Raw genomic sequence first — 72,089 nt, 5'->3', positions numbered from 1 at the left:
TAAGAGTTTTCCTTGCAAAGCCCAATAAATATCTCTTGAGTTTCAGTCAATCCCATGCCATCACCCTTATATGACTTTTATTTTAAGCTCTTTATTATATGACTTTTTTTAGTCCCTTTAGTAATTGTTCTATTTTTCCAAATAATTTTTTCCAGATATAAAATGCAAAGATACCCATGGCCATCATCTGCTATCACAGTCTTATAATAAAGTACCCATTGAAAAGTACAAAGTGAACTTCCAGTGTTTAAAGTATATGGTTCTAATGGTTTTAAGTCCTTACGGACTTAATTTTTTTGCATTGGGTCTAAATCAGTAATTATACTATGATAACTGTTAACAAAATCTCCATGAAGAACAGCCATTCACCTTTGTTTATTTATTTTTATTGCACCCAAAGTTAATTGAGTGATATTAGAGCTCTCTTTTACAGACTCCATCTGCAATTGCTTGATTTCTGTTCGTCTATTATTTAGATGGTTTTCTTTTCTTTTCTTTAATTTTTTTAAATTTTTTTAAATTAACATATAATGTATTATTTGCTTCAGGGTACACATCTGTGATTTATCTCTATACTATCCTTCCAATCAAACCAACTACCAAAACAATTTTTGTTGAGTTTAGGGCCTGAGTACCCAGGTGCATATTCACTACTTTTACTTGTGTTATATCAACAATTACTGATAAAAATGGTCTGACTTCTACATTGTCGGTAACCAGATTGTTGGACTTCTAAATCAAGGTTCCATTTAACGGGGAGTACAATTTAGAGAGAATTAGAAATAAGATTGTGGGACCATTACTGGAAGTACAGAAAGAAAATAATAATGAAACAAATGATATGTTCATTTTCTAATAAGATGTGATTCTTCAATAAACTAATTGAAATAAACCTAATGTGAATAGGACACCAAGGCAGTCTATGCCATTAGTAATCTAGAATTCCTCCTTCTAGTTTGGTAGTTAGTAGTTCTTTACTAACTAGTAGTTAGTTCACTACTAGTGTTGTTACTGATCTATTATAGCTGCTAACTCAAGAAACAAATGAGTGGGCCCTGGCACAGTGCCTTGGCCAACTGCTCTGTCCCAGGGAAACTTGAGGGGTCTGGACAAATCAAAAGCATAGCTCCTGGCTGGGTTTGCCAACACTGTTGCCAAACAAACTCAGATAAACTCATCGCAAGAGAAGCCAGTAACTCAAGAGATAAGTTGGAAAGGAGAAATTTATTTTGGGTGCCAGCAGCCAGGGGAGTTGGCAAGCTCCAGTCTTAACAACTAATCTCTCTGCTGGCAAGATGGACAGCTAGAGTTTGAAGAGAGAGGTTCAAAAGGGTAAGTGTGAGATAGCAGACAAAGAGCACCTGATCATGGGTGGGGGTCAGTTTGTGTTCAGCGGTGACCGTGAGCAGGGGAATGGGACGTTTGTGGGGTGTGGTCTTCTAGGTATTCCTGTTGCTATCAGGGTTTTTTTTGGTCTGACTGTTGGAAAGTTCTGGTCATTGCAAAACATCTTCCTCAATGCCTCAAGAAAGTGCAATAAGAAATAAGAACAATGGGTTTTAGTTAGAGCATAGAGCATGAGTTAAGCTGGTCTTGTCTATTACTGGTTTTAACTGTTGGGTTCAACAGTTGAGCAGGAGGGCCCGCTGACAGTGTCAGTTAGTCTAGAAATCTCAAGTTCTTTGTAGGAAGCACAAACCAGTCCTCTTGAGGTGCTGGCTTCACATGGTAAATGTGAATCCAGTTTTGATTTATTTTTATATTTATTTATTTTTTTACTTTGCTAGCCAAATGCATAATCAGCTGCACTTGAGAGAGTTTCTACAATGAGAAAAGCTCTTTGAAGTATTGAACATGATTATAAGAGGATTCACTTAAGTTAGATATAGAACATGGGCTCAGACCCAAATGTATAGGTCTGCCAAACATAAATTTAAAGGGAGAAATCCAGTGCTTACTTCCAGGTGCCCTCTAATTTTTAAGAAGGCCAATGGTAAAGCTCTAGGACATCTTAACATAGTAGCCTACAGAATTCTAGCTGATGTGTATTTAGAATTTGATTCACTTGCTCTACTTGTCCAGTGTACTGAAGCTTCTAGGAATCTGCATACATTTGCATAATCCTTGACTAGAGTAGAAATAAAGTTACTTCCACATTCCTACTCAATGCGCTCTGGTATCCCAAAAGTGGGAATTATGTGTATTAATGTTGCAGGATTTCTTTTCTTTCGATGCCCACAGTTCGTGGTCACACCGCTTTGGAAGAATGAAGAAGTAGACCAGACAGAGTGGTGGGCAGCCAATCAAGGTTTATTGAGCCATAACAAAGTGATACCACAAAGCTCCCAAAAAGGGAGGGGACCCGAGAGGGTTGCCCCCAGAGTTTCTAAGTCTAGGGGTTTTTATGGGCTTGCTGGTGGGCTGTTGTAATCTGATTAACCCTCCATGCACATGTCACCCAATCAGGTTTTTCTCATCTATTTATCACATGGGAAAGGGTGGAGGGCTCCTTCCAGGGTGGTATAAAATCCTTTTAGGGGTGGTTTCCTCTTAGGGTGGATGGGGAGCTCCTTGTCCCTGCCTGCCTTTCTTCCAACTACCCTTCATCATTAAGAAAGACTTTACTACTGGCTGCATATGAGCTTTTGGGAAGATGTAAGACTTCAGAGCATCACACATCATGTACACCACATCTAAACAAAAATCTCACTTTTACCTTTACCTTTTACAATTGGTTCTATGAAATCCAACTTCTTCTACCAGGCTCCTAATAACTTTGCTCAGGGAGACTTCGCATGCTACCTTGGGAGTGGCCCGCAAGGGATTGTGTTAACAAACAGCACATACCTCTAATACACTTTGAATGATTTCATCTTTTCTGTAGGCAAAATAAGAAGTTGGTGTCTTTAAAATCTCTCTTTTAGGGGCACCTGGGTGACTCAGATAGTTAAGGGTCTGACTCTTGGTCTCAGCTCCAGTCAGGATCTGAGGGTCATGAGATAGAGCACGCCTCAGGCTCCATGCTGGTGGGCATGGAGCCTGCTTGAGATTCTCTTTCCCTCTCCCTCTGCCCTTCCCACCCCCCCAGATCACGCTCCCACATGCACTCTCTCTCAAAAAATAAAATAAACTCTCTTTTATACAATGATTTTGTTGTTTACACAACACCAACCAAGCAAATAGGTGGTAGAGGAAGTGTTTTGTTGGGTATTTCCCACAGTCCAGTCAAATTGCTATTAGCCTGTTTTTTCATAATCCGTGTGCCCATTTTCTTTTGTGAAGCATAGTTTTAAAGATGAATAAAAGTTTCTTTTTATTGTATTAAAAGTGAAGCCTCTATATTTGTAGTCTGTCATGTTTCACCACAGCTTTTGCAGCTCTGTCAGCAAAATTATTGCCTTTAGAAACTCATGCTTCCACCCTGTGTGAGCTCTACAATGAATTGCTGGTATCCAAGCAGGCAGCTGTAAAGACTGACAAATCTGCTATCAATGCTTCGTGAGATTTTTTTGTTGTTGTTCTCATTCAAATAAAAATTTCTCTATTTAAAAAAAATTGCTCTGTTGCATAAAAGACACCAATCATATACTTAATATTGTTGTTACTAAAGAGAGAGAGAAAGAAGAGGGAGAAAGGGAAAGAGAAAAGTCCAAATTTCTAACTGCTAAGAAATCCAATTATAACATTATGCTTATGGGGAAAAAAAGATATTTTCACTTATATTTGTTTCTGATGTTTCTTTTTGATTGAACTTAAAAATATTTGAAATTCCCTCTTGAATCTCAGTATAAGTTCTATTTCTTACTAATACTTCATATTATTCTGATTTATATCTGGGTATATCTGGGTAGTTGCATAATAATTCTCAGATAATACTACATGATTGAATTACATACTCACTTAGGCCAATTTATTGAAAAATATGAAATATTTAATGTTCTATTTAAATTTGGTCACCCAAAGGTATGAAGTGACCACTAAATGAAGGTTACATTAATAGACAAAGGAAACATGGAAAAATGAAATGATACTAAAACAAAACAAAATGAAACAACCTAGATTCTGCCATTCAATTGGTAATTTATCACCTGACTGGTTCTGCACAAGTTATAGAATCTTTTCAACTTAATTCTCATCTTCAAAACAGAGAAAATGGTATCTGTTTATATTCTCTGAGTTGCAGTAAGATAGTGAAGAAGATAGAAGAGAAAGCCTAGAGCCTGGGAATCTGTCTTGCACAACAAAGTACATGCAGCTACATGGTATTCGAGTGAAATTCTAAATAGAGGCTTTATCCCTACAATTAGGCTTTTATAACGTGTTTGTGATAAATGGGGGTACAAAATAGTAACAATTCTCCCAAGTACTTTTCTTGTTTTCTCTTTTACTATTAACATTTTAATCAATTCTTATTAATCTGATTTTCATTTCATGCAGGAGATATGACAGAAATCTCAGTATTCTTTGAACTTCTACACTTTGAGTTTCCTAAATCTGTGGAGTGTATCCTAATTAGGCCAAATATATTTATTTTGGGATTTTAATTAATCTCTAATATTGAGTCTATTTTTCAGTAGCAATTTTGTCATTTTCTTTAATTAATCCTTCCCAAATCACTGTTCCTTGGCATTTTCTATAAACTGCCACCAGCAAGGACAGTAAAATGGTATTCTATACAGATTCCATTAAAATAGTCCAGTATTCTTTACCTAGTCAATTTTTGGCATAATTTCATATATAACCATGCAATTATTAAAGATTGATAATTAAAGGACATTTTTATATATATGATTACATCACTCAAATGATTTAAATTATAGACAACTGTAACAAATTTTCAAATATATATGATTATAATACCCAGTTTATAATTATAGAAATGGGTATTAGACAGGCTCTATACCTTGTATCATTAAATATTATAAATTGAGACGGTCATATATACTGAGAGAATTCAATATTGGCTGAAATAACATATACTAGGTCTAAATGTTCTTGATCTAAGCCACAGAAACACTCTACGGTTACTGTCCTCTGGGTGAGATTTTCTGCTGTAGTGAATTAACATCATCTATGGATAATATGAAAATCTGCCAGAAACAAAGAACTCTATTATTTCTACTGTTCACTTGTGCTTTGCATTTAAGGATGCCATGCAGAAAATGTGCATAGTATTCCTAGTTTAACCTAAGAAAATGGGGATACGCACATACCTACTATATGGATACATACATGTGTAATTATGCATATATTTGTAGTTTTTACATGGTTATCTCTGAAGGAAAGCAGAGAATGGAAAAGTCATGGATAGAAATTAGTCTTCTTTAAATATGCCTTGCTTTGACTTTTTATTAATAGAAATAATATATGCCAGTTTAAAATAAAATTAAATTTAAGAAACATCCTTAAAAATATAAAGTAAATAACACAAATTTAAATGTTTACCTATCCTAAGTGACTTTAATGCACAGTACTTGACTGTCCATCTCTAGTAAGATATACTATATAGACAAAAGTACAATTATAACCATATACATATATGTGTGTAAATTATTTAGTAGTCAAATTGTTAATGGTAATTTTGGCAGTACTGATACTGTTTTGCTTGTATTAACTGTGGATGCATGGTGGTAGAGAATACAATGCTAATTCATTCAGCGCTTTGATCCACCACTTTGGCTTGTGCCAAGAAGCAAAAATCTTACCTAACATAGTTTTCATATCATTTGTATAAATGACAACCCAAGATAAAGGGTGAATAATGTTCTAGTGTTATATAGATATATTTTTGACCTTGCTGTATAGGACTGTAAAAGGTATGACATTTTGCTCATACTTGAAAACTAAAACATTAGTCTAACAAACTAAAAACTCAAGATGTTTGCATAAAACAGAAGAAACCTGGATCAGATTTAAAAAAAAAAAAAGTTTATTATTACTCATGGCCATAGCAGTAGCTGGAATATTATCACTGTAACTCTGGTTCCTTGAGATCCAATCCCATACAGTGGTGTAAAGAAGCTTAAATGAATTACCGCAAATCAAATAACTTTATTTCTCTCCCTGAGGAATTGTAAAATAGCCTAGTCAGTAACAAAGCTGATCAGGAATACTCACATATACAAAATCAGGTCGTTGCAGAGGGTGTGTTAGACAACACCCAGCATGCCCCACACAGTAGGTTGTATTAAAGGAGAAGGATCCTGAGTTCAAGGAGCCAGCAGCTTTCATAATGGAAAGTAAACATGTCTGACTTGTTCCAGAGAAAACATGATCTTCATTATACCACAAAGTGAGCAAACCCATCTCCCACAGAGACAGGTTCTATCTCAGCAGAACCTAATTCAAAACCCGGGGAAGAGGTTGAGGTGATGCATCAGTCTATGGCCTCCATGGTTTAGGATACAAGCAGAGCAGTGAGGAGCAGAGAATAGATGGAGACTGATTGAGAGGGATCAGCATATTTAAGTTTTTCACTTCATTAGTTTTCCTTCACAGTGATTGAAATCTCATGTGTTTAATTTTCTCTGCAAGCTCTGGATCCCCAGGCAAAATTTATCAGTGGGTGATAACCTTAGGACAGGGATAATGACAAGGCACTAGATCATGTTTCTGCAGATGTTTTTAGGGAAGTACAGGCAACAGAATTCATGGAGGAGATCTGCTCGTGTTACACTTTCTGTATTTACCCTGGATGCTCTTTTAAAGAACGAAGTTTTTATCACCTAATCCTCAGGGGGTGGATACTGAGAGGCTGTCCGTGATCACTGTTAATTGTAAATGCCCTACCCACTCCCTACCAAAATTAATTTGGCTATATTCTCATGTAAACCAATCTTCCCAAAGCTGCATTGGACTTGCTGTTTTCATGACTAGAAGTACAACACAGTAAGCTGTGGTGTAAATCACAAGTCTCAGTAATAAAAAGTGGTGGACATAAAAATCTTTCCTACTGCTTTTACAGTCCCACCTGTAGAGCTCTCCTGCTCTTCCCCCACTACAGTGATTTTCTGCAATCCTTTCTTGTTCAGAGAAGATGTGACGTATACTCTATGGTTAGGTGTCAGCAATTTCCTTTTTATAGAGCCTAGGCAAAAAACAAGCTGGAAGAGAAATCACAACCAAAGATTGGATAGTGTGCCTTCTCTCACAGGCTTCTTCTACCGTGCTTGGGTTCAAGAATCCAGATCACCCTTCATTACATTTTTCACAAAATATATTATCTGTATTCCGTCTGGCAGAGGACAAAGGGAAGTCACTGCTTTCAACAGCCCACTGGTTTTTAGCTGTGTGCATCATTTTCAGTTAAACTTCTGAGAATCTCAAGGACAATATGCAGTAATTATTTCTCATCGAGTCTGTATAAAAATTTCAACTCTCCCTGTTCAATTCTCTGTATTCACAATGTTTGTTAAAGCTTTCTTCTGATGATGTTTGCCCCTCATTGTCTTTTGTATTTATTTTAACTATTTCACTTCATCTCACTCGGGGCTGGGAAAGAAGAGAAATGAACGTGGACAATCACCTTGCCTAAACAGAAATACCCCCTTCCAAGCCTTAGTCCTTTGTCACCAGATTGGAGACTTTGAGCTTCTAATGCATAGCCAGTAACAATGAACATCTTTCTACAGATAAAACATGCAATGCTTAAAGTCCTTTCTCTTAATATAGTTAAAGAGCTCACATTTTGTATTCTATAATATTATCCTTTTAACCTAAAAGTAATAAGACTAATTCTTCTATTCACAGCTGCAAGTATCCTTAATTTACTCATTTAAAGAATACCATGACCTAGAAAATTTCTTTATGATGCACTCTTTAGAGCAAAGAAAATTAGGATAATATTTCAACTTAAATATTTTAGATTCTAGTTATATAAGTGTGTTCTAATCATATCGCATGAATATATATACATATACAATGAAAGTATACACACCCACAAATATAAGAAAGTTTTACTCTCATAGCACACTTAGCAAATATTTTCTATTAGATTTTTTTTTTCCCTATTGCTCCACTGTCATGGAAAGAATAGAGCAAAAGAGGCTCTTAGAAAATAAGGAATCTCTTCAATGTCAAACCAAAGGTCAAGAGAATTTTTCATAAGAAAATCAGATAAAATTTCCAAATTCTGTACTCAGTAATTTAGGGTTTCTTTGAAAAGACTTGACTTTTGAAGTGCAGTTTTAATCATAATTTTAGAAATAAGAGTATTATGTCATAAAAGATCTTCAGTACAGATAATAGGAAGCTCTTCCGTTTCATTCTTCTTTAAAATGTCAAAGTGAATTTAATATATTTTATATATTATCAGGATCAGAATAGTATCTCAATATAACTCTCATTTCTGAGGATTCCTTCAATAATTCTGCAATACATTATCTCAGAAGTACCTTGTCTTCAAGAGCTGTTCTTTAATTAGTTCCCTTTTCCAAAGGGACTACCTCTAAATGATACACTGGTGTCACAAAGAATCAATATGACCTTTTATTGACCTAATTGAGAGAGTAAACTATATTTATAAGGGGTAAAGTTATATCAAATATGTTTATCATACAGCATAGTTACATTGAGCATATTATAAATCTATCTAAGTAACTGGTACTTCAGCATATACTCTTATATACCTTTCTATGCAGTGTTTTGAACTCGATATAATGTTGGTTAGGAAGGTGCTAAAAGCCCTTCAAAAACTCTTGAACTAAACAGTGACTTAAAAGTCTTTTTTTATTTTATTTATTTATTTGAGAGAGAGAGTGAGACAGAGCACAAGAGAGTGGGGTGAGGGGAAAAGGAGAAGCAGACTCCCCGCTGAGCAGGGAGCCCTTGTGGAGCTTGATTTGGGGACTTCGGGATCATGACCTGAGCCAAAGGCAGATGCTTAACCGACTGAGCCACTCAGGTGCCCTGAATTAGAAGTTTTAATATATTTATATTAAATATAATATATCAACATATTTATTAATATAACATATTATATATTTTTATATAATAATATAATAAAATATTAATATAATATATTTATATATTTTATTTATATTTATATATTTTTATATATTCTATATGTGTGATATGTATACATATGTATGTATATATGTATGATATGTGTGATATCATGTATATATATATATATGAAGGCAGAATATTTTGCTTTTTTTTAATAATATTTATTTTGTTATATTAGTCACCATACAGTACATCCCGAATTCTTGATGCCATGTTCCATGATTCATTACTTGCGTATAACACCTGGTGCACCATGCAATGTGTGCCCTCCTTAATACCCATCACCAGCCTATCCCAATCCCACACCGTCCCCCCCCCCGAAGCCCTTAGTTTGTTTCCCAGAGTCCACAGTCTCTCATGGTTCATTTAAATGGCAAGATCATCATAGGATTTGTAGTGTATCCACTTAACTAAGGCGAGTTATTTAAGCCTGTAATCAGGAAAGAACTAGGTGGCAACTATAGACCCACTAAGGCATATCCAGGAATAAATTAGCTGTAAATTAAAACTTACTTCTCCATTTTTGATAATGAATGCTAATAATATATTTAGATTTCTCTCATATGTGGAATTTAAGAAACAAATGAGCAAAGGGGGATAAAAAGGAGAGAGAGAGATAAACCAAAACCAGACTTTTAATTATAGAGAACAAACCATTACCAGAGGGGAGATAGGTAGGAGGATGGGTGAAATAGATGATGCAGATTAAGGAGTGCACTTGTTGTGATGAGCATTGGGTGTTGTATGGAAGTGTTGAATCACTATATTGTACACCTGAAACTAATAAAACACTGTTTAAATAAATGAAATGAATAGATATACAAACAAACTGGACAAATTGCTAGGAAGAGGAAAATCCATAGAGAAATGGTATTTACACCTACTATCATCTCCTTAATTTAGACATTGAAGGAAAAAGCAGAACAAAAGTTAGTAAACGTACTGAAACTTTGGACATCATCCTTAACGAGTATGAGCTAAGAGATACATGTAGAACTCTGTTCCTAGCCCCTGAATGATAACTTTCTTTTCAGGTTATAACAAAAAATATACAGGGCCATAAATCAAATATCAACAACAACAGAAAGGACTGAAATTGTGAATGAGATATTCTTTGAACATCACGTAATTAAGCTGGAGATTATAAACAAATAAACATGAAATTCTCCATGTGTTTGGGAAATATGAAGCGTACCTCAAAATAAACTTTATGTGAAAGAAAAAAAATAGAAGTCCTATGGATAAAGAAAAGAAGAAAGAAAAAGGTAGTAGAAGAACAAAATAAATTAGAAAATAAAGAAGGAAATGAAAAGAGTAAGGTATACCAGAATAGCATTAAAAAAAAATTGTGATCCCTGGTAGTTACATGATTCTTTGTGATATATGTATTACAGAAATAAGATCTATGGATTGGGGGTGGAAAAGTGAAAAATAAATTCTCACACTAATATGACCTATCTATGCCAAAACATTTTTATCAGGCAAGAAAGAATGCTGTCCTTCGAAACTCATTCTAGATATTGCATCACAAATACAGAAAACAAAGTCTGTGTGAAGGAGGAGGAAGGACAATATGAGGGCTGGGGGTGGGGATTAAAATTGTCTATATTATTTAGCAAATGATGAATTTTTTAAAGATTTTAGAATAAGTAAGCAGATGTTCGGAGGAGCAGAGGGGGTTAGAATCAATGGCACTTTAGAAATTAGATAAGTACTGATTATAAAGTCTAAATTTAGCAAGCAGGTGTAGGAAGATATATTTGGAATATTAATCTGTGATAGGTTGATTACTTGAGAAATCAAGCTATTTCTACATACTCCTCCCACTATCATCCTTTCAGACTACCCCATCTATATGTCACATTATGGGGCTTCCAGTTTTTCCTGGGGACAGTTTAGCAGGAACCCCATTTTAGTTTTCAAATTTAGATCATTTACAATTCTAAGTGAGAGATAATGTAGCATGTATAAACACTGATGCAAACAGGTAAAAGATTTGAAATAAATTGTTAAAACCGATTGTCCAGTTACCCGCCTCCCCCCACATGTGGTAAGTAAAATAGTCCTTGGAATGTAGAAGTGGAGTCTGAGTGAGTCAAGGAGTACTGACAATAGTGACTCCATCTTTGGCCCTTCATTTAATTCATGTTCACTGGATGACCTCTCTTGGGGCTACACGTTTTGGGTCCCCTGGGGATGATTATACATACCAGCATGGGGGCAGTCTTGCTCTGGCCTTCCACGAATCTGTTAGAGATAACATAGTCTTTCCCCTCCCTGATGCACAGGTGGTACCACGAGATCTAATGAAAGGTTAGCTGTCAATTAAGTGCACACAAACCCTTTGACGTGCATTCAAACTCTTTGATTCCACTACAGTGCATGTCCCTTCACTATCGAAAATCTGTGGACTAAGGTCCAGACTTTGTGGAGGTTATCCAACTGCATGGTGCATCCTGTGCCCACTCCCCCTAGTCAGTAAGTTACCCTGAATAAAACTGTAAACTGTATGGAGGCACCTGCTTCATTTTCAGGTCTCAAAGGGCCTGCAAAGTTTGGGAAAAACTTTACTATCTCTCCCCCACTTTGTAACAGTGAGAAAGATTTATAGGTAAAGTGCTGAAAGTGAGAAGCCATGTAAAATCTAGACTGCTGTTTGTACTTCTTAAAGTCTCAGAAGAAAAGCTAAGGAAGTAAAGGGTCGATGAGATGGCCCTGTGTGAATTTTGGGAATATCAGTGATAGAAAGGCTGCCTTACTATTTTCCAGTTGCAGTTTCAGTGAAACAATCCCCTAAATATATATTGTACTCTCAGATTTGAGGTGTATTGATAAGTTTAGTCATAAATTTAAAAGATTCGGACTTCTCCTAAGTTCTAAATGATACGAACATCAACGAGTGACATGGAAGAAACTCCTCATGCTATAATGAGCACATAAATGAGCCCAATAATATACAAGCTAGGAAAAGGGAATATAAATTTAGGACATGGTGGTAGGTGGAAATGCTCTTTCTCTATAGATTTGTCTATTAAAATTAACTGTCTAAAAAATGAAGTCACATGATAGTCTGTACCAGATGTCCTTTTTGCATAAAGCATAGGTCCTAAAAAGATGAAAAGCCACCCTAACACTGAAATGGGCAGACTCTCAATTAAAAGCATTTTCTCCAGGGCACCTAGGTGGCACAGTCATTTGGGCAACTGACTCTTGGTTTTCGGCTTGGGTTGTGATCTCAGGTTTGTGAGATCTAGCCTTGTGTGGGGCTCTGTGCTGAACCCAGAGTTTGCTTGGGACTCTCTTTCCCTCTCCCTCTGCCCCCCTCCCATGAATAAATCTTAAAACAAAACAAAACAAAACACATTTTCTCCAACAGGCAGCAGTAATTGAAGTTTCAAAGTGTTTGACTCATAAATTTAGTGGAAGAAAAGTCTCAAAGAATTTGAATCTGAAGATAACAATTTTAATAAATCTAAGTCAACAAAAGCATTTATTGGAATGGTCAGGGAGAAGATGACTGAGTAAGATTAAGGTGCCTGCACTAGGTAGAGAAGGGGCTAACAGAAGTTAAATTCAGCTGTAGAATTAAAGTGTCATCGTTTTTACTCACTTGTGGAATTTAAGAAACAAAACGAATGAGCAAAGGGAAGAAAGAAAAGAGAGAAAGGCAAACCAAGAAACAGACTCATAAGAGTTGAAAACTAATGGTGGTAGTAGGGGAATGGGTTAAATAGGTGATGGGGATTGAGTAGTGCACTTTTGATGAGCACCAGATGTTGTATGGAAGTGTTGAATCCCTACATTGTATGCCTGAAACTAATATTACATCGTATGTTAACTGGAATTAAAAAAAATAAAACTTAAAAAAAGAAAAAAAAATGTGTCATAGTTTTTATTTCAAACAATGGAGCCTTATACAGTATATTTCTATAACATAAATACATGTTTTAATTACTCCTCCAAAGAAGACATTACTTTACAGAGATAATGGATCAATTTCTGGGTTACAGAACCCCTCAAAATGTGTAACTAAATTATTTTTTCCATATGTGTTGAATTGAGAGCTCATGGGAATGGCCAAGGACAGAGTGACACAAATGGTTAGTTTTCAAAGCAAGTGGAGTGGAGAAGGAGTGGGAAGAAGAAATTCTAGCTACAAAAAAGACAACACTCAGGTAAAGGCCAACAGGAATATAGAGTTCACCAAGCATAGGGATTTAAAGAGAGGCCTAACGAGATGTGGGAACTTCACTGAAGGACCGAAATGAGGACAGAAGTTTGGAACTGTGAAGCAGAGATACAACCTCATACTAAGGAAACTGGGCTATTTAATAACTGGCATAATTCCAACCAAATGTCTAGAGTATAAAGAACATTCCCTTCTCATAGTACATGCTTGGGATTGGAAATGGAAAACAGAGGCAGTATGTTCACTCTTTGTCCCCTGAGGGCTTGACCTAGGAGCTGCTGCCCAGTTATTGTCTCTGAATCTTAGAAGGCTTCCAAGTCAATGGTAGAAAGAAGATAATTTTTTCCAAAATGCCCAGTGATTGCTAGAAAGAAGATCTGTGCTGTCTTGGAATTTTCTTAATGAATCCTGAAGAATAACAGCATCATTTATAAATAATTAGAGGTCCAAGTTTTAAAAAGTTACAACTATATTAACATGAGGGGGAGGCTGAATTCAAATGAAAAGTATCTCCCACCTAAAATCACAAGTACAGCAACATAATTAGAATAAATATTTTGTTCATTATCTCTGCTTAACATGGATTTATCATAAACAGATGGTGATTGATTAAAGTTTAATATATCATAATATTTTTGAAAATAGGATACTGTACAGTGAAATACAGACCTCATGAAATCCTTAAAATAATCACTTAAGAAATATTGTAAAGTCTCATTCCCTAATAGATACCTAAATTCCAATGAAAATGGTAGCTGGAGGCTTTGCAGTATTTAGAAAAAGAGTTGTGTTTAACATATGTATTGACTCATATTATTGGATTTAACATTCACTTTTATATAACCTGCACTGGGATGAAATATGATGGGTATGGAGATGTGTGGAAGAAGGAGAACTTCATAAAAAGCCTGGCGCATCCATCCAGTCAGCACTTACGCAGAGAAAATCATATAGTTGCCAGGCATTGTGCTAGATATTACAGACAAAGTGGTGAACATGACAGAACCTCAAATGTGATCAGTCTAGGTTTAGTTAGATCCCTACACTTACTTGTTAATGAGTGAATGTGTTCAAAATATCTGAGTTTGATTCATATGGCTGTCATGGGCATGTTAGTTTTGCCAGTCATAATTTACCTGAGGCTTAATTTCTTCTACTGTAAAATAGATCAATGGTATTTACCTTCCAAGATGGCTATAAGGATTATAGATGAGATAGTATACAGCGTGAAAAAGAGTGTGTTGTAAGTGTAATTAAACATTTAAAAAGTGATTTTTTTTCTCGTTTCTTGGACTATTGGAAAATTTGTGGCTAACTAAATGGGCTTTTTGGAATCTGTCCAATAGTAACTTCACTTGATAAAGTTTCATTCCCTTTTTTAATTTATTTCCACACTGTCTGCTTGATTGTTTAACTTATTGATGATCATGTGGCCTATTTTGCCTGAATAAGTAGAATTAGGGTTATGAGAAACAGTGAACTGGGAATTTGAAATATTCTACATAAATAGAATATAATTTGTATCACTTTATGACATGTATTATTTTACTGGCCAATAAACACGAAAAGCATAACATAATGACAACATCTTTATTTCATTATTTATTTCCAAATTATGCCAGTAAAGGATTCAATGCAGAATGTATAATATTATAAAATCAGTATTAACAGTAGGGCCAGGTAGGAGAATGTGAAAGAAATGCAGGGTTATTTTCATATTCTAGCTATTTTCCAGTTTCTATGTTCTACTTCACCCAGCTATTACTCATTGATTCCAGTCTGTAGGGTTCCATTTTTGTCTCTAGAACATAGTTTTACATTGGTTACAGGGGAATTTAAGGAAATTTAACTCATCACTCTGTATTACCTACCGCTAAGAAATTTTGTTGGTATCCAGGTTTGGATTTTGTGTTCTAGTTTGGATAACTGACTTTCTGCTTATCCTCATGTGGCTGAGAGTTTGTTTTCGTAATTTGCCTAGCATATTAATATGACTAGGATAATGACTCTGCTTTGTTATCATTAAACCCCCTTTTAGCAAACTTATTACTTGCTATCAAGCATTAAGGTGCAAATAGCCTGAGTGTGAGCATTTCCTCATCTGCTATCTCATTTGAATAATCTGTTACTCCATTCAAAATATATTGTACCAGTTGCTCTGTTAGATCACCATTTTCTGCAAACTGAACTTCTTTTTTTTCTTTTTCTTTAAAGATTTTATTTATTTATTTGACAGAGAGAGAGACAGCCAGTGAGAGAGGGAACACAAGCAGGGGGAGTGGGAAAGGAAGAAGCAGTCTCCCAGCGGGCCAGGTAGCCTGATGCGGGGCTCGATCCCAGGAATCTGGGATCACGCCCTGAGCCAAAGACAGATGCTTAACGACTGAGCCACCCAGGCACCCCTGCAAACTGAACTTCTTTGTGGCATGTGAATCTGGATCTGTTTTGATCTACCATCATCTCAGATTCTCTAGGACAACTAAACCTGACCACATGCAGTACTCCCCAGTTGATTTTAAATGCTCACAACACCTTTGTTCTTGGTATTTCATCTCATTTAAAATTGTTTCTATTTTGACACATAGCTGTTTGACGGAAATCCTTCTTGTATATGATTCTATTAACTTGGAATTTTTCTGTTATCTTTCCAGAATTTGAATTTTATTCGCTCTAATTTGCCTGCCTCTTTTGTCTATCTCAAGTGAGAAATCACAAATTCATTCAGAACTCTCAAAGCACAACCTCCTAAAAGTAGCAAGTTGACTAGCATCCTGTCCTGATCAACACTGGCATCATTTAGGTTTGAAGAATCAGGCATTTACAAGAATATCATGGTGTTCATCTATATCTGCCCAATTTTGCTTATGTTAATTAGTCCACACTTGGTCTAATTGATTCAATTTATCTAAGTTACCACATTTGTGGACATAGAGTCATTTGTAGTATTCCTTTATTATCCATTTGACATCCATGAGATCATTACTAATACCCTCCTCCATTTTTTATATTTGTAATTTGCTCCTTCCCTATTTTCTTGATTAATGTATATAGAGATTTATCAGTTTTATTAGTCTCTTCAAAAAGCAGGCTTTTTGAGTTCATTGATTTTCTCTATTGTTTTCTCTTTTCAATTTCACTGAGTTTTGCTCTAATTTATTTATTTTCTTATGTTCGCTTTAGATTTAAGTTGTTCTTCTTTCTCTGGTTTTGTAAGGCAAAAGCTTACATTATTGATTTTAGAAATTTCTTTTTTTATAATATATGCACTTAATGTTATGCATTTTAATCTCAGCAATGGTGTCATAAGACCCAATAAATTTGACCAAGTTTATATTAACTTTTATTTAATTAAATATTTTTATTCATCTTGGTCTTTTTTAATAACTTAAATTGTTCCTAAATAACCAATGTGTTATTTAGAAGTGTGTGTGTGTGTGTGTGTGTGTGTGTGTGTGTGTGTGTTTAATTTTTGGATATTTGGAAAATTTCCAGCTATCCTTTTGATTTTTATTTCTAATTTAATTGCATTGTGATCTGAGAATATGCTGTGTATAACCTCTATTCCTTTTAAGTTAAGTTGTATTTTATATCTTAGAATATGGTTTAACTTGGTGAATGCTCCATTTGGCCTTGAGAAGAATGTATATTTTGCTGGTTGGTGGTTGTAGGATTCCTTATATGACAGTGGATCAAGTTCATTGACAATGCTGTTCAAGTCAACTATATCTTTACTGATTTTCTGCCTGTTTGATTTGTCAATTACTGAAAGAGGAACATTAAGTCCTAACTATAACAGTGGACTTGTTTGTTTCTTCTTCCAGTTTTATCAGTCTTTGACTCGTGCTTTTTAATGGTATCTTGCAAAGAACAAATATGTTTAGGGTTGTTGTTTTTTTTGTTTTTGTTTTTGTTTTTGTTTTTTTTGAGAATAGGTGTATTTATATTCATGTTATATCTCTTTTTGTCCCTGATAATTTTCCTTGTAGGCTGAGGTAGGCTTTGTGTGAAATATAACTACTCTAGCTTTCTTTTGCTTAGTGGTTTTATGGTATGTTTTTGTTTTTCTAGTCCTTCACTTTTACTCTACCTGTGTCTTTAAAGTGGGTTTCTTATAAACAATATAGTTGGATTTTTAAAATCCTTTCTAATAACCTGTTTTTAGTTGTTTTATTTATTCTTTCTCATTTAAAGATGTTATTGATGTGGTTGAATTATTATCTACCATGTTTGTAACTGTTTTGTATAAGACTTCTTTCCTATTTTTTCTTCTCCTTTACCCTCCTTTTCTGGCCTTCTCTGGCTTTAATTGACCATTTTTTATTATTCCAATCTATATCCTCCTTTAGAATGTCAATTATGTTTCTCTAAAAATAATTTTATTGTTGCCCTAAAATTGCCATTCTAACTATTCTAAAACCACTTTGAAATAACACAGCTCATTCATGTGTTGTGCAAGCACATCAAGCTATTTGAGTTTGAATAAAGAACTGATGGGAGTGCCAAAGACAAATTTTATTAAAATTAATAATAATTAGTTAATGTCTCTCATAACAACATAAAATGTGCCTGATAGGGAATAACTTTTTTAAATGCAAGATTGTTTCTAGTTTTATTTCGAGTACCCATAGAGAAACAAAATAAATGGAAAAAATACAATTATATATATATGGTGCATTTAATATATTAATGATGTCAGTTCTACCCAAATTTTGATATAGAATGGACGTAGCTTTGTTCAACATCCCTAAATAAGTTGGATGGGTGTTGGGTGGGAAGAAATGTCTTTCTTACACATGAATACTAATAATAAATGTAGAAGAAATTATGGGATTATGAAATAATTACTTTGCTTCCATTAACTTTGACTTAGTGAAGAGTAATCAATAATGCTAAAAATAGTGGGTAAAAGCGATATGATATACAAGATGATTTTCTAGTTCAAAATATTTCAAATTACTTTTTGTAAGTATAAATTTAAACAGGAGAAACCTGGCTGACACCATATTAACAAAGGGACTAAAGATTACATCATTAGTAACACAACAAACTAAAATCATGTTTCTTCTGGTCTAATGCTCTAAGAATGACATAGCATCACTTTTGTCAGGATGAGAGAACGAGAATTTACTATTTGCTTATAAGGCAGAGCTTCACAGGTATTCAGTGAAAGTATTAATGATAGCAAATAAATCAAGGAATACTCTTAACTGTGGTTTGTGATAAGAAACAATGATGAGTGAGATTATAGGAGAAGTATAGTAAATGATCTAGGCTAAATTCAGGAGATCTCCCTGAGAAATATTACACATGAAGAATGTTTGAGTGGGCTCACTGAAGGAGATGGGGATTTAATGAGGCAGTAGAATGTTCATTATCTGATAGAATAAGTTATCCCAAATTTGTAGATCAAAGAAAAATTTAATTTCAGAAGAAAACTGCTAACCCAGCTGATTATTAGCAATCCAAGTTTTTAAAACAAAGGCTCTTCAAAAACTGTGTCAAAAGCCAAAATTGTATTTACCAGTTTTCATTACAAGGAAGATAATAGATATTTGTCCCTTAGAGCTTATATAAAAATATTATATATTTTTTAGATACATTTTATAAAATTAGATGCAGAATGTTCAATTAAGTGTCTTACATGTGGCAATAGAGCAAAATAGTACCAGTGATCTTTAAAGTATAATTAACAGGGCACCTGGGTGGCTCAGTCAGTTAAGCATCTGACTCTTGATTTTGGCTCAGGCCATGATCTCAAGGTTGCGAGATCAAGCCCTACATTGGGCTCCATGCTGAGTGGGAAGCTGCTTAAGATTCTCTCTCTTTCCTCCTCCCCCCACAAATAAAAAATAATAAATAAATAAATAAATAAATAACAAAATAAAATATACTTAATAAATTGTTTGAACTGTGTAAATTAAAGACAGGGCTTGTCTGTTCTATTCCTAAAGATATGAATTCTGTCATTAACTTTTAAAACGGTATCAGCCCCATTACCCTCCTAATATGAGCAGTACTGCTCAGATAAACATGACTATCAGATAAATCTGATGCAAGTGGAATATTAGCCATATTAATAGAATGATGTCAGAACAATGTAGGGTATAGCTCTGGAAATTAAACTGTGAACATTAGAAAAAAACCCTAAAAAAAAAGAAAGAAGACAATTACTATGACTTAAACTTTATTAAGTGTGTTTGTGGGTGGCATATACCAATTTGTGTGTGCATCTTATGTCCTTGGCTGTCTCTACTGACCATATCATGAATTTAGGTGAAAATACAGAAAGGCTGAATAATCTGTGTTATTATATGTTTCTTTTTCTTATATAGATTAAAAGCCACTTTTGCTAATGGAATATGTTAACAGTTAATCTGGGATAACGAAAGTTACATCGGGAGTCCAGTGTGTAGAGCTTAAGTGTGCACTGTCTCTTTTGTGTGTGTGTGTGTGTGTGTGTGTCTCTCTCTCTCTCACACACACACACACACACACACATACACACACACGTAAAATATTTCAAATAATACATTTGATTCATTGAGATAGATCATTCAAAAGTAATCATTTGAGGGACTTCTGGATGGTTTAGTCGGTTTCTGCTCAGCTCATGATCTCAGGGCCCTGGGATGGAGCCTGTCTTGGGCTCCGCCCTCAGCCAGGAGTCTGTCCCTCTCCCTCTCCCTCTGCCCCTCTCCCCGCTTGTGGTCTCTGTCTCTCTGTCTATCTCTCTGTCTCTCTCAAATAAATAAATAAAATCTTCAAAAAAATAATCATTTGAATTCAGATATTTCCTTTTGATTTGTTTATATTGGGAGTAAACATGATACATCACTGACAAACTATGAATACAGATAATATACATGTCTATATATTATATATGACATTTCTGAGATAAATTTTCTCTCTCTCTCTCTCTCTCACACACACACACACACACACAATCATTTACAACCAGAAAGAAGGATTCTGTTTATAACTTTCAAACCTTCTTAAAACAAAAGTGTCATGCTTTCACCCATAGTCATTTAAAAAAAAAAAAATATTCCTGGCTCTTAAAATCCCAGATTTGGGACCATCGACATTGGTAAGATATTCCCTTCCTTCAATAAACTAAAATTTAAAAAAAAATAAATAAGCTGAAATTACTAGTTCAGCTACAACTAATGAAAATATATAATTTAAATGTCATTGTGGTAGATGTTATCACAGTGCATTTTAAAACAATGATTTTGGTAATATTTTTATTTCTATTTTCCTATCTGGACTAGAATCTCCATGTGTCTATCACATTTACCACTCTATTCTTATTGATGATGATGAATGAAAGTGATAAATTAATTGTTACAGGAATGAATCAGCATACAAAGTGAACCTTCCCTGGGGCACCTGGCTAGCTCAGTCAGTAGAACATGTGACTCTTAATCTTGAGGTTGTGAATTTGAGCCTCATGTTGGGTGTAGACATTACTTAAAAGTAAAATTAAAACACACACACACACACAAACACACACACACAAAGAGAACCTTCCATGTGTGAACCTTCCATGGTATTTTGTTCAAGGAAGACTGCATTAAGTATTATTTTTGTGTCAATATTGTCTTGAATTCTGTATAATAATTATTTATTATCTCCAACATGTCAGCAATTAAGTATTTAGAAATAATGGTGCTTGATACAGGCAAAGACTATGGAACCCATGAAGCATTCAGTTTAAGGAAGCAGGAAAGGCTTTCAGAAATAAGTAAACTATTAGATATACATATTAAAGCCAGAGGATTCCATCTAATGTGAATAGTGGTTTGGGAGTGGTCCAGGGGTGTTGGAGGGTTAAGGAAGGAAGGTGTTTGTGGCAGAAGGAGAAAACATATAAATGCTTGTATTAGAAAGAAACTAGAAACAGAAAAAAGGTTCATGTGATATGTGGAGAAGTGGCACACTAGCGGTCAGAATAAGCCACAGAGAGGTCATAATATCTGTTGCAAGAGCAGATTCCCTCAGTCAACATTCATAAACTTGAAAATATATCTGTAACAAATTACACAATACTGTCTTATTTATGATATCAAGCACCAGGCTTAGAATAATTTCCATAATTTGCTTTAATTTTCTTTGCTGTGACAGTCAATTTTTACGGATTTTTAAAATGCAGAAGTTATTGAAGTTCCACTCAATGTAGAAACAAAAGTTGCCACTAGCTAAATTTTGTATTTAGTTGATATGTAGGTCAAATATTTGCTTCTTTGTTAGAAACCCACATTACAGGCTGATACATATTCAATGTTTTATGCATGTAGGAGGCGAGCTGCATATAGAATTTTGTTGCTGGGGGCGCCTGGATGGCTCAATCGGTTAAGCGTCTGCCTTTGGCTTGGGTCATGATCCCAGGGTCCTGGGGTGGAGCCCCCGCAATGGGCTTCTTGCTCAGTGGGGAGCCTGCCTCTCCCTCACCCTCTGTCACCCCTTCTGTTTGTGAGCCCTCTCTCTTTCTCTCTCTCAAATAAATAAATGAAAATATTTTTTAAAAAGTTTGTTGCTGAACAAAATCTAGATTACCATAAATAACAAATAATAGACAGCCTATCATCTATGCACTGTTATATTTGGTTTATATTAGTGTTAGGTTTTCTCTGAATATTCCATTGTAGTATTCTAATGACTATTTAGAAAACTGAACATACTATATTATACAATCATTTTGGTAAAATTTGATGAATATGCTACATATAAAGAGTAAAGTTTAATTTGAAATTATAATTCATTTTTAGTACTTTTGGAGTTAATATATAAAAAGAGAAAGTATTTATCCCTATTTATCCATTGCTTTAATTCTTATTTTAAAAAGTTTCTTCATAAAATTAATAGTCCTAAAGAAAAATCACTCTGTCATGTAAGCATATTATTTCTTATTATTGAGCAATAGTTGACATATAAAAAGCTGTGTGTATTTAATGTATACAACCTAATGTGTTGGAACCTATCACCACAGTCTATGACATAATCCATCCCATTCAGCTGTTTCCTTCTGCCCTCTCTTATTTATTATTGTTTGGGTCTGGGATGGGTAAGAACATTTAACAGAGTATATACCCCCTCAGTATATTTTTAAGTACACAGTATGGTGCCAATAGCTACAGATACTATGTTGTACAGATTTCTAGGACTGATTCATTTTGTACAGTTGACACTTTGCACGCTTTGACTTTACTACCTCCCTATTTCACTTGCCCTCATCTCCAGTTTTTGGCAACCACCATTCTAATCTGTGCTTCCATAAGCTTGACTATTTTAGATTCCTCATGTAAGTAGCGTCTCGTAGTATTTGTCCTATGTGTGATTTATTTTACTTACTATAATGTTCTCCAGGTTCACCCGCATTCTCACAAAAGGCAAGATTTACTTCTTCATTAAGTCTTAATAATATTGCATTGTGTGTATGTACCACATTTCCTTTATCCAGTCACCTGTTGGTGTACATTTAGGTTGCTTCCATGTCTTGATGATTGTGAATAATACTGCAATGATCATGGGGATGCAGATACCTTTTGAAATCCTGAACTCAATTCCTTCAGCTGTTATCCAGAAGCGGGGTTCCTGAATCTATGGTAGTTCTAGTATTAATTTTTTGAGGAACGTCCAGTTTTTTCCATAGTGGCTACACCAATTTCAGTTCCCATCAACAGTGTCCAAGGGTTCCCTTTCTCTACAACCTCACCAACATGTTTTGTTTTGTTTTGTTTAATAGCCACCTTAACAGGTGTGAAGTGATACCTCATGGTGGCTTTTAATTGCATTTCCCTAATGACTAATGATACTGAGTATTGTTTCATATTCCTATTGATGGTTTGTATGTCTTCTTTGGAGAAATATCTGTTCAGTTCCTTTGCCCATTTTTAATTAGATTATTTGTTTCTCTTTTGTTTTTTGCTCTTGAGTTGTGAAATTTCCTTAGATATTTAGGATATTAACCCTTTATCAGATACATGCTTTGCAAATACCTGTTTCTATGTTGTAGTTTGCCTTTTTCTTTTGTTGATTGTTTCCTTTTCTATACAGAAGCTTTTTAGTTTGATGTAAGCTTACTTGTCAATGTGATACACTACATTAACAGAATAAAGGACAAATATCACATGATTATTTCAATAGATGCAGAAAATGCATTTGACAAAATTCAACACCCTTTCATGTTAAAAACTCTTCATAAATTAGGTGTAGAAGAAACTTACCTCAACACAGTAAACACTGTATAAAAAGCCCACAGCTGACATCATACTCAGTGGTATAAAACCGAAAGTTTTTCCTGTGAGTTTCAGAACAAGGCCAAGATGACTATTCTCATTACTTCTATTCACCATAGTATTGCAAGTCCTAGACAAAATAATTAGATAAGAAAAAGAAATAAAGACATCCAAATTGGAGAGGAAGAAGTGAAATTTTCTCTGCTTGAAGGTGAACATGATTGTTTATGTAGAAAATCCTAAAGACTACACACACACACACACACACACACGCACACACAGACTTTTAGAACTAGTCATCAAAATCAGTAAAGTTGCAGGATGCAAAATCAGTATGCAAAATTCAGTTGCATTTCTATACAGTAACAACAAACTCTCCAGAAAGGAAATCAAGAAAACAGTCCCATTTACATTAGCTTCAAAAAGAATAAAATACTTAGGAATAGCTTAACCAAAAAGTTGAAAGATTTATATACTGAAAACTACAAATCATGGATGAAAGAAATTAAAGAAGACACAAATAAATGGAAAGACATCACATGTCTATTCTATGGAGATAAAAATCATATTAACAGTTGTCAGGATATTAGGGGTGAGAGAATTTATAAATAAAGGAGGTCCAGGGAATTTTCTGAGATTATGAATATCTACTGCATCATAAATGTGGTATGGATTATGTATGGTATATTTTGTCAAAAATCAATGAACTATTTACTAGAAGTTTTATCATATGAAATTTATAGCCGAAAAAAGATGACTAAAATATTATGGTCTAAGGAGAAAAGTTAATTGAAAGTGTTGAAAACTTCATATTTGCTGACCACAAAATGCAACTTGAAGGAAGCTGGCTGACATTTTTATAAAAAAGAAAAAAAAACATTTATAAAAGAACAACTTACAGAAAAATACCCTTCAGAAAAATAACAACACTCATTAAAGACAAATATGGCTAAGAAATTGATTAATGTATGTGCATGTGTTCCAAGAATAATTATTTTGTTTACCTGTTAATATTCAGGTACTCAATATAAAAAGGTTTGTTGTTGATGCTGTTCTTCAATAATGTATATATTTGTTTTTGCAAAATTATGATTTATATGTCCATCAACATAATCAAACTATTTTAGTCTAATGTAATTTTAATTACTTTAGCATTTTTGTCACTCTAAAAGTTCCTAGACTTCTACAGTAAATAAAGCTGTCATTCTCTCTCTGAGTAGATAACATTAAATCATCTTCATAATCTACCAGGTCTTTCACTTTCTACAAACCTGCCCTCTCTTCAGAATCCTGTTGGTAGGTATGTGACATCATAACCCTCATATTTATAGTCAGATGCTTGAACAACCTCAAAAGCTTCTATTTCTCTTAATATTTTGAATAAGTACTAATCAATCTCCAAAAAAATCCAGGTATTGTGTTTCTTTATATCACATACATTACTTGTATAACAAAGATCTGTATCTTCTGTAATTTGTATAATTTAAATTTGGTCTTTACAAGTCTACCTGGCCCTAGCCATACATTATCATAGTTTGTGAACTTTCATTTGTTCCTCATCACTCTAAGAATGACATCTAATCCCACTTCCAAGACATATAAAATCTTTATTAGAGAAAAGTTGTAATTATTTAGAGGTTTGACAGTATTGTAGACATTCTGGAACACTGGGCTTCTTAGAAGCTATGTGATTTTAATAAAGCTTTTTAACTACTAGTTTGATTTAAGAATGTGAAAAGTGTTGCTAAGAATAGTTTCGGTAGCATTGTTGGGGTAAAAGCCTTGGAGGTCTATAGATTCATTTAATATGTACATGTATCCAATATCTTACACTCTGAATATCACTGGAAATGCAACATGAATAAACAAAGGATAAAATATAAGCTGAATAAGTAGTCCATTAGAAGTAAAAACAGGGGCACCTGGGTGGCTCAGTTGGATAAGCATCTGACTCTTGATCTTAGCTCAGTTTTTGATCTTGGGGTCATGAGTTCAAGCCCCATGTTGGGCTTCATGCCAGCATGGAGCCTACTTAAAAAAAAAAAAAAGTAAAAACAAAAATAGTGACTTTGTTTCAAAGATGTACTAGTATTAAGCCTTTATATAGAAAGATCACTTGGTAAACCAAAATTTGATATATTTGTATTCATATTCATTGGGATGCCTTCAATGCATAGTATATTATTTAAGTTTTTTAAGAAAAAACTATGAAAACGGATGCTTTCTTGCACATTTCAATTAAAAATGAATATTCTTTACATTTAATGTCTAAATTAAATTACTATTTCTATTTACAGGCTTTCTGATAAGTCCAATAGAAACAAAAGATTCTATTAACCTATTATAGAAAGCATAGCATAGAAATGAAATAATCAGCTAGGCACTAAATATACAATCAAGACAAGACTAACATTAAATTAATGATTGAAAGCCAGTGATTTACTTTTTAGTTTATTTTCCCTATTACCAATATTTATATTTAGTCCTGGAATATAGGGTTTTTGAGAACTTAAAATATTTCTTTAAAGTGCAGTACTATAGTTAGTCTAAGTGACTATTGAGATTTTTTTTATATATAATTATATTATCAAGCTATTGTAAATAATATTTCCTATTTGGTATCCATAGTAACCCTAGAGATCTGGAAAGATCTATCTATATTCATTTAATGGAAAACAAGCATATTGCCAGACTCTTGGAGCTATACATGTGCTATTTTAATAGGACTTTAATAGCATATTTATCTTCTTCATAATAGGTTAAATTAAAAAGATAAAGATTTGAAATCCAAAGCAAAGACCTTCAAAATAAGGAATTTATCTTCAGGTTAGAAACAGAAAATCTTACTCGCTGTTATTTTCCAACTCTTTATATTTCCAATGAGAAACTGCTGCTGAATTCAATACCTTGAAATATGAGTATTTCTGAACATATAAATGCACCAAAACCAAAAACAAACAAACAAACAAACAAAACCCCAGCAATTTGACATAGAGACCATTAGATGTTATCTTCTTAAGTACAGTAGTATCAGAAAAATAGTTTTCAGAATTAAGTATTGCCTGATAGCACACACGATTTCAAGCAGTAAGTACATTGGAGTGGAAAACAAGACCAAAGACTTCACAGCTTTAATTATAATTTTGCAACTTATTTTCTGTGTGATATTTGTTCGAGGCTTTGGAGGGCCATTTCCAGTTTTATGTAGCATTCAGGTTAACCAAAGATCTTAGGTGAGATGATAGGATTGTAAACCACATAAAAATAAGACTGTAATTCTGACTATCTGTATATACTTTAATGAGAGAAACATTTTCAGGAAAATTAGAATTCTTCAGTGACTGCTCAATATAAATTCACATTTTAATTCCATTCTACCTTTCTTATCTCTGAATACATTTTCTCAATTTACTGGTAAATAAAATAGAGGTATACAATCAGTGAAGAATTTTCTCATCATTCCTAAGTTTAATAAAATTGTAAATAGGAATTAAAACATTTTAAAAAGAACACTTAAGAAAGCCACACTGAGGCAGTAAGTTGATAACTGGTTATTAACCAATGCCTACCTGATGGGAGAAGAGGTTGGCATTTATAAGGCTTAAAATAATAATAAATGAGCAATCATTGAGGATTTATAATATATGATAAGCCCCTTGCTGGGTACTTAGATAAGCACTGCAGATGCATTACCTGGTCATTCCTTAAAATTCTATGAACCAGGCACTATTTTTTTCCTCATTTTATGAAAGCATAGAAAAGTTGTTTAAATTGTGTGTTATTACCATAGCTAATACATTATAGGAATTAAGCTATCCAGCTGGATGTACTACAAGATACATGTATTAATAAGAGGTTAGATTTACATGTATCATTACATTGATGGGGTATTTTAATTTTTTAATCCATTGGAACTAAGAGGGAAAGAAGAGTCCAATGAACATGCACATTTCCCCCACAAATAATTGTTCAACATAGAAACAATTCTAATATGAAAATGGGATCTTTTTGGTTTTGCTATTTTCTGAATATCAGCCATTGAAATGTAGCCTTAAAAAGTTTTCTGTACGGGTGTCCGGGTGGCTTAGTCGGTTAAGTGTCTGCCTTTGGCTCAGGTCATGATCCTCAGGGTCCTGGGATCCAGTCCCTCACTGGGCTCCCTGCTCAGAGGGGATACTGCAGCTCCCTTTGCTTTTGTTTTAAAAAGTCTTCTCTTTATTGAGTACTTTTAATAAAGGAGGACAAAAATCTGTTTAGCACAACAATATTCCAAAAAGTGTTACCAAAAAACCAAAATAAGCTATATTAGCTTCAGTCTAAAACTTGTGGCCCAAGGTTCCCACAGATCTAAAATGAAGATTACTGACAGAACTTGATGTTGAGTTAAATTAGGATGCCATCAATTCCCTGAGTAGGTATTTTGTGTTTTCTCTCTCTCTCTCTCTCTCTCTCGCTGTCCTTCTCTCTTCCTGGAACACACACTATTACTAAGTATTCTGGCTTTTACTATTTTTGTCTGTCATTCTATAGATTATGGCATGCGTTCTTGCTTGTCAAGATTTAATGTCACTTGATACTTGTACATGTTCATAAAAAATGAAAGAAATTAGAATACATTAACTTTATTCATCCCTCCTGATTTATGTTACTTTGACCTATATTTAATTCTACTGTTTTGTGATTTACACAGTAATTTCCAATTAGATTTACTCTTTTCAATGTTTTCATTCCTCTCAGCATCTCCAAATTTCCTTATTACGTGGCTTTCTGTTTGAAAAATCACTTCAATAAAAATTAGGCCTGCAAATTCTCTTCTATCTTATTTATTTGACAGTGTCTTTATTTTGTCTCATTTTTAGTGGTATTTTTACTTAACAGAGAATGTAAAGTTGGAATTATTTTAATGTAGGGTTATGAATATACTATTTTATTGATTTCTAGCAACCATTGGTTTTTGGAGAACATTGAGAATAAAGTAAGTAATTTCTATTATTTTGCAAGATTCCTTAAGATTTTGTCACCTTTGCTTTCTAGCAATTTTGTTATGATGCATCTGAGTAAGTGTTTTATTTTGAATTTTGTTGCTCAATATTTATACAACTCTTTGAATTTGTGGATGTATATCTTCATCAGTTTGGTAATATTATTAGTCATTATCTCTTCAGATATTTTGCCTCATCCTCACCTTTCTTTCTGGCACTTTAAATGCTAATTATAGTACTATGGCTCTTCAAGGAACTTATTTCATAGAGTGTACCTTATAATTTACTTGTGCTACCATATGATTCTGAACAAAATAATAATGTAAAAAAGTCCTATTCATGACTTGTTCATGTTTAAATCACTTTTAAAGTTATCATTTTCCACAAGTATATTTTAGAAAAATAAAATCCCCCCTGCAGTTACTCTTCTACCAAGCTAAAGTAACAAGGAAATGATGAAATGAGAATGATAAAAATACAAATATGGTCATTGAAATAGTAGATATTTTATACAGTGCAAATAATTCAGAAAATAAAATAGACATGTATTTTGCAGAAAAAAGGTAAACATATCCCTATTTCACACTAAGCTATATTTTATTTCTTTTTTTCATGAAACTAGCAATATGAAAACAATCAAGGATTTATTTACATTTGTATTTTTAAAGGAGAAATATTTGCAGATTCAATACATTTGCCTAAGCGCCTATCGTGCAGAAGCACTGTGCCAGGTGTTAACCATAATTTTTATATCTTTCACATTTCATTTCAGTTGCTTTCATAAGTCTCAGGGAAAACATAGGAAGTAAACTTTAAAAGATTTCTTCTGTTCCTTATGCTATCAAAATAAATTATAACAACAAGTGTCAGGCCAATTTCTACCCTCCTGTTAAAGAGATAGCCACTCGTGCATATATCTGTCCTCATAGTAAAGTCTCTCAGTCTCTCTTTCTCTTTCTGCATGAACTAGGAGAGTTTTTTACTTATAGGTGTTTTTATCTACTTTGTCTTTTAGTTGTATGAGCAATGAAGTCTGCTCATAAGAAAAGAAATTAACAAATTACTTAATATCCTTCAATATATCTCTATAATTTTCTCCTATTCTCTCTAGTTGTTTAATTCAGAAACAGTTTATTATTTTTAATATTTTCTGTTTGGGGGAAAACTGAAACAATGATTGCATTACTACCAATTTCCTTATTATTCTCTGTAAACAAAGTACTTGGGCTATGTGCCTGTTAAATGATATTCTGAACAGACATTTCTCCAAAGAAGACATACAACTAGTAAATAAGTACATGGAAAGATGCTCAACATTACTAATAATCAAGGAAATGAAAATCAAAACCACCATGAGATATCTTCTCACACCTGTTAGAAAAAATATTATCAAAAAAAAAAAAAAAAGCCGCAACCCCCCCCCCCAAAAAAAAACCCAACAACCCAAAAACAAGCGTTGCCAAGAACGTGAAGCAACTGGAACCCTTGTGCACTGCTGGTGACAATGTGAACTGGTACAGCCACATGGAAAACAATATGAAGATGCCACAAAAATTAAGAAAGGAAACTACCATATGATCCAGCAATTCTGTATCTAGGTATATATGCAGAGGAACTGAAATCAGATTCTCGGAGTGTTATCTGCACCCCCATGTTTATTGCGGCATTATTCACAATAGCCAAGACCTGGAAACAACCTAAGTGCCCATCAGCAGACAAATGCATAAAGAAGATATGAAATATATTTTATTTCAAAAATATTATTTAGCCATAAAAAAGAAGGAAATCCTGCCACTTACAACAACATGGATCGACCTTGGGAGTATTATGCTAAGTGAAATAAGTCAGATGGGAAAAGGCGTATACCATTTGATCTCATTTATATGTGGAATCTAAAAAATGCCAAACTCATAGAAACAGACATGGTGGTTTCCAGAGGTGGGGGTGAAGGTTGTCAAAAGGCACAAACTTCCAGTTATAAGATAAATAAGTTCTTAGGATACGATATACAGCATGGTGACTATAATTAGCAATACTGTATTATGTATTTGAAAGTTGCTAAGAGAGTAAATCTTAAAAGTCAAATCACAAGGAAATTTAAGTGAAGTGACAGATGTAAACTAAAAATGTGGTGATCATTATACATATATCAAATCATATGTTGTACACCTTAAACTAACACATATAACTAATGTTATCAGTTCATTTTATCTCAACCAAAGTGAAAAGAAGGAAAATGTGGTATGAACATGCAATAAAATATTATTCAGCCTTAAGAAGAGAGAGAGAGAATCTTGCCCGATGCAATGACATGATTTACATAGAAGACATTATATACTAAGTGAAATAAGCCAGTCAAATATCGTGTGATTTCACTTATGTGAGGTATCTAAAATAGCAAAACTCACAGAAACAGAGAATACAATGGTGGTTACCATGGGCTTGGGAGAGGGGGAAGGGGAGTTGCTGAAGTTTGAGTTATGCAAGATGAACAAGTTCTAGACATCTGCTATACAACATTGTGCTTGTAGTTAATACTGTATTGTGCACTGAAAGAGTTGTTAAGAAAGGGTAGATCTCATGTTAAATGTTATTACCACGATAAAAAAATGTAACATTTAATAAGATATGTTTTAGTGATTTGTATTTTTCTGTGTTATCCTATTGGGTCATTGCCTTATGTGTAAGATACATCACTAGATGTAAATTAACATTTTAAAAAATTTTTGGTAAAATGTTAGCTTTTTGGGAAAATATAATAAAGATGGGTAGTTCTTTTTTTCATGAAAAGACATTTTACTATTATTTTGCTTTATAATATATTAGTGAATATACTCGATTGCATTGTCTCAAATGGCCAATGAGACACAAGATAAAATCTTTTCAATTCCTGAAAACCTCAATATCATCTGTCTTTTGGAGAATCTAGTTTTTTTATGATATCTATGATACTGTCCACAGGGATACCAATGCTTAGTAGTAAGGTACAGTTTGCTAAGTTGTTCTATCATGGGTCCTTCCTCAATATGTTCATTTTTTTTTTCATCTAATCTGGTTTGCAGCACTTGATCATGTGTTTCTTCAATATTATGCATAGGATGTGGCCAAGGGATAGGTTTTGTATGTTCATATGGGACATCCACAAAAGGATGGTAGCATACTATCCTCCTGCCGTCAGATATTAAAGCAAGCTCTACTTTGCAATTATAGTCATCCTGAAGAGAAGAATATGTAGATTTATGACAAAGACAATATAAAGCTCCATTTTGAATTTGAAATAAATGTTTCCAAATAGTTCTGTTTGATATCACCCATTTTACTGCTGTTAATGTTATAGCAACTCAAAATGTTTATTAGGTGGTGTGAAAGAAGATGATTCAAAGAGAAATTGCTTTTAAAATTTGTGTCTAGGCATATATATTTTCATCCCTTGATAGCCACTCACTGCAGGCCCGCCATCTTACCTCAGTCAGGATGGGTAGTTCTTAATGATTAATGATATGTTTTGGGCAACACTAAAGAAGCAAAACACTTCACTTAACTAAGTCAAAGTTAAGTTAAGGCATAATTTTTGTCCATTTAGTGTTTAGAGTTTTGAAAAGAGAATGTAATTATTAAGAATTTATGCAAATGATTTGTATCTGGAATATTTGTGAAAATATGGAAGAAAAGTTTTTTGGGACATTAAGCTAAGCATTGTCAGTAGTTACAGCTGTTATTTTTAATAGCTTAAGCATAATGGGACTTGTGCTAATCAAAATATTTCATCTTGTATTTTGCATATTCCATTCAGAATTCTTTTGAAAGGATCCATGGAAACATTTCTCTGACCATTTAATGTGTATTTTTTTCCTAGTAATTTATAAAATAAAATAAAAGAATTTCCATATATTAATATGGTAATTTTAACAGCTTTGGTAGCTGAAAAGGTGATTCAGGAAATAGAAGCTGCAAAAGATAATATTGAATCAGAGAACTGAAATAATTTTCTTCCTTATTTCTATTCTGTTTTTTTTTATAATTAACATAATTTTATAATACAATATAAATATTTGATCAACCTCATTTCTCCATATGCCTGAGAGTTTTCTCTATTCTAAGTAATAGTGTTTAAGCCCTATCTATAATCTTGGACTATCTTCTAGCCCCAGCCAGAGTTTCAAATCTTCTCTTATTTGAGAGTAAGCCCAACCAAAATCTTGACTGCAAACTCTGATACACACTGCTAGAATTACCAGATAAACAGTTCTTCAATTGCTGGCCCAGGGAAAATTAAAAATAAATAAATAAATAAATTACTTTGTTGTTGTAAGTTGCTAAATTGAGAGATAATTTTTTATACAGCAATAACTAACTAATATACTTTTAACTAGGATAAGCTTTTGGCATGTTATTTTCCAGCCACTATGGCTTTTAAAGCTAATACTAGTATAGTATAAATCTTCAATTATATAGCACATTTAAAGTTTTGCTTTTATCCAATGCAGATTAAACTGTAGCTCAAGAAATTTGAAATTCCTCCTTATTCCCTCTTCTGACACTAGCTCTTCTGGACACACATCTTTCTGATTGTAAGGCTTGTGAAGATGCAGCTTCCTTCTCCTTTGTGGTTACTGCTTTCCTACCTGATATTGACTAGCTGCACATATTTTCTGAGTAATAATTATCCCAATGCTCTCCTTCTCATGGGATGCATATATGGGTTGATGGTGGGTACCTACAAAGCTTTGTAGGTTTGCTGATGTGGAAGACTTGGTGTTGACCCAGTCTCTTCTACCTCTCCAGCTTTCCAACCTCAGCTTCCACCACCAATGGTCCTTATTCCTGGCCTCTTTTTGCTACAAATTCTCACCTGTTGAGAAGATTCTTTATTTATGGTATTATAACACTACTCAATTACATCTACTTTCCACAGTGTTCATTTGATCCACCACAAAATCATATACTTTCACTGACAATATATGATATGAGTGGTGGCAACTTCAGGGTTAACTTCTTTTATGATCTTCCCTCTCTCTGCAATTTCATATTTTTCCTTCTCTGAAATGAACAAGAGCAGCTTTAATGTCTTTTACAAACACTGATATAAAACAGGAAAATAAATATTTGCTTATGGTTCTTATGGGCACCCTTAGTTTTCCCAAATAATTTTCCTGGAAGACCCCTTCTATTTGTTGTCAGGAAGACAACAATGACACGCTCTCTTTACTGCTATATTGAGGGAGAGAGTAAACTTTCAGGAAACATAGTACCCCTAAAATATTGATGACAATACCTCTTCCATCCTCCCCTTCTGAGATGGGTGGATACTTATTTCCACTTATCCTCACCAATACTTATTATTTTCCTTTAAAAAATTATACCATCCTAGTGTGTGTGAAGTAATATCTCATTGTGGTTTTAATTTCCATTTACTTAATGACTAATAAGATTGAGCATTTTTCCATGTACTTGCTCGACATTTGTATACCTTCTTTGGAGAAGTGTCTCTTCAACACATTTGTTCATTGTTAAATTAGGTTTTTCAGCTTTTTTGTTGTTGAGTTGTGAGAGTTTGTTATACATGCTGGACACTACACTCAGATGCATAATTTGCAATATTTTCTTTTGTTCTATAGGTTATCTTTTTACTTTCTTAGCTAATGTCCTTGATGCACAACTCTTTCATTTTGATGAGTCCCACTTTTTCTGTTTTTCTTTTGTTGCCTGTGTTTTGGATATCACATGTAAAAATTGCATTGCCAAATGCAAGGTCACGAAGATTTACTCCTATATTTTCTCTAAGAAGTTTAGAACTTCTGGTATAATTTTGAATAGCAGGGGTGAAATAACTTTCTTTTTTTTTTTCTAACCTTTGTAAGAAATCTTTTAGTCTTTTAGCCATTGAATATAATGTTAGCTGTGGGTTTTTCATAAAATAATGTCATCATCATTATCTTGACCATAAACTTGCATAATTTATGGACTTAATCTGTAGTTATGGTAAAGAGCAGAGGCAGGGACTAGGCTAGGGGCTATGCTTCGCAGTGGGCTTGGTCTCAGGAATGTCAATCACAATGTGTGACAAACTCGTGTTCGATGTGGATAACGAATACACTAAGGGATTCTATATAATCATCCTGAAGATAAAAAGTAAAAGAATAGATGTGTCTAAAGAGTACTGATGCCATGTATTGTGGCCATTGTCTTTGCAACATGGCTTTTTAAATTAGTGGCCATGTCATAGACCCCTCAATAAATACAGTCTATCCCTTATTTGTGAATTCCATGTTTGTGTATTTGCATACTCACTATAATACTTATTTGTACCCCCAAAATCAATATTCATTGTGCTTTGGCTGTCATTAGCAGACATGTAAAGAACATGAACAGTTTGTATCACTTGATGTACATGTTCCTAGCTGAGGTCGAGCAAGACTAAGCTCCAATTTAGAATTCAATAGGGGTAAAGATATGAAAAATTGGACAACAAACGTCACACTGAAGCTCCATGAATTGTGATTGGACAGTGTTTCCTGGACTGTAAATTATAAATGGCAACTGGGGTATCTGGAAAACAGAGTTAGATCACTCAAACCAAAATGGTGCCTTGTTTTGTTTTGTTTTTTAAACCCAGAATGTATTTTTTAATGACCCAATGTGTTCTGTTTTCCTATTTATCCTTCTATTCTGTCCTTGCTGACATAGCTCCAATTTTGTTTAAAATTTCATCATTAATGGCCATGTGTTCAGGGAATGACACCCTCTATAGCTTAAAGGATACAAAATAATGTTTTTCGGGACAACAGTGATGATCTTATTCCCTTGCTATTTTTTTTGTTTGTTCCAGCAGAAGTTGCCCAATTCTGGTTAATGAGAACTGAAAGAAATCTTCTGGGAAGTCACTAAGAAATTTCTTATGTCCTTGCTAATAAAAAGTGCTACACACTAGAAATTCTTCTCTCTTTTGGGGGGGATATTTTCATATTTTTGCTGTTTATGCCAAGAATAGACATGCCAAAATACTAAAGACATAATATATCAACATGCTGAGAATTGCACAGCAGAATAATGAAGAAATGAGTTCCAGGGATGTTGCTTCTCTTAATTATCCCACCTTGAACGGACCCTATTTCCATACAACTTATTATTTGAGAAAATGATCATTTGGTGGGGGAGTAACCTACTTTTTAGTTGGTTTTAAGTAATTTTTAATCTTTACAATTATAACTGATATAACTATGGGTGACTGAATAAGTCTACTGACGTGGTGGATCGTCTATCTACTTGAAAAGCATTTGATTTGTATCCAGGCAGATAGGCTTATTGATAAGAAATAAAAAAAGGAAAAAATTGCAAGTGAGTAATATGTAACTGAATTAGCATACAAAACATGCAGACTAATATGCAAAAAGTAGAGAAATAGAACGTTTAAGTAAAGTTTTGTAACTTCTTCAATGATAAATGATCTATAAGATATTATCAGTTTTTGGATAATAATTCATAAGCTTGTATCTTGAGGAATTATCAAAACCTGTGAAGTAGAACATGGAAAACAATAATTTGAGTCCCCTTCTTGGAAAGACTTTAAGTTGAAGAATTACATGAATTATTGAAAGAAAATGGGGTCTGATGAAGTAATTGTTGCAGATATTGAGTAATCATATTTTCTAAATCAAATTCAAAATATGTTCACTAGTCTATTCATTTAAAATATATGTGGTGTATCCTCAGTGTCTAGTTTATCCTCTTTGCTGGGGCATTAAAAAATAACACAATGAGAAAAGAAATTTGATTTTATACATATTTTTGTCCATTGAAATTAAGAGGGCCTGACAATTCTTGTTTTGCTATGGGCACGGTAAAATCTCAAAATATAAAGCTGAATATATAATCGAAGTCCCCAAATTTATAATCTAATAAGGAACATGGAGGAAAGATAGGAAAGAAAGACATATTTCTGCCTCAAAGAACTTAATCTTTAAATTATTTTCTTGGATATATTTGACTTAGGAACTGAGTGTATAATCCTTTCCTCAATATGTTCTAATTATTGTTTCTTTCTAAAGATCTCTGAATTTCTTTCAAATTGAATATTTGTTTCTATTAAAAAGATAAACCTTTTCTTCTCTTTTTAAATGTTTGGCTACATAAGACATAAAATTAATATTATTTGTAATTCAGATTATAAACTTTCTGTGTAGGATCATTTTGACATTAAAAACATTTGACACATTGTATAATTTATTCTGCAGTGATATTTCTTAATTAGTTAATTGGCTTGTATGACTTATAATCTTAATCTGTATGACTTTTGAATCTGATTCATAAATATTTTATTAAATTCATTAACATTTAAGCCATTTAGCAATAATGGCTCTTGATTAATTTTCTCTTTTCAGATAGGATATTTTGTAATCTTTTTCAGTTCATGTAAGAAAAGGGGGATGAACTGCTAGTTTACATACCTTTTAAAATTAAATTTAGAAAATTAAGTTTGTAGAACTTTGATCTTCAGATTTTTCTAGTTCTATCACACTACTGGTTGGAGTGAAAGAGATTAATAATTTATCCAAACATGCTGAAAATTTTACATATTATAAATAGACAAACACACATAATGGACATAAAGTTTCAGGTATGCAAGATGAATAAATTCTAGAGGTCTGCTATAAAACATTGTATAATATTAAGTGTCAGCATGGTAGTGTTAACTATATTGCATTGTACACTTAAAAACAAAAACAAATGGGGTGCCTGGGTGGTTCAGTCGCTTAAGCGTCTGACTGTTGATTTCAGCTGGAGTCGTGATCTCAGGGTCATGGGATCGAGCCCTGCATCAGGCTCCACGTGTAGAGCAGAGTCTGCTTGTCCCTCTCCCCTTCTCCTCCCCCTGCTCGCACACTCTCTCTCTCAAATAAATAAATAAATAAATAAATAAATAAATAAATAAATAAAATCTTTAAAAATAAAAACAAATAAAAACCCAGTACTCCCATACCATCTATGGTATGGTACAATCTATGACTGAGATTTTCATGCCAGTATTACTGTGAAATTCCTAATCCAACCAAAATACCCTCCTATATAATACCATATTTATTATTAACAGGATTCCTCATGTCTTCAAGCATTTCCTTAATGATCCTTTAACCTGTGCCTTATCTTGAACCCTGTTGTCCATAATAAACCATACCGCATATAGCTGTCTCAAGCAGAGAATATTTTATCTCTTTGGTTTCTCACAGATCAGGTTTAAGAAGTAGGACCATCCTGCTCTCGTTTGCTGCATCCAAAACACTATACATCCTTCTAGTTTATAAGCTTGAGCTCCATTAAAAGAGGACCCCATTTGTCTATGCTATTACCATTCCTCCCTGCTTTCAGTTACTGATTTCTCAATCACATCTCTTAACTTACTGAATTCCTTACACCTGAATAAATATCTTTTATTATGTTTTCTTGTGATGTCTTTTACCATGATGTCTATTACAATGATTTCAGATGATCCATTAATATTAAATATCTATCAGATTATTTACCCAAATCACACACGCAAAAGCCTTGTTCCTCCATTCCCCTTTATTACACCACTTCAACGGTCATATCCTGGACATTTTATTTTTAGTTACTGAATTATATATGATAAGCTGATCTCAACCACTCCACTCTTTTATGCCTGCCACTTCATATCTTTTCCTGTTCATTTGCCCTAAAAAATTCTTTAACTACATGGTGATGTCCCGTTCACTGATGCCACCACACTTAAACTTCTACTTCACAGTTTTTTTTTTTTCTCAAATTAGATTACATACTTTGGCAATAACACTCCCCTATAATCACTGTAAAAAAGTACACCCCATCTTATTTCTTGGTTTTTTTTTCCCCAAAGATTTATTTATTTGAGAGACAGAGAGAGAGGGCATGAGGAGGAGGAACAGAGGGAGAAGGAGAGAAACTCAGAAGCAGACTCCACACTCAGCTGGGAGCCCAATGAGGGCTTGATCTCACAACCCTGAGATCACGACCTGAGCCAAAACCAAGAGTCCAATACTTAACCAGCTGTACCACCCAGGCATCCCTCTATCTTATTTCTCATATACACTGGAGGAAAAAATTACCCAAACATTATAGTTCATGATAATAAAAAGATAACTACAAACAGAACAAAACAAAACTAATTCATGTTTTCACCTAAATAGTTCAATATTACTGGATGAAAATAACCCAAGATTAATTTACATTACCATTGAGTTATGACCTCAAGCCTCAAATGTGCATTTAACACTCCCCAGCAGTTCCATATTACTTCCCTTGCAAATCAGCGCACCATGCCAGAATTTACTATTGGAAAGCTCCACGTGTTCCCATTTTCTCTCGATTCTGTAAATGGATGAATAACTCCTTTTTACTCATGTTTTTATCAAAGTACAGTCTGTTTTTTTTGTGCTCTGGGAATCAGGTCCTGTTTGATCTTCTCAAGGATTAATTCCTAAAGTGTCACTTTGATATCCTGTTTGTAACAACTCTTCTAAACTACGATATAATTCATATTCAGATATAAATCCCTCTCATCTCCCATATATAAAAACAGCCCCGGTCCTATCCCCCCACCACACCTACCACCTAATTTTTCTGCTTCCTTTTACAGAAAATCTAACCAAAAAAAAAAAAAAAAAACTTTTCTGAAGTTTTATCTTACACTCTATCATCTCCTGATTATCTTGTCAATCTCCTACTATCTTCAACTAAAACATATATTTTCAAAATTCTTAATGAATATAAACTTTTTCATAAGCTAATTGAAAGTTACATTCTTAGAACACTTTTGTTTTGACTTTCCTGACACCATACTCTCCTGGCTTAATTTATTTCTCAATTGGCTCTTAATTTGCCCAATTATTTGTTTCTTTTTTTATTCTACCTCTATTATTCTGCAGTAACCCTAAGTGCTGGTCTGCTCTCTGCTCTATCTACATTTTCTCTTTGAGCAATAGCAAGGTGACATGTGAACCCAGATGTTTAACATCTTGATAAGCGCACACACACACACACACACACACACACACACATATTCCCTAAGATCCAAATTATCCTAATTGACTGTCTATAGGACATCTACAGATGTATGCCACATGTTTTTGTCAATAAGTATTATTTTATATTATAAAGTCTGATAATTCTATTATCTGAAAACAAAAGTGACACTTCATTAAAAGTGAAGGGCTCAGAGAGTCATTCCTTCTTCTGTTTTGTTTTGTTTTGTTTTGTTTTGTTTTAAGATTTTATTTATTTGAGAGAAAGAGAACAAGCAGGGGGGAGAGATAGAGGGAGAGGGAGAGAGAGAGGCAGATTCCCTGCTGAGTGAGGAGCTCCATGCAGGACTCAATCCCAGGTCTTGAGCTGAGCTGAAGGCAGACGCTTTACTGACTGAGTCACCCAGGTGCCCTGTTCTTCTGTTTTCTGTTTTCCACTGCTGGTAATTTATTTTATTGTAAGTATAATCATAATCCCATTGTTTATTATAGGAGAGCTATATTCTTTTCTCCAGATACACCTGGATCTCTTATCTGTAGACATTTGTGCCTGTAATTTTTGTTTAGCCTAAAAAGCTACTTCACAAACACTCACAGCCTACGTATTTCACCTGAAATATCTGCGCTGAGGAAAGTCTTCCACTGATAACTCCAACTAAAGTTATTATTTCTTCAGCCTGTTTACTTCCTACATGGCATACATAGCATTTATTGCTATCTGTATTTAAATTTTTCATTTTAAATGGTTTATTGCCTATTTCCATCCTTAGAAAATACACTTGATGGGTATATTTCCTAGGAGACAGATTTATAAACTGGAAAAGAGATAATTCTCACATCATTTTTTTTCTTTATGAATCTATCATTTTTATTTTATGTACTCCTTCGCCTCCTGTATCTTTTAGCAAAGCTGCCCTGCCCTCGCCCTGAGCTTTTGATAACTCTCTTTAAAGACCAAATGGAATTTCCACATGAATTTCCACAGGCATTCTGCAATGAGGATGTTCAGATCACTACTCATTATTATATTACTAGACACTTGAAATATGATTTCTTCCTATTGCCCTGTCACAGAATATGAAGAGCAGAGTACCATGCACCAGTTAACAATCACAAGGGTGTAGAGCACTGTGTGCCAGTATCAATCCAGGGGAAGAAACACTTCTACGCATTGCATCATGGTTTAGAGTGGTCAAGGAAGACACACCACAGTCAAGCACAGGATGGAGTAACACTTCACTTACATAGAGAAGAGGCACAGCAATATGGGTTTCAGCAGTGTGTGCCGGTCCTCTATGACCAGTGGGTCTCTCCTGGCTGCTGCAGGCAAAGCAGTTTGCCCAATGCACCCTCTCATGCAGTAGTCGAAGGAACCAGCAGCAGAGTTGGCCAGATGCCATATCATGCACACACTTTAAGCAGAAACAAAAGAACACTCATTGAGTCTAGAAAAGGGAAAGATATTCCCATACAAGGCAACAAGTTTGGCACAGGATGTTTGGGCTCCTTATTCCTTGGTAAGGATGTGTTCTAGGCCTGAGACCCATTCTTACATGGCCAAGTGGAGGCTGCAAGACTGTGCTCATGAGATTGCCTTTCCCAACAGAATGTATTTGACCTTTTACCCAGAAGTCATATTTGATTATTTTTTCTCTTCCTTCTGACCTATTTAGGCCTCCTACCTTGCTATTTTAAGCTCAAACTATTTGCCATTTTTTTCTTCCAGTTATGATTTCAATAGCTTAAGTGTAAGGTATTCACTGTCATTCAACTGTACAATTGTAATAGCCTTATAATTGGTTAATTGTATCCCACCCATTTCTCTATAAATCATACACTTTTTAATCAGAACTATCCTTATGAAATAAAACTTTTACAATTTTCTTACCCAGTTTGTAGTTTACTCATGAAATTTAAAACAAAACAAAATGTTCTCAGTCATTGCTGAGTCAACCAACCCAGCTAAGATCCACTTGATCCCTTCCTACCCAACACTGGAGATTGTTACTTAGTAGGTCTTGTTTAGCACCAGGGAATCTGTAATTCTAAACATGATCCCAAGTGATTCTGACAAATCTCACAGTTTGGGAAACAGCTGTTCTAGACAAGATCAGTTACCAAAACCCTTTTTGAACTCTTTCTCCTGAGCTCTCCACTTATGTTTTTTTTTAAATATAAATATACATATTTTTCAAAGCAGCTCAATTCTTACCTTATTCAAATGCTTTTAAAATAAAGCCTTCCCTTAAAAAAATCGAACTCTAACTTTTTCATCTTTCCCTTGTATGTTATTTCTAACTACATTTTAGATCTTATTAGTTTGTCAAATAACTGACTTATACTTCTACATAAATAATCATCTACATGGTAGGGGCATTTTTTCTCATTATCATTGAGGAAAGCCTATTTTTGTATTCCTGCTGATATTTTTCATTATAATGTCTTCTGTTTTATTTTACACTTACTATTAGATGAATGCTTATTAATTACGTCACATGAAAATTTTATTTACCTTGATATGATTTTCTACTTTATGCCTCATATGCAATGTGCAAAAGATATAATAAGATTCAGGAATATCATCCAGATGATTCTGTGGAATAATCACACTGTGTTTATTGTGTTAATACTTCATTATATAATTTACCAACTGAAGAGTAAGTGCTCTCAATTTGCATTTGAGGACTTGAGGTAGTTGGTCTAGATAATTTCCTAGTCTATTTCTCTAGAAGACCCAGGAATTTTATTGTTTCAAATGACAGGGAACAAAAAAGTCTAATATCACTGTGAGATGAATTCTTTTTTTATATTATATATTTTTACAAAATGAGAGCATTAACTTTGGTGGTAGTTACGTATTTCAGAATATTAACAGAATATCTAAGTCAAAAAAATTCTTGCACTGAAATAATTGCTTACTTGATAAAAAGTAAACATTATTTTCTATATTTAACTACTGGCGGTTATTAACTAAAGCTATGCTATATTAATAAAATGAAATTATATTTTAAATACTAATATATTTGCAGGCATCAGATAGGAGGTTAATTGAAATATTCCAGAAAGCAAATTCATATAAATTAAGATAGATTTGATTATCTGCAAGATCACATTTTGTTTTGTAGGCCAGATAAGTGCTAAACATCTATTGTGTGCTTTCCATGTGCCAGATACTAATCTGCAAGAATCTTATAACCAAAGCATCCAGTTTTGCTTGCTTATCAGAGGTACTCCAGAGAACAGTATTGTATTATTTATTAGAGAGAGTTATTATTTCACTATTTCTTAGATAATTTTCATTTTACTACTAGGGATGGTATGCAGGAAGAGGGGAGGAGATATTAATATGTCAATTCCAAATGCTATGTATTATTTATTATGTATAATGGGAGAGTGTAATGAAAAATATTTAAAATAACTAAAAATAACTATAATAGTACTAACACCTTTAGAGTTATATTATTTTGCAACAAGATATTACTTTATATTCCATTTATTCATAGGTATATTCTAGTCGATGCTGGGCACCCAGCCACAAATAAGAACCAAATATTTCCTACCCATAAAATCCATCACCTTGCACCCCAAAAACAACTTTCTTTGCTATGTTAGTCCCCAGGCAACTTAATTCAAAATTCAATTATCTTTATCCCATCTTTAGATTCAAGTTCCCTTCTTTGACCCACTTTCAATAGGTGGCCAAATATTATGAATTATGTCCTCCTCTGCATTTCTTACATCTGTCTCTTCATTTTCTTTTCCATTGCCCTATTTCAACTCAACCAAGTCTCACTTGAACAGCTCTGCACTATATTCTATGCATCAGTCATGGATTCTTCGGGCTATTGCTCAAATATGTTTTCTTTACTTGAGGTGTGATCATATAAATCAGTTGTGCTGTACTGTCACTAATACCCTCTTGCTTATTGAATGTGGGCCAAGTGTGGGTATAAAATGCTAGGCCTCTCCTGTCTCTAAGTTCTTTTTATAGAAATACCTCCAGTAGTCTGTGTTCCACCCTGATTTTTACTTGCCCCTTCCTCGTTTCAAACACTTGAAATCCTAGACTTAATTCAAAGCTTAATTCAAATGCCTTTTCATCCTATTAAATATTTCTGGGTGCCTTTCCCAAGATAGATTGACTCATAAAATATTTGTAATCTCTTATCCACTAATTAAATTATTTTATTTATTTATTTATTATTTTTGTTTATTTATTTATTTTTTAATAATATTTATTTTGTTATATTAGTCACCATATAGTACATCCCCAGTTCTTGATGCAATGTTCCATATAACACCCGGTGCACCATGCAATATGTGCCCTCCTTAATACCCATCATCGGCCTATCCCAATCCCCTACCCCCCTCCCCTCTGAAGCCCTCAGTTTGTTTCCCAGAGTCCACAGTCTCTCATGGTTCATTCCCCCTTCTGTTTACCCCCCTTCATTCCTCCCCTCCCTCTCCCACCGATCCTTCTATCTCTCATGTTCCATATATGAGTGAAACCATATGATAATTGTCTTTCTCTGCTTGACTTATTTCACTTAGCATAATCTCCTCCAGTCCCATCCGTGTTGCTGCAAATGTTGAGAAATCATTCTTTCTGATAGCTGAGTAATATTCCATTGTATATATGGACCACAGCTTCTTAATCCGTTCATCTGTTGGAAGGGCATCTCGGATCCTTCCACGATTTAGCTATTATGGACGATGCTGCTATGAACATTGGGGTGCATATGGCCCTTCTCTTCACTACGTCTGTACCTTTGGGGTAAATACCCAGTAGTGCAATTGCTGGATCATAGGGTAGCTCTATTTTTAACTTTTTAAGGGACCTCCACACTGTTTTCCAAAGTGGCTATACCAACTTGCATTCCCACCAACAGTGTAAGAAGGATCCCCTTTCTCCACATCCTCTCCAACATTTGTTGTTTCCTGCCTTGTCAATTTCTGCCATTCTAACTGGTGTAAGGTGGTATCTCAAGATGGTTTTGATTTGAATTTCCCTGATGGCTAATGATTTTGAACATTTTTTCATGTGTCTGTTAGCCATTTGTATGTCTTCATTGGAAAAGTGTCTGTTCATATCTTCTGCCCATTTATTGATTTGATTATTTGTTTCACGTGTATTGAGTGAAATACACTCACGTGTATTGAGAAGTTCTTTGTTAATCTTGGATACAAGTCTTTTATCTGTAGTGTCATTTGCAAATATCTTTTCCCATTCCGTGGGCTGCCTCTAAGTTTTTTTGGCTGTTTCCTTGGCTGTGCAGAAGCTTTTTATCTTGATGAAGTCCCACAAGTTCATTTTTTCTTTTGTTTCTCTTGCCTTTGGAGATGTGTCATGAAAAAATTTGCCGTGGCCAATGTCAAAGAGGTTGCAGCCTATGTTCTCCTCTAGAATTTTGATGGATTCCTGTCTCACATTGAGGTCTTTCAACCACTTGGAGTTTATCTTTGTGTATGATGTGAGACAGTGGTCAAGTTTCATTCTTTTGCATATAGCTGTCCAATTTTCCCAGCACCATTTATTGAAGAGACTGTCTTTTTTCCACCACTAATTAAATTCTATGCTATTTTTTAGTTGCCTGTCTTATGTCTCCTACATAACTGTATGGACATGGAGGGCTAATGCTGATTCCAATTAGTCTTTGTATTTATAGCAAAGATGAGCCATGACTTGCAAAAAGGCAGGCAAAAGAAAATATGGATAATCACTGTTCTGGTACTATTTCATAAAGCATTATGCATCTCTAAACTATTCTTTCTGGACAAAGGAATCAAAATTAAAAATGTTTAATCTACTTGGTTCCAAAATCTTTCTTTACCAATGCTTAAATGTTTTTTTATCAGTTATGACTTAGGAAGAACAAAAAAGATATTACACACTCATCCTATCTCTTTCTTCTGTTTGTTTGCAAACAATAATATTTTTATATAAATACACAGGCTTATAGCAGAATAAAAATAATATTTTATTTGACTAAAATATAATTGACTTCTATCCCCTCCTAAGATCAGTATCAGTAAGTTTTTTATTGCCAGATCATCAGGACTTTGTTATGCCTGTTACTGGATACCAATTCTTGCCTTCCTTTGGTTCTTTGTTTATATGGTATTTTCTGATTTGCTGTCTGACTTTAGGCTTCTCTTACTTTAGACCAGGGTGGTTATTCTTTGGAATAAGAAAGTTTATATGTGGAGTAGAACAAGTTGTTGCCTTCTGTAATAGAAATTTAAAGTCCAGTCCTTACGGTACAAAGCAAATCATCCCCAACTGCCCTAACTGAGGTATTGTACTTACACTGTTATTGTTGCTCATGTTCATAACAGTTATAAAAAAAAAAAAATCTGTGTAAAGCAGAACTTTTTAGAGTCAAGCCTCTGTTGGTTTTCTTAGAAGGAGAAAAATCAAATGCCCTTGCTTATGAAGAACAAGATGTTATTTCTGTAGCTGTGGAGTAAAGTATTTCATAGGCCCCCATGGATTTAGAGGTAAAAAGAATGTTTTCTAATCAGTTTTGCCTGGAAGACTCTGCTCTATTTCCCAAAAGCCTTACCTTGTAAAGTTGCTTTCTTTTTCTCACCTTCAAATGTCAACTCTCTGATGTGCAGGTAGAGGTAAAAAAAAAAAAAAATTACCTGCTTAAACACAGTGTTGATTCCCTGGAGTGCATGAGTGATCTAAGAATTATTCTACTAATCATACTAGAATCTGAATTCTACCCAAATCATATTTTTGAATCTCAGCAGATCATGTGAAGTAAAAATATTATTTTTACTCTGAAGTAATCTTTAGCTCCTAACTAGTTATTAAAGGCAACAGACTAAGATAAGATTCAGGCCATTGACTAATGGGAATCATTCTAATTTAGTTACTTTATTAATCACCTGGTAATTGTGTTATTAATTCTAGTCTGAAGTCTACCTGAAGTCAACCATTAAGTTGCAACCATTCAGTTTATTTAGAGTTCACTATTTAAAGTAAAAATTCTGTTATTGTATTATATCAGATGGCATTTTTTTTCCTTTGGCAGTTTGTATATTTGTATTTAAATATTATGGATATGTATGGCTTTTTTACAGTCTCATTCTCTTTAAACTGTTGTATTTAAGCCTATTTATTTTTGTGTTCTAAAATATTACCAAAACATTACTGAGATTTACCCACACCTCTCAAAGCACAGTGGTACTCTGTTTTATCGAATAAGTGACTCCCTTACATACAAATGTGCTAATAAAATCCAAATTACTAGAAATCATCCATATTCTGCTAGAAATTTAAGGTGATATTAATTGCATGGCATCATCAAGAAAGACTACTGATAACTACTTACCTTTCATTTAAACGAATAGAGAATTTAATAAATCTAACACAGCAATTTTTTTTCAGTACAAAGGGGAAAAATGGATTAGCAATCAAATCACTTGAGATGTTACTTGACTTAATTTTGAAAGCAATTTGAAAAATATCTTATGAATGGCCAAACAGGTTCTATTAAACTTCTGTATTTCTTCACTCAATATTTGGGAACTCCTTGGTACAAATAATTACAATTTAAAAAATAAAAAGAGGCTTGCTTTACAGATTTGTTTTAAAATTACTTATTTAAGATATTTTATTTTTACTTCATTTAAATGAAATGATATATTTTCCTTGATTTTGGTCTTTAAATTTGACTTCTATAATTAGTATTAAAATATGAAATCTATCTGTAGTTATTAAACTCACTGTTAAAATCAATATTTCAAAATGACTAATGTTTTCTTTCAGAATTTCATAGTATGTTGGAATTACAATCAAATGAATAATTACAGTAGCATATTCTAAGTGACTTTGTACAGTTGTCTAAAGGGGCAAAAGAAATACATTTTATCTATGCGTAATGTTTAAGTAATGTATCAGTCAAATTAGAGTGGAAAGGGAGATAAAAAAAAATCCAGAAAAACCTGTGAAAAGGAGAAGAATATAAAAATCCTTAAGAGATGGTAGGGGGACTTTTGAATTATTTTACATGGCTGCAATGCAGGGATGGTATATATATGAATGTACATACATAAATAGATATGTGCTTATAAATATATGTGTATATATATTACTTATATTTACATTTTCCAAGAGTTAAACAGAAAAGATAAAAGATAGAGTTAAACTTCTGTTGCTGACTTTATAGCCTGCGCAAGGAAGGGTGCATTTTGCCTTGTAGCTAATGGTAAGCTGTTTGAGAATTTTGTGCAGGGAAGCATTTTTATCAGATGAGTGTTTACGAATGATAATTTACCACAGTGTAGAAAATGACTTAGAGAAAGATGGGCTAAGAAAAGAAAGCAAGAAGATGGATGTTATTATGGGAGCCTAAGTGAGAAAGGATGAGAAGATGGTGACCTGGTTCTGAAGATAAGTTTTAATTTTACTGTAGACAGCAGAGTAACAGAATGGCAGGTAGTATTCTGATATACTAAACATATTTATATGGTTTTGTTATTTAAAATTAACACTTGGTAGACACCTCTTAGACATTGAACTAAAATTCTGGATAAATTCAATGACAGTGCACTTTGCAATAAACTTTGAAACAATTTTTATAATATTTAGGTTCTAATAAACAACAAATATTTGTTTATTATTCTTTAAAATTGTTCCTCTAATACTTCAATTTTAATTAAAAGTATACATTTAGATCATTTAAATTACACATGAAGTCTCTTTTCTGTTTTCTGCCTTATTTTCCTCTATTCAAATCACAAGCTCAAAAACATATACTTTTAAAATTCTGTCTTTGGCACATATCTTAGTTGGTTTGGGCCACTGTAACAAAATACCAAGAACTAGCTGGAAGTCAGAGTACCAGCATGGTGGAGTTCTGGTGAGAAGCCTGCTTCCTCAGTTATAGACAGGCACCTTCTCACTTATGTTCACCTGACTCACAAAGAACTCTGGTCTCTTCATCCTCTTATATGGGCACCAGTCCCATCATGGGGGATCCACCCCTATGATTTCATCCAAACCCAACTACCTCCTAACAGCTCCACCTCCAAACACCACTGCACTGGGGATCAGGGCCTCAACAAATGGATATTCTGTGCACATAGCAGTATATATTAGGGTGAGTTGAAATACATACATGGGTTTATTAAAATTGTTAATGTCAAGTTATTATTTACTTAATAAGGCATAAGTGAGGAGAATGTATAATGGAAAATAATAATGCCTTATTGTACTCCCCCTAATTATAGATTGCTGTTGTAACTTATCAATGTACTGTGTATCTTTTCATATAATTCTCAGTGTTCTTACAAATAAAATCTTACATAAAATAAACTGCTGTGTTGGAAGCCTGCTTCTTCCTCTCCCACTCTCCCTGCTTGTGTTCCCTCTCTCACTGGCTGTGTCTCTGTCAAATAAATAAATAAAATCTTTAAAAAAATAAAAAAATAAACACATTTATGCTGAAGTCACACAAATTAGTTGAAGTATTTGTTTACAAGGCTTTAGTCACACTGGCCTTCTCTCCAGTCCTCAAATATATTCAAGGTTTTATCCTTTTATAATGGCTTTTTTTTTTAATCTTTACATAAGCTTCATGAGATTCTGGAGCTCATTTTGATTTTTTTATTCTTGTATTTCTACTGCCTAGCCTAGTACCTGATCATTATAGATGTACACATACGTGTTTAAAAGCATGGCTATTAGTATCTATTAGTATAGATTAATTTAACACTTAGTATAGATTAATTTAACTATTAGTATAGATTAATTTAACACTTAACAAAATCCCTTTAAATCTTCTTTTTTAAATTTTTAATTAATTTAAGAGAGAATGAGAGAGAGATAATGGAGAGCAGAGGGGCAGAGGAAGAGAGTCTTAAGCAGACTCTTTGCTGAGCGTGGAACTCTGAGCGGGGCTTGATCTCACAACCGGAAATCAGAACCTGAGCAGAAACCAAGAGTCAGACCCTTAACTGACTGCACCACTCAGGCACCCCTCCCTTGCATCTTCTAATGCTGTGCAGAATCTGTTCAGGCGCTCAATTCTTAGAAATGGGGGTCTTATAAGAGTTTGGTTTCCTGTTTACAGGAAAGTTAAAAATTTAAGAAGGGATTATTAAATAATCAAAGCGTTGCCTGTGGCTAATCTGTGTTCAATTTTTTTGTCTTTAATCTGCCAGTCATTCTGTGAGGTGTATTTCTCTTTTCTTCAGCTGGCCTTGACCATCTTTCTTTCTTTCTTTTTAAAAATTTACTGTTGATTACATCATTTTGCCAAAACAGGGTATATGTGTCTTAATAGGGTCAATCAGACACCAAGTTCAACTATTTGAAGCACAGAGTGACATCAGGATGAGTCTTACTGTAATAGATAAAAGATTGTTGAGTTTTTGAGAGTGTACCTACCTATCATTTCCCTCCCTGAAAAACTTGGAAAAATTTCCTTTAAGAAGGAAATATAGAAGGAGTCAATGTATGCTTACATTAAGTCCTTCCACGTAGATTTCATTTATACACACACATAGACACACACACGTGTATGCATATATGTATATTTAAATATATTTGTTCTTGAGTGGGCTTTCATACGTGCCCACCACAAGTGCACAGGCATGTCTTCTATATTTACAATATTTAAGTAATAATTTATGCTACCTGGCAGCTTTTGGCATATCTAAATGCAGGCAGTTTTGGACTATTTGCTTAAAGCTATAGCAATATATTTCTAGCAAATTATTCAAATATTTTTATTCATCCTGAAAGATGTATCTGCAGGGAAAAACTCTTTATCTTTTCAATTCCACACATGTTTAAGCCTCTAAACTTTGTTCTTGCCAGCAGAGATTTGCTGTCAAGCACATAATTTGATGTTTGATCTCAACCTGTTAATGACTTACATCACACTTAGGGCACATTAAGCAAACTGAACTTAATTTATTTAAATGTGGGGACTTGTGCTTTGAATGTACATTAAAGGAATGGTGGTTCTGATTATGTTAAGGGTTATGTTAAAGACAATATCAACATTTTATTGGTACACAGTTTACTTTTTTTTAAATTTTTCATTATGTTAGTCATGATACAGTACATCATTAGTTCTTGATGTAGTGTTCCATGATTCATTGTTTGCATATAACACCCAGTGCTCCATGCAATAGGTGCCCTCCTTAATACCCATCATGGCCTAGCCCAACCCCCCAAGCCCCTCTCCTCTGAAACCCTCAGTTTGTTGTTTCCCAGAGTCCATAATCTCTGATAGTTCATTCCCCCTTCTGTTCACCCCCCCTTCATTCTTCCCTTCCTTCTCCTACCAATCTCCATACTATTCCTTATGTTCCATAAATGAGTGAAGCCATATGATAATTGTCTTTCTCTGTTTGACTTATTTCGCTTAGCATAATCTCCTCCAGTCCCGTCCATGTTGCTGCAAATGTTGAGAAATCATTCTTTCTGATAGCTGAGTAATATTCCATTGTATATATGGACCACATCTTCTTTATCCGTTCATCTTTTGAAGAACATCTAGTCTCCTTCCACAATTGAGCTATTGTGGACAATGCTGCTATGAATATTGTGGTGCATATGGCCCTTCTCTTCGCTATATCTGTATCTTTGGGATAAATACCCAGTAGTGCAATTGCTGGATCATAGAGTAGCTCTATTTTTAACGTTTTGAGGGGCCTCCACACTGTTTTCCAAAGTGGCTCTACCAACTTGCATTCCCACCAACAGTGTAAGAGGGATCCCCTTTCTCCACATCCTCTCCAACATTTGTTGTTTCTTGCCTTGTCAATTTTTGCCATTCTAACTGATGTAAGGTGGTATCTCAATGTGGTTTTGATTTGAATTTCCCTGATGGCCAATGATGTTGAACATTTTTTCATGTGTCTGTTAGCCATCTGTATGTCTTCATTGGAAAAGTGTCTGTTCATATCTTCTGCCCATTTATTGATTTGATTATTTGTTTCTCGTGTATTGAGTTTGAGAAGTTCTTTATAGATCTTGGATACCAGACTTTTATCTGTAGTTTTATTTGCAAATATTTTCTCCCATTCTGTGGGTTACCTCTTTGTTTTGATGACTGTTTCCTTTGCTGTGCAGAAACTTTTTATCTTGATGTCCCGAAAGTTCATTTTTTCTTTTGTTTCTCTTGCCTTTGGAGACGTGTCATGAAAGAGGTTGCTGTGGCTGATGTTGAAGAGGTTACAGTCTATGTTCTCCTCTATGATTTTGATGGATTCCTGTCTCACATCAAGGTCTTTCATCCATTTGGAGTTTATCTTTGTGTATGGTGTGAAAGAATGGTCAAGTTTCATTCTTTTGCATATAGCTGTCCAGTTTTCCCAGCACCATTTATTGAAGAGACTGTCTTTTTTCCACTGGATGTTTTTTCCTGCTTTGTCAAAGATTAGTTGACCGTAGAGCCAAGGGTCTGTTTCTGGAGTCCCTATTCTGTTCCATTGGTCTATGTGTCTGTTTTTTTGCCAGTACCATGCTATCTTGGTGATCACAGCCTTGTAGTATAGCTTGAAATCAGGCAACGTGGCCCCCAATTTTGTTTTTCTTTTTCAACATTTCCTTGGCGATTTGGAGGTCTTTTCTGGTTCCACACAAATTTTAGAATTGTTTGTTCCAGCTCTTTGAAAAATGTCGTTGGTATTTTGATCAGAATGGTGCTGAAAGTGTAGATTGCTCTGGGTAGCATAGACATTTTAACTATGTTTATTCTTCTGATCCATGAGAATGGAATGTTTTTCCATCTTTTCGTGTCTTCTTCAATGTCTTTCATCAGTGTTCTGTAGTTTCTAGAATATAAATCCTTTACCTCTCTGGTTAAGTTTATTCCAAGATATCTTATGACTGTTGGTGCTATTGTAAATGGAATCGATTTCCTAATTTCTCTTTCTTCAGTCTCATTGTTCGTGTATAGAAATGCAACTGATTTCTGAGCATCGATTTTGTATCCTGCCGCATTACTGAATTGTTCTATGAGTTCTAGTAATTTGGAGGTAGAGCCTTTTGGGTTTTCCATATAAAGTATCATGTCATCTGCAAAGAGAGAGAGTTTGACTTCTTCTTTGCCAATTTGAATACCTTTTATTCTTTTTTGCTGTCTGATTGCTGTTGCAAGGACTTCTAGTGCTATGTTGAATAATAATGGCGAGAGTGGGCATCCTTGACGTGTTCCTGATCTTAAGGGAAAGGCTTTCAGCTTTTCCCAGTTGAGAATGATATTCTCTGTAGGCTTTTCATAGATGGTTTTTATGAAATTAAAGAATGTTCACTCTATCCCTATACTCTGAAGAGTTTTAATCAGGAAAGGATGCTGTATTTTGTCAGATGCTTTTCTGCATCAATTGAAAGGATAATATGGTTCTTGTCTCTTCTCTTATTAATGTGATCTATCACACTGATCGATTTGCAAATGTTGAACCACCTTGCATCCCAGGGATGAATCCCATTTGGTCGTGAGGGATAATCCTGTTAATGTACTGTTGGATCCTATTAGCTAGGATCTTGTTGAGAATCTTGGCGTCCATATTCATCAGGGATATAGGTCTGTAATTCTCCTTTTTGATTGGGTCTTTGCCTGGTTTTGGGATCAAGGTTAATACTGGCCTCATAGAACGAGTTTGGTAGTTTTCCTTCTGTTTCTATTTTCTGAAACAGCTTCAGGAGAATAGGTATCAGAGTTTACTTTTTATCAACATTCACATGTGCATCAATTTACATGAGAACAATTGACTTTGTTATTATAGATTCACTGACAGACATTTTATTATAAAGCAAAATTATTTCCCCAACATTATAAGATAGTAGTTCTCATAATTATATTTATATTTTTATAAATTATATAGTTCTCAAAAATATATTTATTTTCAATTATTTTAGGGATATATAGAAAGAGTATATATAAATTTTTTTCTTTTTTTCTTTATATTTATATTTAAGCAAATAATTATTTTTAAAATGTATCAGTTCATATGCAGCTCATCTGGGTGATCTTAAACAATTGTGTGAAGAAGATAAACAGCATTCTTTTCATGCTGCCTGTGATACATTAATCCAGCATTTGGAAACTTGCTAAACAACCTTATTAGGTAATTTGTAGATATTTTAAATTTTTTTCTATTCAGCTAATTACCTCCTTCATGAACTACAAAAGACTGCTTATTTTTATTTGAAGTCTTCTATCTCTTATTTGCTCCATTTCCATTTACTCAACTGGTTAGCATGTCAGTAGTGTGTCTAAAGGAAAGAATGTTAATAATGGTCCTGGACAATTTTAGCTTTAAATAAAGAAACCATTTGAATTTTTATCATTTCACTTTCTGTTATGTTTTCATAATGTTAATAAGGTTAATAAACTTTCTTTTAAATTCGTTAAGAATAGATGTTGATTCTTATTCAAATTCTGTCCCCAAGAGTATTTATCTTTCTAGACAATGACTCCTGATAAAGACTCCCTTCTTGACCAAGTTTCAGCCAGGTCCTCTGAGCCCCTTTCTCAACTAGGCCTCCATCTTAGGCTTCACTGTCTGTCCTTTTAAAGTCTAGTTTTAGCAAGAATCCTGCTAAGTCATTTTAGTCCTCCTACCCTTGATAGATGATCACTCTCAATATCTAATTAAATTCTTCATTCCCCAGAGTTATATTGATCACTCTGGTCTGCCCTCAGCAAGAATCCTGTTTGGTCCGTCTAGCAAGAATTCCTCCTTCCTCTGATGTCTCCATACTCCTCTTAGTAATTTTTTACTCACCAAATCCTGCCGCCACCAAACCCCCAAACTCCCCTGACATGCTTCTTGGCTATAAACCCTCACTTGTTCTTGTTGTGGTCAGAGGTGAGTCAGAATTGAGCCTCATCTTTCCCCTACTGTAATAGGCTTTTCACATTTCTTTAAAGTCCTGAATAAAGTTTTCCCTTACCATTTTAACAAGTGTCAGAATATTTTTTTTCCTTTAACATTCACTTAATTTTTCTACATTTATGTTTGTAAGTGGGAATAGCATATTCTAGATCAGATTTTTTAAAATCTATTTCTCTCTCCTTTCCTAGAAAAATCAATATGATACAGGAATTTTCTCTTAGTTCTATTATTAAAGTAGTGAGCATAACTTGATAGGTGAGTGTGTGCACACACATGTGTGTGTAAGTGGTTTTAATAAGTGCTTATATTATTTAATACTGTTAGGTATATTGTTATGCAAATTTTCTTTAAATGTTTGTCATTTACGATTTTCTAGAAAATTGTCCTTTTGTTTTTAAATATATTGGATATAAAGATTCTTATAAAAGTCTTTATTGATTTTTAAATTCTTCACCGTATCTGGGTTGTTAAGCAATTATCTCATGCCTTATGTAATTACTTATACTTCCTCTTCATCCTTGATTAATTTTTCCAGAGATGTTTATTTTTGTCAGTTGTTCTTGTTCTTCTTCTGCTTGTTCCTCTTTGTTGTCGCCTTCCCCTTCTTCTTCTTCTTCTTCTTCTTCTTCTTCTTCTTCTTCTTCTTCTTCTTCTTCTCCTTCTCCTTCTCCTTCTCCTTCTCCTTCTCCTTCTCCTTCTCCTTCTTCTTCTTCTTCTTCTTCTTCTTCTTCTTCTTCTTCTTCTTCTTCTCCTTCTTCTCCTTCTTCTTCTCCTCCTCCTCCTCCTCCTCCTCCTCCTTCTTCTTCTTCTTCTTCTTCTTCTTCTTCTTCTTCTTCTTCTTCTTCTTCTTCTTCTTCTTCTTCTTCTTCTTCTTCTTCTTCCTCTTTCCCTCCTTCCTCTTACCCTACCCCACCTCCTTCCTTCTTTCCTCTTCTTTAGTGATCCACTATTTCTTTGTTTCGTGCAATATAAACTTCTTACTTGGTGTGTAATATTTATTACTTCTGATTTGCTTTGACTTTATTCTCAAGTTTTATTTATTAGCATCTTGAATATCTAGGCCATCACTTTTCAATCTTCTTTTGGTACAAGCGAATGCAGTTAAAGCAAGACATTAATATTTATGGACTATTGTTTTTCCATCTGACAAGTTTTGATATTTAGTATATTTTCTGCCATTAATGTAATTTTAATTAATTAATTTTTAATTACATTAACATCTTCTACTGATGAACTATTTTAAATCAGCTTTTTAAAAAAATTTTCACATGTTGGAGATTTTTTAAAAATATCTATATATTATTTATTTTTAATTATGTTATCTTGTTTCCTTTGGACTTAATATCATCTTTGTCATAATTATTTTGTATTTGCTTATACTTGTTTAATGATTTCATAGATAATTTTTTATAAATCTGTTTGAAAGTAGTGTGTATCCTACATCCGTTGTATGTATACATATAAAACATAAATCAAGATAGTTCATTTTGTGTTTCAAAACTCTATATCCTTATCAATTTTGGTCTCATGTAGCAATTGTTATTGCAGGTTTTAATGATTAGTATTTGCTTTTTATATGTTCCTCTGTTTTTTTAGCTACTTACTGTTGAATTATTGCATTTGTATGTTTTTATAAGAATCTTATACAAGCACAAAGCTTTTTTGTTTTAGCCACTCTGGAAATTTCTGTCTTTTAAAGGAACATAATCAAGTTTTATTACTTTAATGATATTACAACTGGATTAAGTCTACCATCTTAATTCTTGTCTTATTTTCTTTGTTTTCCTTTACTTATTCTCTTGGCTTCTTTATAGATTGATTACATTTTATTTACCCCTCTCCCTCTTTTGAAATTTATATTTAATAACTTTGTTAGGTACTGTTTTTCAGATATTGCTTATTGTAAATCAATGTTTCCTTCTGTTGTTGAATTATTACTACTTTTATTTGAGTTCGTGGTTGTGTTAGTTAATATATTCTCCAACTTGTCTTGCAGTTAGTGTGGTTTGTATACGAGTGTTTGTGTGTGTGTGTGTGTGTGTGTGCATTTAGAATTTCAAGAATAATAAAAATTATATTTTTAAGCTCTTTGTGACATACTATATAGTCATGATTTATAAGCAAGCTATTGTAACAAATGCAATTATATATATATGTGTGTGTATATATATATATATATATATATATACATACATATATATATTTTTCTCATTCATTCAGTTTGATTCTCTGTGTACTTACCTTTGCTACCTTGTGAAATTTCAGTCAATTCTATTCTCCTTAATGGCTTCTTGTATATTCACTGAATAGTCAATATCTCTTGTAAGACTGTTTTAGATGATAATATTAAGATAGGAATGGATGAAGATAAGTAACTCTAGGAATATAACAAAAACAAGGTACACAGTGCTCTACGGTGTTTGCTTTTTAAGGATAGAAAAAGTGAAATGTACATTTCATAATGAATCCAATATTATAACAATGAACAATTTTCCATTTATATTTATTATAATAAATTGTTTAAAGATCAGACTTAAGTCATAACAATTATTGGAGTTTTAAAAATCACAGTAATCATTCCTCCCTCCACTAGAAAATAGTTTTATACCCAAAATGAATATATGTGACTGAATATATGAAATGATTATCTTGTCACGCTTTAGAAATAAGTAATAATAATAATAATAATAATATTTTCTTGGTTATTAAATTGGTGATTAATAAAAGAAACTATAACACCTTTTGCCCAATTAAATGGGAATCCATTCCAAAAAAAAATGCAGTAGTTATAAAGAATTAATGTAGACATTGAATGAGATGATTATTTACTAGAATATAATTAATAATGAACTACTCAATATTTATGTTCACATATATAGTTTATATATTTTAAAGATTATCTGTGATTTGGAGTAATGTAAATTTGTAGTCTCTTTCCTTTCTTTCCAAAGCCTCAAGAGAGAATTGGTTGTGACAATTAGAATTGTAAGAAATCCTAAACCCCAAGACATTCTATACCTAATTATCTTGCCAATAAGGAAAAAAAAAATATTACAGGAAGTTTTTTTTTGGCAGAGTAACACCTAGTACATGATTAACTGATAAAATCAAATATATTAATTTCAGTATTTAAATGTTCCTTTGCATTCAGCCAAGTTTGCTTTCTTAATTACTGCTCACCATTAGAGTTGAGAAATTAATTTTGATCAAAGTGCACATTCAAAAGGAAAATCTATTTGATAGTTTGTAGGAAATTTTATCAGGGTTATTTCATAGAAATAAATTGTCGAATGTAATGCTTTTAGAAAAAAAAGTGCTGTCAAAAGAATGTATGGAAACACACACACACGCAGGATGCCAGCTGAACTCTGCCAAATTTTATTTTTTGTGATTAGAAAATGAAAATACAACAAAAGAGTCAGAATTTGCCAAATATGCAGAGGCCGCCTAAGGCTGAATTGTGCACGCACTCTTCTTACTTCCCTGAATAGCATGACTGACCTTCTCCTTATGATAATCATATACAATCAGAAAAATACTTGAACAAAAGTAAATGATAATGAAAACAAAGATCCCAACTCAATTTTTGAGATAATTCTGATGAAATGTCTTGTGCTTCAGATAAAGCATGAGGCAATACTGAAAATAATTTGAATTTATTTTAAAATCCTAAGTGAATCTATGTTTTGAAGAGATTGGAGGTAGTTCAGGTGCTACTTTTTCTCCACTGCAGCTGGTCATGTCATTGTAAGTAATAAGGCATGAAGGGTATGGTCGTGTCTCACCTTTTAACAATCTTCTCTCCTGGTTGTCTTTTAAAGTTGGCTTTGGTTCAGAACAATTACAGCAGCCTGCTGCTTAAAATTATTTTAAAGGATGTAAAAGTAATGTGAATATGACAGTTAACAACTTTACCGTTAACCCTAAAGCTAGAATGTGTCCTTTAAATTTCAGTGGGTGGGCAGGAACCTATGTCCAATTGCCACGGCTACATAAAATCAGATCCAGTACTCCAGCTCCTCTGGATTTGTTAAAGGTAACTCATATCCATTGTAAAATATGCCTACATTTATTTCAGGGAAATTATATTTTAAAAATAAAATATTTTACATTATTTGTATATATGTACATTTTGTCTTCCATTTAATTTGCTAAGCTGTTAACTCCTAGTATTAAATTTTAGATTGGTCTTAAGTTTATGGCTAGTGCCTGCTTACTAAGTTTATCTCAAGACTCACCCTACTGGTTTCACTAGGACATTTAATACTAAGTTAATCCCAAGGCTAAACTGTTCTTCTCTCTCCTCATTGATAAGAAATTTCTATAGATTGCTGAAGACCAAAGTCAGATCAAAAATAAATATATAAAATCTGATTCCATTCCGAAATCCAAAAGATAGTGCCAAGTCTGAAATTTTTATAGCTTAACAAGGAACATAGTCATAAGATAAGTGTATTTACTTAAAAAATAAGAATGTATTTCACTCCAATTCTCTTCCAGGGGAGAACATAGTTTTTTCTCTAACCCTTGTTTTCTAAGTAAGGATAAGGCAACATTTGGGACATTCAATTAGTTGGCTAGAATAATTAAGAACACAGGGAAATAGCTTCTTCCAACTCCCCCCCCCCCCCGCCAAAAAAGACAACAGTCTATCAATTCTACATTTTAAAAAGCAAAACTGGTTACAACTGCATAAAATAAAATATAAAATAAAATAAATAGAATAAAATAAACTGAATGTTTATCATTGAACAAATGGACAAATTGTTGTATACCTATTCATTACTTAGCAATGAGGGGGAAAAAAAAGATAATGACAAATTAAACAAGATCAAAAAAATCTCTCCATATTTGTGATGAGTGTGAGAAGAACTCCAAAGGCATGAGGAAACTATTGATGTGCTCATTATACAGATTTTGGTTATAATTTCATGGGTGTACATATGCAAGACATATTAAATCATATACATGTGCAGTGTATTGTACAATAGTTACACTTCTATAAAATGTGTTTAAATATTACAGACAAAATTTTATATACACAATTTCAAAAATGAGATATATATTTGCAATTGATAACAAGGATAAAGCTCTAACTTCAATCATTTATAAAGAACTTCTAATATTTCATAAGAAAGTGACTCATAAGGTTGAGCATGTATGTAGGAGCACTGACAACACTGACTCCATCTTTGGCCCTTCATGTTGTTCATGACCTTGCAATGACCTCCCTGGCAGCTGCATGTTCCAGGCCCCATGCAGGTTAATGTACCTCCTGACCGAAATGTGGGAGGGTTTGTTCCAGTCTTCCCTAACGTGGTACACAGAAGGCGCCACTTTAGGTAACTAGTACAGATGACCGGTGCACAGAAGGCTCCACTTAAGATAACTAGTAGAGATCTTCTGGTGCACAGATAGTGCCATTTTAGATAACTACTTTGTGACCTCATCACCATGCCCCTCGCTTCATAAAAGCTGGAGGTGGTGGGAATGGGCGCAGGATAGTTGCAGAGAATAGTTGTATGGTGCTCTGGATCGTCAGTCTGTTGGTCCATCCGTCCATCCACCCACCTGATGGCCCCTGTCAGTAAGTAACCTTGACTAACACTCTATGTAAATGGTATGGAGAAACTTGCTTTATTTTTCAGTTTTAATGGGTCTTTTCAGGGTGGAGGAAACTTTACTGACCTTCCTCTGTCTTCTAACAATATGCTACTAATATATAAGAAAAGGACTTATAATTGGCTCTAATATGTGAAAATCTATTCAACTTTAACCATAGTAAGAGAAATGAAACTTAAAAATACATTGCAATACTCTTTGACCTATTACAAAATTTGATAACAGTCTGTCAACTGAGGGTTCAATAACATGATCACTGTAGTACATTGTTCGTTAATCTGTGCATTTTATGTAATCTTCATGCAAGACAATTAATAACACCCAAAAATATAACTTTAACTCTGCACTTTCACTCCTAAGAATTTTCGTATATGCAATATACTTTTTTATTTACCACATTGTCAGTAATAAGAAAAAATAAGTAAAAATAAGATAAAAAATAAAACTTAAAAGCTTTTTAAATAGAAAACTTGCTTAAAAAATCATGGTAAATATTTGCAAAGAACAGAGGGCAACAGCTCTTTTTAAATTGACATGGTGAACTGGTATAGGACTACCCTCAATATACTGAATAGTGTTGTTGGTATTCTAAAATCTGTCTTTATAAAAGGACGTAGAAATATTTGACAATGTTGTGTATTCAAAAAAAATCTCTCTTTAAGGACATACATAGAAACTGATATTATTCAATGGCTGCCTCTAGGAATGGACACTGGATGGCTGAAGAAAAAGAGTGGGGATGCAGTTTCTACTCTGTCTTTTCAAATGTATAAATGTTTATTCAAAATTAAGTTATAGCATAATTTAGAGGAAGTCAAAGTACAAACTAACCAAAAAGCAACTAAATATTTGAATCCATTTACACTTCTTTTTGGTAGAATTAACTTATTGAATGACAATTTAAAGACAAAATCCATTGAGAAAAATATCGATCCATTTAACTATCCAAAGTTGTAGGTGTTGCGTTAAAATGCTTCAAGAAAGCAAAAATAATAAGCAGTAGTCTAGGAGAAAATATTTGTAATTCATATCTCAGGCTATGGGCTAGTAGTCAGAATATATTTTGAAAAGTTCTGCAATATCAAATAGAAAATGAAAAATAAATTATTTTAAAAAAGAGTAATTTGTGAAGGAAAACCAAGAGGCTCAATGAAAATATGTGAGAATTTCCTATTTTTGGCCGAGGAAGTGTAAAAATATAGTACAAATTTGTATTCATTCCCAGAACAGAAAGGAAGAATGAACTTTTTTTAATATTGTTTTGAAACAGTTTGTGAATATCTAATAAAATTAATTTCAGATAATCCAGAAATCTATAATAATTGCTCATAAAGAAACAGGCTATGAGCATGTTCAACTCAGCCCAGCTTTTCTCTAATATCAAAAAATAGAAAATATTACAACGTTCATCAATAAGACAATAATTGAAGAGTATGGTATGCACACCCTTTCTTTGTCACATTAAGGTAGATGGAAAAATAGATGATGGATGGATGATAGATAGATTTTTCTAGATACAAAAATAAATGTACCAAGCTTATATCTCAAAAATAATACTGATTTTTTAAAAATAGTGTTAGTATCAATTTCATAACCTAAGTATGGTTTAAGAGTAAAAGAGGAACAAAACTTATGTGCTTATATATAAATGATTTGGAAAGATCCTCACATTTTCACAGGGGAAGAGAAAAACTGAATTGGTCTAAAAATGATGCTTAAAGGCATTTTGTTTATTTTGTAAAAGGGCAGAAAGGAAATGCAAAACAAAAAAAGTTAAAATATATGTATGAAGAATGTGTGTTTCGCCCCCCTCCCTGCTTTTTAACATTCCTAACAATAAAAATTTGAGAGATCAAGGACGAGCTTGTTAATTCAGGCAACTCACTAGAGCAATCTTACTTTGGAATAAAAAGTCCTAGTATATTATAATTATTTGTACATACATCCTCCCACCTCTGTCTGTGTATGTCTTGATGGCATTGATGATAACTGTATTGTGTTGCCAATGCCTGCCAAGTGTCTAGTCCATGACAATAATAGTTACCAACTCTGCTTTGTTCAAAATGCCATGTTAACTCACATATTAGAACTCACACAGTTCCCCCCAAATTCTTTAAATTATTGTCTTAACTTTTAGATGAGGGACTGAGGTTAAGAAAGTTGTTTTAACTTGATCAAGGTCATATAACTTGCACACGCACACAAAAAAAGGCATTTGTACTTAGATATTTCTGACACCCAGACTTTTCCATTATACTGACAAATAAATATTGGTTGAATAAATGATATATATCACCCAATCTATCTGAAAAATAAAATTTACTTTAAGGTCTATAGAGTTGAAGTGAACAGTTACATATAACACTCAACTAGAGAATGGAGATAGCATTATTTTCTAAGAGATTGTGTGTGGGGGGAGGGGACCAGGGGAGCAAGATTGCTCTATTATTCTAAATAAAAGATTATATATTAGACTATATTGTATAATAAAAGTGGTGGTTATTTATGGCATCTATCTTTATACTAAAAATTATGTTAAACGTGAATAATATCGAGATATATTATTTATCTCTGGAATTATGTGAAAACTCAATTAATATAATACATCAATTTGATTGATTTGTATACATTCCCTTTTGAACAAGGAAGTAATGCCCAACCCCATTATATATACATATATATCCCTTTGAAAATGAATTTAAATATTTTCCGTAAATTTGGACAAGATGCAATGTCTGCATGTTCTTTATTTAATTCAGTAATAAGTCTGATGGAGGAGGAATAGGTATAAGAAGAAAATTTTCTTCCACCAGTGTGGAATTATTGTGTCCTTAGTGCCCTTATGAGCTCTAAGAGTATCTCATATGTTATGTGATTCACTGTAATACATGCAAGTCAGTGTATATAAAAATGTTAGAAAAATGAGAAAAAACTGTTATAGGCCAGATAAATTCTCTTGATAATGCCAAAATTGATGGGTATCTGAAAAAATGACATGTTTATGTGATTATTACCAGCTTGAAACAGCCATTCTTTGGAAACTTCAGCCAAAAACTAAATAATTGGCCCATGGAAACCAATATTGTGCAGACAGTGTTGAAATAGCTAGCAGTGTTTCTAAGGGAAATTCATTTTGTCATATAACTTCTCCTTGCAGATAGGCATTATTCGTTCAGTAAGAAAAGTACTTTCAATTAAGTATGGTTTATACATATTTTACACAGGTGCTGTAACCTACTGTTTCTAGGATGCTGACTTTATAAACAGTTTCTATTAGAGAGGCAGTTGATAGAAATACATCCCTGCTTTCCTGAGCAAGTGCCTGAGGATGCAAAAGCAGGGGGTGAACAAGAATAAGGGAGAGCTGACATGTGAGCTCACAAGTCAATAGAAGGAACATGACTATAAATATTTTATGTGTCAGAAAACACATTTTTTCCTTCCTCCAAAAATAAAAATGTGTTTAAGCCACACTAAAAAATGCAGTCTTTATTTTCTAATATATGTACAGAATCACTTCATTTTTCTTTTATAGACTTAATTTTTTTACAGCAGTTTTAGTTTCCCATTAAAATTGAGAGAGGTATACAGATTTTCCATATACACCCTGCCTTCACATGTGAATAGCCTCTCACATTCTCACATTATCAATATCACTCACCAGATGGTACTTTTTTTTTTCCTTTTTTCAAGAATGAACCTGCATTGATATATCGTAATCACCCAAAGGCCATAGTTTACCTTCGGGTTCACTCTTGGTATTATACATTCTATGGGTTCTGACAAAACTACAATGATGTATACATATATTTGTCATTATAATATCATACAGTGTACTTATTTTTACTGCCCTAAGAATCCTCTGTGCTCTGCCTCTTCATCCCTCTCCACCCACACCTCTGGCAATCAATGATCTTTTATTGTCTTCATGCCTTTAACATAATACCATATAGTTGAAATCCTAGAGGATGTAGACTTTTCAGATTGGCTTCTTTCACTTCATAATATGAATTTAAGGTTTCTCCATGTCCTAATGACTTCATAACTCATTTCTATTTAGCACTGAATAATATTCTGTTGTCTGGATATACCACAGTTTATCTATTCACCTACCAAACCACATCTTGGTTTGCTCCCAACTTTTGGCAGTTATAAACAGGGTGAGATAAACGCCTATGTACAAGTGCATGTGTTTTTCACTTTGGGTAAATACCAAGGAATCCATTTGCTGGACCATATGATAAACAGTATGTTTAGTTTTGTAAAAAAAAATAAACACCGAACTGTGTTCTGTAGTATTTTGTATTCCCATCAGCAATGAATGAAAGTTCCTGTTATTCCATATGCTCACCAGCATTAATGTCAATATTCTCTACTTCGGCCGTTCTGATAAGTATGTCATACTATCTTCTTGTTTGAATTTGTATTTATTTGATGATATATCTTGTAGGATATATTTTCATATGTTTATTTGCCATAGTGTATCTTCTATGGTGAGGTACCTGTTAAGGTCTTTGGCCCATTTTTTAAATCAGGTTGTTCATTTTCTTATTGTTGAGTTTTAAGAGTTCTTTGTATATTTTGGGTAACAGTCCTTTAACAGATGTATCCTTTGGAAATATTTTCTCCCAGTTTCTGGCTTGTCTTTTCATTTCTTGACATTGTCGTTTACAGAAATTTTTAATTTTAATGAAATCCAGCTTATCAATTGTTTATTTCATGGATCTTTCTTTTGATCTTGTATCTAAAAAGACTTTACCATACCCAAGATCACTAGGTTTTCTCCAATGTTATCTTCTAAGAGTTTTAGTTTTCTATCTTACGCTAGGGTCTGTAATCCATTTTGAGTTAATTTTTGTGAAAGATGTAAGTTCTATGCTTAAATACATTTTTTTTGCATGTGTATGTCCAGTTATTCCAGCACCATTTCTTAAAGAGACTGCCTTTGTTTCATTGTATTACTTTTGCTACTCTGTCAAATATCAGTTGACTATATTCATATCCATCAATTTCTAGGCACTCTATTCTGTTTTATCGATCTATTCTTTTGCCAATACCACATTGTGTTGATTACTGTAGCTTTATAGTAAGTTGGGAAATCAAGTAGTGTCTGTGTTCCAACTTTGTTCTTATCTTTCAATATTTTATTGACTATTGTACTTTTCTTTTTTGTTGTTGTTGCTTGTTTGTTTGCCTTTCCTATATAAACTTTAGAATCAGTTTGTTAATATTCACAAAATAACTGCTAGAATTTTGACTGAGATTGCATTGAATCTATAAATCATATTAGGAAGAACTGACATTTTGAAAATACTGAGTTTTTCTATCCATGATCATAAATATCTCTCCACTTATTTGGTTTTTCTTTGATCTGTATTTTTCTTTAAAGATTTACTTAATTATTTGAGAGAGAGAGCATGTGAGTGAAGGGAGGAACAGAAGGAGAGGGAGAGGATGTCTTAAACAGACTCTGTGCTGAGCAGAGAGCCCAATGCAGGGCTTGATCTCAAGACCCTGAAATCATGACCTGAGCCAAAACCAAGAGTTGGACACTTAACTGACCGCACCACCCAGGCGCCTCCTTGATTTGTATTTTAATAGCCACTCTTGGTAATGTTTGGTGACCAATGCCAATTTCTTATATGATTTTCCCCATAGAAAACAATGTTTGAAAGCATCAATTCCAGATGCATGAGTGATACTTTTCTCAGTTACACATAAATAAAGATTAATGAGAGAGAGTAGGAGTGAGATACAAAGATGGCTTGTAATGATCTTGTCTAGTTCAGTGTAGTGTGAAATTTATTCTCCTCAACCCTGAAATATTTAAAAACTTGATGCTCTAAGTTTGTTTAGTCTTCCTCAGATCTCATCAGTACCATCATTTAAATTATTCAGGATCTCAAATCAGTTGCTTAAGTTGTCTAAATTCTTTAAAAAATAAGTGGTTGTTTTTAACCTGATATTTCAGTGGATCTATTTTGGATTATTTATTAACTAGTTGCATTTATATAGTTGTGTACCTGTAGTTTGTTCCTTTTTGCTAAGGTGTATTTACTCCTGAAGAATAGACCTAGCACAAGATCACTATCCATTCCCTTATTGATGGGCATTTGGATGTTTCCAGTTTCTTCTTATAAATAAAGATGATATAAATATTTTTGTACTTGACTTTTATGTGGCTATATGTTTTCATAACTCTTGGAAAACAGCAAAGAATTAAATTATTGAGCTATTTGGTGACTGTAGAATATAGAGGAAAGGTATACAAGAAACTGAAAACTGTTTCTCAAAGTTTTCCCATCTTATGTCCCACAGCATAAATGAGAGTAGAATCATATCAGTTCCTGGCTGATATGTGATATTTCTCATATTTTTAATTTTGCCTATTTTATTGGGATTGAAGGGGTATAATATTTTGGTTTTATTTTGTTCCCTAATGACTAATGACAGTGAGCTCCTTTTCTTGTGATTTTTGGACATTCATATTATCTTCTTAGCTGACATGTCAGCTCAAGAGTCTTGCTCAATTTTATTGTGTTGTCTGACCTTTTATTACTGATTTGTAGGACTTTTTAAAAATATATTTTGCATACAAGTCTTTTGTTAAATGTATTGTGTAAATATTTAATTCTAGTCTGTAACTTACTGTTCTCTTCTTTATATTAAATGTATATTTATAAGAACACAAGAATTTCATGGTGAAACACTTCAATTTCTATATGTATTCTATTATTATTGATTGCTTGTTTTTATTACTTTATCTTTGCCTACCTATTGTCTATATGTAAAAGACAGCAAATATAGGCTCCTTTGTTTTCTTCTAGAATTTTTACATTTGGTTAAGGTTTGGTTAAAATTTAGGTCTGTGATCAATGTCAAAGTAATGTTTTTCAATGTTGTGAGAAATAGGTAAAAAAAATTTTTTTTCCTTGTATATACCCAGCTTTTCTAGCACGATTTGTTGAAAAAAACTATCCTTTTTACCTTGATGCCTTTAACATCAATTAACTACACATCTGTAGGTCTATTTCTAAACTCTTTGTTCCATTCCATTAATCATTATGTCTATCCTTACACAAATGCGATCACTGTTTTAATTATCATAAATTAATACAAATTCCTGAGATCAGGTCATGAAAATCTTCCAACTTTTTAATGCGCATTTTGACTATTTTGTGACCTTTTTATTTCTATATAATAAATATAGTCTTATCAGTTTCTACACAGACTTTCCAGAATTTTGATAATGGTATTTTTAGAGAGAACTGACATTTCAACAACGTATCTACACATTTACGTAAGCTTTCTCTAATCTTCCCCAAAACGATTTCTACTTGTGCAAACATTTAAAAATATTTTGTTTATATTTATGTGTAAGTGCTGTATTTTTTATATTATATAATTGGCATAATAAATAAAAATTTCCAATTCAGTTTTAGGTTACAGAAATGCAATGGAGTTCTGTATACTGACCTTTTATTTTTCTTCCTTATTGTATTTACTTAATTAGATCCTGTATTTTTGGTAGATTTCTTCAAATTTTTAACATAAAAATGATGTCTTTGAAAATAGTTTATTGTTTATTTTTACTTTATGCTCTATTCTGTTTGTTTTTTCTTTCCTTCTTTGTTGCACTCAGATTTCAACCACAACAATAAACATAATAGGGCACAGCAGAAATTCTAACTTGTTTTAAAATTATATATTCAAATTTTAATCAGTACAGGGCTTTTCAGATGTTCTATTTCTCCTGTCTTCATCTTCGTAAGTAAGTGGTGCCTTTCAATGGATTTGACCATCTCAACTAACTTGTAGAATGTGCTAGAACTACATTGTTTATTGTTTATAGTCTTTTAATATATTTTTAATGACATTTAGATATGTGTTTTATTTTGTTTTTCCCTAAGTATAAATGAGTGTTTCGTAACTTTGTTATTATTTTTTAATAAAACAACACACATTGGCTTTGTTAACATTCCTTTTTTCTGTCCTTTGATTTTAATTTCATTTCACTTCTATTATTTTCATTTTTCTCTTATTTTGAATTAAATTTGCTTTTATTTGGAATGTTTAAAATGAAAGCCTAGATCATTTATTTTAAACCTTTCTTATTTTTTACTATAAGGAAATAAAACCTTAAATTTCCCTCTAATGATACTTCAGCAATATTATATGTTATGTTTTATGATTATGATTATTATTATTATTATGTTTGGCATATTTTCTAATTTTTCTTATAATTTTTGTTTAAATGCATGATTTATTTAAAGTAATATTGCATAACTTTTCATTATTTAGGACTATTTCTGGGTAAATTTATTTTGATTGTTTTCTGATTTAATTAACTTTTGACAAAGAACATAGCATATTTCAATTTTAATTTTATTTTTAAGATTTAGTTTATGGTCCAGCATATTATCTATTTTCATCAATATTCTATGTGCCCTTGAAAATAACATGTATTCTACAAATATTTGATAGTGTTCTAGAAATATCAGTGAGATCAGGTTGGATAATAAAATTGTTCAAGTCTTCTATATCTTTACTGATTTTGTGTGTGTGTGTGTGGTTTTGTTTTGTTTAATTATGCTTATGTATTGTTCAGGGATAGTCCTTTCCCCACCTGGACTGTGGAATTTTTTTGTCACTTTAGTTCAGCAAATTTCTATCTTGTGTATTTCAAAACGGTTATTTTTGTGCATAAAGTTGATGTTTATTATGATGAAATTTCCCTGTTATTATAAAAAAAATCTTTTTTTTTTCTATGTTAAATCTCTGTATGCTGTGATCTGCATTGTCTGTTTTTGGGGTTGTCACATCATTTTTTGTGTGTGTTTGGAGTTAGCATGCTATGTCATTTTCCATCCTTTAACTTTCTGTCTTTATAGTGCTTCTCTTATAAACATAATGCAACCTCTCCTCTCAGAGTGGAGAATGCCCTCATGTAAACATAAGTATTGTTCAGTGTTTCTTTCAAATGTTATGCCTTTTTTAGTTGGTGACGTTTTGGCTTGTTCTCCAATGTCTTCAAATAAGATTTCCCCCAGCTGAGTTTGTAATTTTTGTATGTAGGATGTTAAGTCTAATATAAGTTACTTTGCCATTAGAAGTTCAAAAATGTTTTAGATTTTTGTCCCTGTGTTTATATACTCCATTTGGAATATTACTTATTACTAGGCACACATACAGAAAACAAAAAATCCCTTGAAGATATTTCAGGTGTATGTTGAATGCATATGTATACTTTCTACTTTTAGTTTTTTATTATTTTTAAGTAAAGTTAATTACTAAAGTTTTGTTATATAACATAATATTTGTAAAATGCATTTCTTAGTTCTACCAAATGGGATTTGACATTTTCTCAAATAATTAGCAATATATTTAATTTTCTAAGAAACCATTGCAAAAAATTGCACATAAAGATAATATTAACATTATTATTTTAATCAAGCAGATAAATATTTAAAATATATTAGTGTGTAAATGTCAATTATAGACCGCTTTAGAAAATAGTTTGGTAGTTTGTCCAAAAAATAAAACTAATATATGACCCAACAATTTCAGTTGTAGGTATATAACCAAGAGAAATAAAAATATATGTCCACGCAAAGAAAGGCATGTGAATGTTCACAGCAGCATCATTCATAATAGCCCAAAATTAGGAACAATCCAAATATTCATCAGCTAATGAGCTGATGTACACAACATGGTATATTAATAAAATGATGTACTATTTAGCATTGAAAAGTAACAAACTACTGACATATGCTACATCATGAATGAATGTCAACATTATGTTAAATCAAAGAAGCCAGATGTAAAAGACAATGAATTGCATGATTCCATTTATATCACATAGTCAAGAAAAGTGAATTTATAGAGACAGAAAGCAGCTAAGTGGGTGCCTAGGGCTGGGGATGAGAATGGAGATTTACAGTGAATGGGCTTATGAAATAAGATTGTTTTAGAATTGATTTATATTAATAGTTGCACCATTCAGGATAGTTACTATAAGTCACTTGAAATGAGTCAATGCAAATAGGTGAACTTTATGAAAATACTTCTCAATAAAAGTGTTTAACAAAAAATAAGTGAAATAAAAACATAATGAAATAAAATACACTAATCAAAATTAATTGCATAATCAGTGCATTATTGAAACTTATAAACATTTTGAAAAGGGAGGTTTTGTATTTTCAAATAAGTTCCTTTACGGTTGCACATGAATGGGCAAAAAAGATAATGCTAAATATAGCATATGACCTTCTGGATGAATAGGTGAGATAACACAAACTGCATCTTGCTCCCCTGAAGGAATATTTAAAAATTGCTAAGCCTATTGGGAAATTAAATAGCCTCATTTAGTTTTCATCTTTTTTCTCTTTTCATGCCAAATCTCTAATGAAAGTGCTAAAGAGCAATGAAATGGCCAAAGGCAGGAAGCCAGAGAGAAAGAGAGGGGATAAAGAGCCAAATAGGCAACCTTTAAATAACTGAGTTGATTGATTGATCAACCCATTTAGACAATTATCTTAATAGCTCTGTTTGTTAAAAATCTCCTGGTGGGCTTTCCAGAATACTCCAAAATAGCTGTGATTCAGAAACAATATGAGTATTGTTTAAGTGAGAAGATGGGGAGTCAGACAAGTTTGATTTAAATAGAATCGCCATAAATTCTGATCTGTGCAACCTGTCTCAGGTCCAGTTCATACTGATGTATGGATTTCACGAAGTCATACATGTAAAACACTTAACCACATTACCCAGTGCATTGTATTTATTCCATATACAATCATGGAATTAATTAATACCATAGATGTCATTAATATTTTAGAATGCCATTCAGGAGGAAAGCAGAGTAGACCCCATGTATTGAAGATCACTACAATGCTGGAAAAGCAGCTAATGTTTTTTATTCAAGAAACTGTACAATTTGGAAGGAAAAAGTCTTAGTGAATGACTACTGGGTCCATATAACTGACCAACACAGCCCAAATAATTGAATAAGCTTTTCTATACACCCAGGTTTTCCATGACTTTTTTATGTCTAAAACAGCAAGATGTATTGCATAATATAGAATTACAGGACTAATGAACAGAACTAATAATTGAGCAGTAAACTTTTTCAACGAGGAAAAGAATGTGTACATATATACTTCTGTAATGATTCCCCCTATCTTGTGAATCAAAACTATTCATTAAATAACTGTTTATCTTCCCAACAGGTAGATGCTAAGGAGAGGTTTTATGCTAAGGTACACAAAGAATACAATAGATAATCTGAAGACAGTATGAGGCTTTTTTTTTTTTTTTTTTTTTTTACAGGGAGAGACAGTGAGAGGGAATACACGGGGGAGTTGGAGAGGGAGAAGCAGGCTCCTTGCCCAGCAGGGAGCCCTATGCGGGCTCAGTCCTAGGATGCTGGCATCTTGACCTGAGCCAAAGGCAAACGCTTAACGACTGAGCCACCCAGGTGCCCCAAGGCCTTCTTTGATAAAAAACTGTATGGGTAGCAATTGCAGGAATAAAAGAGGAATAAATAGTAGAGCCTTAGGTGTACAAGGAAAATCTCCCTTTAGGACAGAGGTCTTCAAGCTATTTCTGTTAATGGTCAGATAGGAAATATTTCAGGCTTTACAGGCCAGAGAGTATCTGTCAGAACTACTCATTTCTGCTGTTGTATCATTAAAGTAGCCATAGACAGTAAGTTTTTAAAGAACAAACAAACAAAAAGGGTGTAAGAGTGTTCTGATAAATCATTATTAACAAACATAGGCCTGATTTGGCCTAAGTGCCATCCTTGGCTTACCTGCTCAAGGTAGGATACTTGAAGCATAAATTAAATATGTGAGAGACAATTAAGTTTGGAAAAATGATATAGGGGAGTCCCCTCCTATATGCAGGGGATACATTCCAAAACCCCCCATGGGTGCCTGAAACAGCAGAGTATCAAACCTTGTATAGATTATGTTTTTTCCTGTACATACATACATACCTATAATAATGTTTAATTTATAAATTGGCACAGGAAGAGATTAACAATAATAAATAAAACAATTATAACAATATACTGCAATAGAAGTTACATGAATGTGGTCTCTCAAAACATCTTGTACTATACTTACCCTTCTTCTTGTGGTGATGTGAGATGATGAAATGCCCATCTGAT

General features: G+C 33.3%; 1 pseudogene; it reads right to left on the bottom strand.

The window, feature by feature from the left end:
* Positions 1 to 31,320: 31,320 nt before the first annotated feature.
* On the bottom strand, positions 31,321 to 46,777 carry LOC148109339 (large ribosomal subunit protein mL42-like; annotated as a pseudogene).
* Positions 46,778 to 72,089: the final 25,312 nt, after the last annotated feature.

Source organism: Ursus americanus, chromosome 10 (genome assembly GCF_024610735.1).
Source record: "Ursus americanus isolate L20-20 chromosome 10, mUrsAme1.1.p, whole genome shotgun sequence".
NCBI classification, from domain to species: Eukaryota; Metazoa; Chordata; class Mammalia; order Carnivora; family Ursidae; genus Ursus; species Ursus americanus.
This window is presented reverse-complemented; position numbering and strand designations above follow the sequence as displayed.